Source organism: Trichosurus vulpecula, chromosome 2 (genome assembly GCF_011100635.1).
Source record: "Trichosurus vulpecula isolate mTriVul1 chromosome 2, mTriVul1.pri, whole genome shotgun sequence".
Taxonomy (NCBI): domain Eukaryota; kingdom Metazoa; phylum Chordata; class Mammalia; order Diprotodontia; family Phalangeridae; genus Trichosurus; species Trichosurus vulpecula.
The window spans coordinates 45,510,807-45,582,895 of NC_050574.1; the positions used below are offsets into that span (position 1 = coordinate 45,510,807).

At 40.2% G+C, this 72,089-nt stretch overlaps 2 protein-coding genes across 2 annotated transcripts; both read left to right on the forward strand.

Annotated features, from left to right (window-relative positions):
• The first annotated feature begins 8,532 nt into the window (after window positions 1–8,532).
• On the forward strand, window positions 8,533–39,409 carry LOC118835818 (arylacetamide deacetylase-like 4). Its single transcript, XM_036743096.1, has 4 exons — window positions 8,533–8,697; window positions 20,014–20,230; window positions 28,028–28,091; window positions 38,635–39,409. Exons 1-4 carry the CDS (start codon window positions 8,533–8,535, stop codon window positions 39,407–39,409), a joined length of 1,221 nt encoding a protein of 406 aa, XP_036598991.1.
• An 8,761-nt stretch (window positions 39,410–48,170) lies between these two features.
• Window positions 48,171–62,681, forward strand: LOC118836416 (uncharacterized protein C1orf158 homolog). The gene is made up of 4 exons (XM_036743721.1): window positions 48,171–48,174; window positions 50,456–50,565; window positions 61,327–61,579; window positions 62,512–62,681. Exons 1-4 carry the CDS (start codon window positions 48,171–48,173, stop codon window positions 62,679–62,681), a joined length of 537 nt encoding a protein of 178 aa, XP_036599616.1.
• Window positions 62,682–72,089: the final 9,408 nt, after the last annotated feature.

The window sequence follows — 72,089 nt, forward strand, 5'->3', positions numbered from 1 at the left end:
ATCATTCTGTATTGCCCCATTTGGTACAGAAGACTAGAAAGAACTGGATATGTACAGATTGTTAGACACTGAAAAAAGAGAACTAAAGGGGGTCAGTACATCATGTCATGAGCTTTTTGTTAGGCAGTCAGTGTATTTTAATGTTAATGACCATCATAATATATACTGTATGATCCACATGATAAAAGGGGGCAAGATACAGCCACTACATTCTCCATGGCTCCTACCCCAACATATATTAGGGCTAACCCTAAGGAATTCTAAGGTTTCTGGTACTATTGCTCATGAGCTCCCCTCTTTTTGCTCTCCACTGATTATCAACTAGTCAGCCAGAGTAATACTGGTCCCGACGATCTCTAAGGTCACTTCCAGTTCTAAATCTATGATTCCATGATTTACGATCTCATAATGCCATAAACTTGGAAAAAATGAATGGATTTTCACTGTTGCTTAGCTCTAACAAGGAATATATATGCAATGTAATTAGCCAACCAGCATTTATTATGTACCTGCTATGTTCCAGGCACTATAGTGAACACTGGGGATACAAAGAAAGACAAAAAACAGTCCTCGATCTTGTGGTGTTCACATTCTAATGGGTGATAATCATTTAATATCAAAATGGTGACTTCAATAAAGGTCAGAGCCCGAACTAATTAACCAGAGGAAGAGCCTGAACTGATTAACAGAGGAAGAGAATGAATTGATTAACCAGAAGAAGAGTCTGAACCTGAGCTTCTTTATTCTCTGAGTACACTCAAAGAATGCCTCTTCTTATGTCAACAAGGCCAGATCAGGCTGACTTAAGAGCATTCTTTACTCTGTCTATTAGCCATTAAGGATGAGACCCTTACCCCAACAAACTTTCTTGTCTTAATATTCTACAGGCATATACTATGTTATGGCATGTTAATAGTAAATTAAACACAGAAATGCTGGGTTGTAATTTCAATTGATACTTTGTCAACTCTGTTATCTCATTGTATTTACAACCTATTCAATTAAGAAAAGTCCTTTTCTTGTATCATGGTTAAACATACATGGGGATCATAAAATTGAAGTAGTGCAGGCATGCTGAGTTAGGACTCAAAATGCATTTAAACCTTCTCATTCCTTTGTTCAGGCAGTCAGAACTTAAGCTCTGGCTACTTGTATGTACAAGTAAGCTAGCTCCACTAGCTTTAAGGGAATAAACAATATGAGTTTACATATGACCTAGCTTGTTTGCCTACATTAACCAAACTTTCAGGTCGACATGGGAGAGAAAACTTGGAAACAACTAAGTACAAAAAGTTATACACAAGATAAATTGGGGATAGTCTCAAAGGGAAGGCACTAAAATTAAGGAGAACTAAGCAGCAGGTGAGATTTTAACCGAGACCCGAAGGAAACCGGAGAGGATAGTGAGCAGAGATGAGAAGGGAGAGAGTTCCAGGCATGGGGGACAGTCAGTGAAAATGCCCAGAAACTGAAGACAGAATATCCTGTGTGAGGAACATTAAAGAGACCAGTGTCATTGGGTCACAGAGTACTTGGAGGGCAGTAAGATGTAACAAGACGAGAAAGGTAGGAAAGGACCAGGTTATGAAAGACAAGAAAAAAACAAACAGAATTTTATATTTGAGCCTAGACAGGTAACGAAAAACTTCTGGAATTGATTTAAAAGGAAAGTGAAATGGTCACACTTGTGATTTAGGAAGGTTAATCTGACAGCTGAGGGGAGAATGGAGACTTGAATCAGGGAGACCAATTAGCAAGCTATTTCAATAGTCTAGAAGAGAAGTGATAAGTGTATGTACCAGGGTGGTGGCAGTGTCAGAGGAGAGTAAGGAACATTTATAAAAAATGTTTAAAAGGCAAACAGGACTGTTGACAATTGACTGGATATGGGGGTGGTGGTGAGAAAGCGGGGAGTCAAAGATGACATCTAGGTTGTGAGTCTGGGTGGCTGGGAAGATACTGATGTGACCTCAAAAGTAATAATTATGTAGAGAAAAGGAGGCTTGAGAGGAAAGATGAGTTCAGTTTTGGACATGTTGAGTCTAAGATGCCTATAGAATCCAGTTCTAGAGGCCAGGATGGAGGTTAGGGCTAGATGAATAGATCTGGCAATCATCTGTATTGAAATGAAAATTGAAATCAAAGGAACTTCTGAGACCACCAAGTGAAATAGTATAGAGGGAGAAGAAAAGACTGATGAAGACAGAACCTTGGGGGAACCTCCATGGTTAGCAACCACAACTTAGATGAAAATCCAGCAAAGAAGAGACAGGTAACACATGTAAAACCAGGACAAAGCAGTTTCATAAAGAAGAGAATATTAAGAAGAGTGTGATATATAATATCAGAGTCTGTAGAGCAGTAAAAAATGATAAGGATTTTAAAAAAACATTAGATTTAGTAATTAAGAGATCTTTGTTAATTTTGGAGAGATATTTTAACTGAATGATGAAGTCAGAAGTTAGACTACAGAGAGTTAAAAGAAAGGATAGGAAATGAAGACATTGACTATAATTGACTTTCTTAGAGAGTTTTAACCATGAAAGGGAAGATATATAGGATAATAGCTTGTGCAGATTGATAGAAAAAGTAAACGTTTTTTGAAGATGGAGGATATGTAGGTATGTTTGTAGGCAGTAGGTAAGCATCCAGTTGGTTGTTGTCCTTTGTGCTCTTAGAGGACCAAAAGGACATCACTATGTTGGGGTCAAGTGTCTGACTGTGGCTCAATAGACCAATACAAACTCAGAAGGCTCTAGCACAAATTGGGCACAAATATTCCATACGAGTGTTTGGAGTGGCAATATCTCTAAATTTGTACATCTCATGTTTCTTTTGAGCTACTGCAATTCTGCTTTGCTCATAGAGCACAGCACCTTCTTTGATGTGGGCATGCCATCTGGGTCATCCTGTGCCAGTGTCTCCCAGGTTATGCAGTCAATTCCAAAGTTCTTAAGAGAAACTTGAGAGTGTCCTTGTATCTTCTGACCTCCATATGAGTACTAGCCTTGTGTGAGTTCTCTCTAAAACAGTCTTTTAGGAAAATGTACATTTGGCATTTGAACAACGAGGCTAGTCCATCAGAGTTGTGCTCTCTGCAGTAAAGTCTGAATGCTTGGCAGTTCAGCTAGGGAAAGGACCTCATTCTATGGTACCTTATCTTGCCAAGGGATCTTCAGAATCTTCCTAAGATGATTCAAATGGAAGTGATTCAGTTTCCTGGCATAGCAGTGGTATACTGTCCAGGTTTCACAGGCATACAACAAAGAGGTCGGCACAATGGCTCTGTAGACCTTCAGTTTGGTAGGCAGCCTAATAGCTAAGGTATATAGTTAATGGCTTCAGCACTAGTTGATTATAGTCTCTTGAAAATGTTATTGAAGTATTCAGCCTATCTCTCTGGGATCATGTCCTTATAACTAATCAATGTGGTTCCATCAGTACTGAGTGGTTGAAATGCATCATAGATTTTTGACCCATAAATAGCCTTCAGGACATGATAAAAGTGCTTTGGATTGTTACTATCAGTGTAAAACTGACTTTCATCTGCCTTCCTACTGAGCCAAGAATCCTGAATTTCTCTAAGCTTCATTTTGCACTTTACTTTTGATGGAGTTAAATGCTGCTAAATCTTGTGGAGTCCTGTTTTTTTTTTTAGTGGCTTCTGAATTTCCCCATAATTTTCATCAGACCAATCTTGATGTTTGCAAGTGCTCTAGCCCAGATGAGCAAATGCATTGTGGTACACAAAATCTTCAAAAGCTGCCCACTTCTTTTCTACTCCACTGTTGCCAACAGTGTGTTGGCTTATCTTTCCTTCCAAGTTAGCAACAAACTTTCATGCAGAGAAGTGCTCTAATTTGTTGACATTAAGTCTTTTGGTAATCTTTTGGGGCCACTACTTTTGTTGAATATGAATGTTTAGCTGGAGAGTTATAAGTCTCTGATGGGTCTAGCACTCCATGCAATACATTGCCTTCATCACTCTCACATCTTGTCTGTCTCTTCTCCTTACAATCAGAGTCTATTAAATGCCAATGTTTGCTGCATGGAGTTTTATTGCATTTAAGTAAACAGAAGACAGTGTTGGTAATGAGAAGGTCAAGAGGCATACAAATCTTCAGCATTAAGTAACCATTGATGTTGCTGTTTCCAGTTGTATTCCTCCCAAGGACTCCCTGCCATGTCTGATAGTCTGAGCCTATTCTGGCCTTAAAGTCACCCAGAATTATAAGCTTGGTAAAATAGTATGAGTCTTTTGACTCATGCATAAACTGGATTTAAGCGAGGCAGAATTGCTTGAAGCTGTCAGCTCCACTTTCTCTTCCAGAGTCATAAAGGCCAGTGGCAAGACTATTGGCAACGTCTCAGAATGCAGTAGATGACCTTGGCATCTTCAGTGTCTAACCAAGCTCTAAGCCATTGGAACAAATTGTTCTCATTTGCCCATTGCTCCAGTGAAAGTCTTCACATGCCTGGGGTAGACACCCCCATAACTCACTGACAGGTTTAAGACCCCTAAGTTACTCTCAATCCAGTTTAGCCCATCTGCCAAGGTGGTTTACTTGAATGTGGCCACTGTGTATGCTACAGCTTCTTGGAACCGCAGGTGAGAGTTGGGTGAATCAGGTAGACACCAAAGGTGGAAAGTTCAGCAGCCATCAAACCAGAGGCAATAGTCTTCCCTGCACACCCATATACCCCAAGCATCCAGTAGAAAGGGAATGACTGAAGATTACTGAGAGGGTAGGGATTACAGAGGGAACAATATGCTGGTGAAGATGGGATGGAATGGGATCACTTGTGCATGTAGAAGAGTTTGCCCTGGCAAAGACAAAGGCCACCTCTTCATGTAAAACTGGTGAAGGAGGAGATAGTGGCAGAAGACATTGGAGTTATGTGATATGAGGAACAGAGTAGAAGAGAGTTTTCTGCTAATGGCCTCAATTTTTTCCAATGAAATATGAGACAATGTTTTTAGCTGAGAGCATGGGAGAAGAGCCATGGAAGGTTTGAAGAGGTATGAAAAGGTTTGAAAAAGTAAATGCAGTGAGTGGAATAGTATATCTATTAGGGAGATAGAAAAGGGTTGCCCTGCTCCAGTGAGGACCCAGTTGACATTATCTAACATAAATTTATAGTGGACTCAGCACAGTTTCATGATTTGATTTTTTCTCTAAATTCATTCAGTAGCACATGAGCAAAGTGAAGGCAGAAGATGATAGGAGGCTGGAATTTGGCAGGGCACGATATTTGACAAGATATGGGGGTAAGAGACTCAAGAAAAGAGGACAGTGTAGAGCTTAACTGGTCCACCAAGGGGTCAAGGTGGAGAAGAGAAAATAGGAGCGATGGATTAAGAAAGAACCAAGGCATGGAAGGATTTGAGGTATTGATAAAGATAAAGAACAACCTTTAAAGTTGCAAGGGAGAGGAACATTTTTGTGTTCCATTGTATCAATGTACTACAATTTATCTAACCATCTCAAAACGGATAGAACCATCCTCCAAACTTTCCTGATAGTGTTGAGGACACCACCACCTTTGAAGTCACGCAGGCTTACAACCTTTGGTGTCATCCTAAGCTTCTTACCGTCACTCACTTCATATATCTAAGCTGTTGCCAAATCCTGTTGTTTCTACCTTCATAATATTTGTCATATGTATCCCTTTCTTTCCCTGGGCCACCTCCAGTTGTTCTGATCTATATCTGGTCACTAGACCCAGATGGCTCCGTAGGAGAAAGTGAGGCTGGTGACTTTGCACAGCCCTGCCTCTCTTAAATCCAATTCACTTGCAAGTCATGGCATCATCTTCCTGATGCCATGGTCCTCTTTGAAAACAAAGGACAAACCACAACCTGTCAGTAGTCTGAGCTGCCCCACTGGGGACCCAACTGGCCAGTTCCAATTGGGCAACTCCGGTCCTCCTCCTCTCTCCTCTCCTCTCCCCACATGGGGTATCATGCCCTTACCTGAGGTTGCTCTGCCCAAAGGAAGGTAAATTTTGAAGGCGGAAACCTACCTAGATATCTTGAGGTTTATTGGCTACATTTCTTTTCTAAGGACCATGCCTTAAACCCAATTCACTCTGGCTCTCATTGATTGGCCAAGAGGATATGTTATACAAATTGATACAATAATAACAAAATTCATTTGGAAAAACCAAAGATAAAGAATATCAAGGGAAACAATAAAAAGAAGTAAGGACAAAAGGGAAATAAAACACTCCCAGATCTCCAACTACATCATTAAAGCAGTAGTCCTCAAAATCATCTGATACTGGTTAAAAAATAGAGACAGGTCAATGGAACAGATTAAACAAGGGTGATACTGAAAAAATACAACTCAATAACCAGTGTTTGATAAAGTAGAAAATATAAGTGACCTAGGGAAAAACTTCCTATTTGGTAAAAAAAACTCCTGGGAAAACTGGACAGCAGGCTAGCAGAAATTACGCTAGACTAACACCTTATGCCACATTCCACAATAGGTTCTAAATGGATATACTGCCTTAATATTAAAGATCAAACTATTAAAAAATGTGGAAGACAAACAGATTGTGTACCTCTAACATCTATGGGTAAAATATGTATTCTTAACCAAACAAGACATAGAAGCAATTACAAAACACAAAAATAGACAACTTTGGTCTAAAAAGATTCTACATAGACAACATAAATACATCTAGAATAAGAAGGGGAGTGGTCCAATGGGGGAAAAAATCTTTGTATGAAACTTTTCTGATAAGGGTTTAATATCTAAGATATCAAAATTATATATGTATATATATAACATGTACACACAGATATGTGTCTACATATAAACATATACATATATATGTGTGTGTGTGTGTATATATATATATATATGTATATGTCACTTACACTTACTTCCCAATAGATAAATGGTCAAAGGATATGAACAAACAGTTTTCAAAAGAACTATAAAACTATTCACAAGCACAAGAAAAAATGTTCCAAATCAACAATGGTAGAGAAATGTAAATCAAAACAACTCTGATATCTTACCTCACACCTTTCAAATCACCAAAAATGGTAACAGTCAGAGTTGGAGGGGTTGTGGGAAGACAGGCTTATAGACACATTGTTGGTAGAGTTTGAAATGGTACAACCATCTTGGAAAGAAATTTGGACGTATTACAATAGAGTGACTAAAATGTTCATGCCCTTTGAACCACAGACTCCATTATGGGGCTCACGCCTCAAGGAAGCCATTGATAAGAAGAAAGTCCTCATATATTCCAAAATATTTATAACATTTCTTGTGATACTAAGAGTTAGAAACAAGGCAGATGCTCATCAATTGAGGAATGGCTATATAAACTGTGGTACATGACTATAATGGAATATGATGCTGTAAGAAATGATGCATATGAATATAGAGAAGCATGGAAAGATCTATATAAACTGGTGCAGAGTGAAGCAGAGGCATGCAAACAATATAGAGAGTAACTACAACAATGTTAAAGCAAAGAATAATGACATCAAAAGCTAAAAGTAAATACAACAAAATCCTAGAGATCGAGCAGGACTCAAAGAGATTTGAGAAGACACCCCAACCTACCCCTTCATGGGATACATTGCATATGTTTTCAGACTTTTTCAATATATTGATTAATTGTGCTAACTTTATTTTTCCTCTCCAAAAAGAAAAAAACAAAACTATTTATCACGTGGGATAGCTCTCTGGAGGATGAGAGGGAGGAATACAATCGGATATTGTGGCGATGTAAACAACAGAAAACATCAATGAAAATCATTTTTTAAAAACAGAGACTACATACAGCAAGAGACTGGACTTGATACTTCCTGTGAGTTCCAGTCTGTAATTCTAGATCTCATGACTGGCCCAAGGTCTAGAGAAAGAGTAGACTTTGTAGCCCTCCTTCCAGTGTGTAAAGGGAGACCTGACGGATTCTTCCCTTTGGAGTTAAAGTACCCTGACTAACTCTGATCCAGGAGGGACTGGCCTTCACTTAGGATTCTGGTTTCACTTGGCTTTCCTTCATTTTTGGAATTGCCTCCCTCCTCATCTCTGCCTCCTGGCTTCCTTTAAGTCCCAGATAAAATCTCAATTTAAAGAAGCCTTTCCTAATCTCCCTTAATTCTAGTACTCTCCCACTATAGATTATCTCCAATTTATCCTGTCTCAATCTTGTTTGTACTTAGGTGTATACTTGTTGTCCCCCTCTTTAGACAGGTAGCTTTTGAGGAGGGGGGGTATCTTTTGCCTTTCTTTGTATTTCCAGGGCTTAGCTCAGTGACTAGCACTAAGTAAGTAATTAATATTTAATAAGTGTTTATTGATTGATCCGTTCAATCAGGTTATTCCAGTCTAATTCATTCAAGGGAAACAAATCTTGAGAACTTGGCAAAGCTATTGCCTATGAAGAAACTGGACAAGCGTAGTAGAGAAGGAAGAGGGAGGGAGCTTATAAAGGCACCAGGTCATTTGTCAAAGAATTTCCAAAGAGAAGCTCCCTCTCAGCCTCACTCTCAGGCAAAGCAGCATGATGATTTTGCTCTTCCTCCTCCTGGCAGGGTGCATCTTCAGTCTGGGAACTGGACTATGGGTGATCTATGAACATTTCTTTACTACAGATGTCCCTGCTGCCATTGGCCACACAATGAAGCTCCGCATCCTACACTGTACCTTTCTACTGGCGATAAATTGGGTGAGTGTTACCCAGTTGCTTGAGAAACAGAGCACCCCTGCTAAGGGGTGGGTGAATATGGGTTGAATGGGAGAGGGGTAGAGAAAGCAGGTGCTAAGTCATATAGCAGACCCTAAGTTAGGAAAGGGCCTTCCTGGAGGAGGCTGGGGCCTTGGGTAACACACAGTCTTCAGGCTGCTGTGTTTGGAATGCTTTGCATTTTCTGATGAAGAGAGGTTTCAGGAAGTTAGGTATATTGTTTATTTTTGTGTATAGGGGGACTCTTCTTATCAATGACCTCCTTGGGTTATATACCTAATAGTAGTATTTGGGGGTCCAAGGATTTGGGGGTGAAATCTTTCTGAAAAAAATAAGAGCTCAATCAATGGCTGTGGTATTGCCAAGAATAACCTGCCCACACCCTTCCCTCCTAGAGAAGTAGCATTACACAGTATGTAGAGCACTGGACTTGAAATCAGAGAGACAGGGGGTCAAATCTTGTCTCGGACACTTTCTAGCTCTATGTCTCTGGACAAGTCCCTTAACCTCTCTGAACCTCAGCATCTGTAAAATGGGAATAAGGAAGGTGCCAACCTTAGACAATTGTTATGAGGGTCAAATGAGATAATATTTGCCATTCAAACAGTTCTGTGATCTCACAGTCATGAATTATAGGAGTGACCATGAGGAGGAATAAATTGTGACTCTGGCTCTCCTGTGGACAAGGGTGAGGTTCATATCTAAGCACCTGAACTGTTTATCTCTTAACTCTTGGGTTTTGGGTTTGTCTGCAGACCAAAGGAGGTTTTTTGGTCTGGTTTGGTTTGGTTTTTGGCTGCTCAGTCTTGCAAACATTCACTCTTGATTGAGAATTTAACATATTTGGTGTCATTCTATTTTCTTCTATTGTTATATTGAAGAATGATAAGCAGTTATACCATATTTTTATAAATAAGCTGCTTCAAAATGTGATAGGTATGGAAAGTGAGGTTGTTTTGCAAGTGGGTGAAGGCATCAAGAGCCAAGAAGTTGAAAAGGTAAATCAATATATACTCTGTAACAATAAAAAAAAGGGGCAGAGCTGGGTGAGAGGTCTGGCATTACCTCAGAGTGCCCCCTCAGGTTGGGTAGAATGCATAACCACTGGGGGTTGAAAGGGAGATTAACAGTTGCACTTGATCCTTACTAATAAATAAGGGTAAGTCAGGGTCTAATGGTGAATGAATGATCAAAAACCCATTTATTAAATATTTACTATGTACAAAGGCACAGTGCTAAACACTCAGGGTACAAATAGAAAAGATAGCCTTGATTCTCAAGGGGCTCAGGTTCTAATCAAGAGGACATCACATAAGAAAGGTTTCAGGGGCAGGTCATATAGAAAGGTCCCATGGCCCTTGGAGTAGAATGGCCAAGCATATAGTAACATGTAATTTCCTGTGTAAGTCGTATCAGCTTCTGATGTTGAACCACCTGACAGGACCAAGGGCTTTGGTGGAAGAACTTTCTTTTCTGAGTCTTCAGTAGCATCTGCAGGAGGAATTACCAGGCTGTCTCCCTTGGGTCTTCTTCCCAGGATGAAAGCATTGAGGAATGGGGTGAAAGCAGGACCTGTGGTCTAGGAGGTATTGCCACTCCCAGAGGTCTTAGGTACAGAGCCACTCTCTGGAAGTACTGCCATTCCCAGGGTAACTTGGCAGGTGCTTGGCATCTGGCATTGGTAGTTGAGAAGAAGGGGGGCCCCTTCTTTACAGTGATTTCTCTCCCCAATGGTGGTTGCAAGGGCCCAGGCTAGAAGCAGGACCAGTAGTCTGGAAAGCACTGCTATTCCTAGGACTCCTGGATTCAGGATTCAAGGCTATCTCCTTCAGGGTCTGAGGGAAGGTGATGGTCAAGGTGACTTAGCTGCTGATTGTGCCTGCTGTCACTCTCTTAGGGCACTTTTCTGCCTCCTAGCTGGCAGTTGGTGGGGACAGCTGGCCCCCTCTGCACAGGAGTTGCCTCCCCAGATAATGGCTGTGGGGATGGTCTAGAAGCTGGCCTCATGGTCTGGGGCACTGCTATTCTCAATCCTCTTTGGTTTGGGGCTGTGGGCTATTTTCTGCGGAGATATGAAGGCAGATGTTGGTGGTGGTTTGCCTTGCCCGGCACATGCTGCTTCCTTTCTCTCTCTTGTTATAAGAGCTATAGCTAGTGGTTAAAGGCCTACATCAGGAAGTCCCACTTTAACATTTCTTCCTGTTTCTGCCCCCAGTTTCTTTCCCCAGTTTCTTTCCCCATGCATTTATATACAGTTTGTGGTAGAATAATTTGTATTTTTCATCATGTTGATTCCTAAGCATTAATCTCAGTATCATGGAGGGGATGTCTAAGGTCCATTACGACTCTGGTCAAAGGTCTATGTCATCCTCTAATGTGGGCCAGTTGATCATGATAACATGATAGCATGAATGTTATCCTCACTTTGAACATCAGTTTCTTGGGCTGCCCTCCTCACAGCCAAGGAAAAGCCTCTCTGCAGTTTCAACCAGAGTGAAATCAATATTATTTCCAAATGCCCCTTGCAAGGCCATAGTGAAAATGATCATGAAGTTCAATTTACTCTGGAGACAGTGAAACAGAATGGGTGTGAATAAGAGAAAGGGATAACACTTTGCACTGATTTTCCAGATTAAAGTCATAATTCCAATGTGCCTAGGACAATACTAAACCCCTAACAGGTATTTAAAATGGTTTTAGTCTATAAATATATTAACGTATGTTGAATATCAACATAATGTTTGTTTGTTGTCCTTATTTCTCAAAAAGGACCATGATATCAGGAAGGAGATGTCATGACCTGCAAGTGAGTTGGATTTAAGTGAAGGAGAGGTATGCAAAGGCACCAGCCTTGTGCTCTCCCCTGGAGCCATCTGGGTCCAGTAGCTAGATAAAGATCAGGACTACTGGAAATGGCCCTAGATGCAGTTGGAGACTTTGGCCTTTTTTAAGCTAAGGTCTTTCCCAGGTCTCAGTTTGTCTAAAGTAATGCCCATTCAGTGATTAAGGCTAGGTAAAAATGAGGCAAAGAATGGCACCTTTTACCAAGGCAAAAAATAAAATAAAATCAATCTGGGAGAGGGAGACCCTCAGGGTTTCTGGCCAAAATAGAAACAATTGCTATTTACAGTCACTCTGAGCCATAAGAATCCAAACAATGACCAAGTGAAGGCTGGGACTTATTTTTGGCCAATCAATGAGAACCAGAGTGATTTGGGTTTAAGGCATGGTCCTTAAAAAAGAAATCTAGCCCATAAACCCCAAGATATCTTGCTAGATTTCAGTGATCAAAATGTATATTCCTTTGGGCAGAGCACCCTCAGGTAAGGGTATGCATGGGTGCTTATGTGGAGAGAAGGGAGGGAGGGAAAGAGGGAAGGAAGGAAGGAAGGAAAGAAGGAAGGAGGAAAGATTTGTGTTGGCCAACTGGAACTGGCCAACTGGGTCCCTAGTAGGGCAGCTACTCCTCCTCACAGGTTGCTGTTTGTCCTTCATTCTTGAAGAGGACCATGACATCATGAAGGAGATGTGATGACTTGCAAGTGAAATGGATTTAAGTGAGAGAGGGCTGTGGAGTCACCCGCCTCATTGTCTCCTCCATGGCCAGTTGGATTCACCTCTGCCCAAAGGAATATTCACAGCAGCAGTAGCTGGGGCTATTAGCCCACAGTCTAAAGGTTTGAAACTCACCTTATTGAACTTCCAGGAGCCATGATGATAGGGGAAATTCTAAGAGCTCTCATCCTTCCCTTGCTGACCTTGAATAACCCAGAGAATACTGCCCTAGGAAAAACCCTGGAATAGAGGAGCCAGAAGTACGGGTTCAGTAGTCTTTTAGCTTGGGAAGCTAGGGAGTTGGGCCCCTTTTGCAGTGACAGAAAGAGACCAATGCAGGAAGGGAGGCATCCTAGCAAGCCCCACCTTAGCAGACTAGCAGGAGTTTCTGAGACCCAAGGGGGTGGAGCCAGAAAGTGCCAACACCAGGACCTCAGGCATGGCTTTGCAGAGCCAGGGGAATTGGCAGACACCAGCGCAAACCTATGGCTGAGGCCACTTGTGCTATATAGCACAGCCTAGGGGAAGAGGAGACTTCCAGCAGTCAGACCACCCCTCCCCCACACCTTATGCTGTGAGCTTTAGTATAACCCTGGGGGAACTCAGAAAGACTTCACTGGGTCTCAATCCTTGGCACACACCAGCCAGCTCCAGCTCAGCACCAGGTGAGCTGCAGCAGTATATAGCTTCTAGCTGACAAAACCAGAGGCCACAGCACACAAAGCCAGTAACCAGGCCCCTAGCTCCCAACACAAGAAACTTGGAACAGAGCCCCCTGGGTCCCAGAAGCAGAGATCCACTTTAAAAGCCAGGAAAAAGGCAACCACCATGAGGATGCAAACTAGAAAATTAAAGAAGACCATTGAATCATATTATAGGGACAAAGAAGCTCAAAATCCGAACTCAGGCAAGGACAGCATTGACACTATACCCACATCTGAAACCTTAAATGGGAATATGATCTGGTTTCAAGTGCAAAAAGTATTCTTGGAAGAGCTCAAGGAGGATTTTAAAAGCCAAATTAGAGAGGTAAAAGAAAAATTACAGAACCTAACAGGAGAAAATGAATCCTTGAAAAGTAAAATTGGCCAAATGGAAAGAGAGATGTAGAAACTATCTGAAGAACATAATTTGTAAAAAATTAGAATTGGGCAAGTAGAAGCTGATGACTCTATGAGGCCTCAAGAATCAGTCAAATGAAATCTAAAAATGAAAAAATAGAGCATAATCTTTCAGGCAAGGAGATGGACATTCAATGAAATAAAGGAATTCCAGACCTTCCTGACGAAAAGGCCAGAGCTCAATGGAAAATTTGATCTTCAAATACAAGACTCAAGAGAGGCATACAAAAGTAAACAGGGTGAAAAAAGGGGGAAAAACCTTGTTATTCAACAAGAGCAAATTGTTTATATCCCTATATGGAAGGATTATATTTGTTAATCTTGAGATTGGTATAGTTAGTATGACATCTAAAAGGGATATACATAGACAGAGGGTGTGGGTATAAATTAACTGATGTGATGATAAGAAACTTAATTAAGGAATATAAAGGGATTGTAATAGGAGAAGAGGTAAGGAGGTAGTAGAAAATGGTAAATTACATCACATAAAGAGGCACAATAACTATTATAGTAAAGGGAAAGAAGGAAGGGAGAAGAGAAGTGTTTGAGCTTTCCTCTCATCAGATGTGGTTCAAGGAGGGAATAACATACTCTGTTAAGTGTAGAAATCATACTTGCCCTACAGGCAGTAGGAGGAGAAAGGGGAAAGAAAAGGGGGCACAGTTAGAAGGGAGGGAAGAAATAGTGAGGAAAAAGGGTAAGATGTGGGGAGGCTGACAGAGAGGAAATATTGAGGGAGGGGGTGGTCAAAAGCAAAACTCTTTTGAGGAGTGGAAGGGAGAAGGGAGAAATAAAATCATAAACAGTGGGGGAAATAGGATGGAAAAAAAAGACACAGATAGTAATCATAACTGTGAATGTGAATGGGATGAACTCTCCTATAAAACAGAGAGGCAGAGAGCAGAATGGATTAAAAACCAAAATTATACAATATGTTGTTTACAAGAAACATTTGAAACAGGGGGATACACACAGAGTAAAGGTAAAAGGATGGAGTAGAATATATTATGCTTCAGCTGAAGTAAAAATAGCAGGGGTAGCAATCCTAATCTCAGACAAAGCAAAAGCAAAGATAGATCTAATTAAAAGAGATAAGGAAGGAAACTATGTTCTGCTAAAACGCACCATAGAAAATGAAGTAATATCATTACTTAACATATATGCACCAAGCGATATAGCATCGAAATTCTTAGAGCAAAAGTTAAGGGAGTTACAGGAAGAAACAGACAGCATAACTATACTCAACCTCCCTCTCTCTGAACTTGATAAATCAAACCTCAAAATAAACAAGAAAGAAGTTAAGGAGGTGAATAGAATTTTAGAAAAGGTAGATATGATAGACCTCTGGAGAAAATTGAATGGGGATAGAAAGGAATATACTTTTTTCTCAGTGGTATATGGCACATACACAAAAATTGACCATGTACTAGGGCATGAAAACTTCACAATCCAGTGCAGAAAGGCATAAATAGTCAATGTATCCTTTTCAGATCATGATGAAATAAAATTATTTGTAATAAAAGACCATGGAGAGATAGACTAAAAATTAATTGCAAACTAAATAATCTAATCCTAAAGAATGAGTAGGTCAAACAACAAATCATAGAAACAATCAATAACTTCATTCAAGAGAATGACAACAATGAGACAGCATACTAAAACTTATGTGATGCAGTGAAAGCAATTCTTAGGGCAAGTTTTATATCTCTGAATGCTTACATGAATAAAATAAGATAAAAAAGAGATCAATGAATTGGGCATGCAACTGAAAAAGCTAGAAAAACAACAAATTGAAAATCCCCAATTAAATACCAAATTAGAAATACTGAAAATCAAAGGAGAGATTAATAAAATTGAAAACAAGAAAACTGTTGAACCTAATAAATAAAATTAAGAGCTAGTTTTATGAAAAACAACAAAATTGATATAACTTTGGTCAATTTGATTTAAAAAAAGAAAGAGGAAAACTAAATTATCACTATCTAATATGAAAAGGGTGAATTCACCTCCAATGAAGAAGAAATTAAAACAATAAATAGGAATTATTTTGCCCAATTGTATGCCCATAAATTTGATAGTCTTAGAGAAATGGATGAATATTTACAAAAATATAAATTGCCCAGATTAACAGAAGAGGAAGTAAAATACCTAAATAATCCCATCACAGAAGAAGAAATTGAACAAGCCATCAATGAACTCCTTAGGGAAAAATCTCCAGCACCAGTGAATTCTATCAAACATTTAAAGAACAATTAATTCCCATACTATATAGACTATTTGGGAAAATAGTCAAAGAAGGAGTCCTACCAAATTCTTTTTATGACACAAATATGGTACTAATACCTAAACCAGGAAGAGTCAAAACAAAGAAAGAAAATTATAGACCAATTTCCCTAATGAATATAGATGCAAAAGATTTAACTAAAATATTAGCAAAAAGATTACAGGAACTTATCACAAGAATAATACACTATGACCAGGTAGGATTTATTCCAGGAATGCAAGGCTGATTCAATATTAGGAAAACTGTCAGCATAATTGATCGTATCAACAACAAAACTAGCAGAGACCATATAATTATCTCAACAGATGCAGAAAAAGCTTTTGACACAATATAATACTCATTCCTATTAAAAACCCTAGAAAGCATAGGAATAAATGAAGACTTCCTTAAAATTATAAGTAGCATCTACCTAAAACCATCAGTAAGCATTATTTGTAATGGCAATAAAAGCTAGATGCATTTCCAATAAGACTGGAGGTGAAACAAGGATGTCCATTATCACCCCTATTATTCAATTTGGTACTAAAAATGTTAGCTTTAGCAATAAGAGAAGAAAAAGAAATTGAAGGAATTAGAATAGGTAAAGAAAAAACTAAGTCATCACTCTTTGCAGATGATATAGTTATTTACTTAGAGAATCCTGGAGAATCAAGTAAAAAATTACTTGAAATAATAAATAACTTGAGCAAAGTTGCAGGATATAAAATAAACCCACATAAATCCTCAGCATTCCTATATATTACTAACAAAGCCCAACAGCAAGAGATAGAAAGGAAAATTCCATTTAAAGTTACTGTAGACAGTATAAAATGTCTGGGAGTCTACCAGCGAAGACAAACCCAGGGCCTATATGAACACAATTACAAAACACTTTTCACACAAATAAAATCAGATCTAAATAAATGGAAAAACATCAGTTGCTCATGGTTAGGCCAAGCTAATAAAATAAAAATGACAATTTTATCTAAATTGATTTACTTATTTAGTGCCATACCAAACAAACAACTAAAAAATTATTTTATAGAGTTGGACAAAATAATAACAAAATTCATCTGGAAGAACAAAAGGTCTAGAATATCAAGGGAATCAATGAAAAGAAATGCTAGTTAAGGTGGCCTAGTCATACCAGATATTAAACTGTATTATAAAGCAGGACTCATCGAAACTACTTGGTACTGGCTAAGAAATAGAGTGGTGGATCAGTGAAATAGGATAGGTACACAAGATGCAGTAGTCAATGACTATATAGCAATCTACTCTTTGATAAATCCAGAGTCTAGCTTCTGGGTTAAGAATTTACTATTAAAAAAAACTGTTGGGAAAACTGGAAAATAGTTGGTGGAAACTGGGCATAAACCAATATTTTATACCATATACAAAAATAAAGTCAAAATGGGTTCATGATTTAGATATAAAGGCTGATATTATAAGCAATTTGGGAGAGCAAGGAATAGTTTACCTGTCAGATTTATGGAGAAGGGAAAAATTTATTACCAAACAAGAGACAGATTTTGATTATGTTAAATTGCAAAGTTTTTGTGCAAACAAAAGCCAATGGAACAACGATTAGGAGGGAAGCAGAAAATTGGGAATTTTTACAACCAGTGTCTCTGATAAAGGCCTCATCTCTAAAATATACAGGGACCTGAGTCAAATTTATAGGAATACAAGTCATTCTGTAATTGACAAATGGTCAAAGGATGTGAACAGATAGTTTTCAGAGGAAGAAATTAAAGATATCTATAGTCATATGAAAAATGCTCTAAATCACTATTGATTAGATAAATTCAAATCAAAACAACTCTTAGGTACCACATTTCTTCTGTCAGATTGGCTAACATGACAAAACAGGAAAATGATAAATGCTGGAGAAGATGTGGGAAAATAGGAACACTGTTACACTGCTGGTGGAGTTGTGAACTGATCCAGCCATTCTGGAGAGCAATTTGGAACTATGCCCAAAGGGCTATAAAAATGTACATACCCTTTGACACAGCAATACCACTTCTGGGACTGTATCCCAAAGAGATCATAGAAGTGGGAAATGGACTCGTATGTACAAAAATATTTATAGCAGCTCTTTTTATGGTGGCAAAGACTTAGAAATCAAGGAGGAACCCATCAATTGGTGAATGGCTAAACAAGCTGTGGTATATGAATGTAATGGAACACTATTGTGCTATAAGAAATGAGAAGCAGATGGACTTCATAATAACCTGGAAAGTCTTACATGATCTGATCTTGAGTGAGGGGAGCAGGACCAGGAGAACATTATACACGATTACAGATATAATGGTATCTGTGATGACTAACTTTGATAGACTTGGCTCTTCTCAGCAATACAAGATTCAAAGACAGCTCCAAAAGACTCATAATGGAAAAGCTATCCACATCCAGAGAAAGAATTACAGAGTCTGAATGCAGATTGAGGCAAACTATTTGCTCCCTTTTTTTTTCTTCTTTTTTGGTTTTGTTTCTTCTTTCTCATGGTTCATTCTATTGTTTATAATTCTTCTTTACAACTTAACTATTGTGTAAATAAGTTTAATGTGAAGGTATATGTAGAACCTATATCGGATTACATGCTGTCTTGGGGATGAGGGGGAAGAGAGGGAGAGGGAGAAAATTTGGAATTCAAAAACTTGTAGAACTGAATGTTGTAAACGAAAAATAAAAAATAAATTAAAAAAAAAAGAAAATAAATCCAAGCATTCCATCTCAGAAGGAAAGGTTTTAGTTCCTATAGTAATCCTAGAACAACTCTACTCACCTAGGATTGCCTGGAAGTCACCCCTCACCCTCAGGTGAGAAACTAAACTATCCTAGGTGAAAACTCTTCCATGATTTCATTAATGCATGAGTCATTCTAACTGGAACATGGACAAAATTTCTAGGCGTCCTTTTCTCCACACAGGATACCAAAATGTCCCCAGGGGTTTCTGACATAGATGATCTGAAGTCCCAGAGCAATTTCCTCTAGGTCCCTATACCAAAGGACACCAGAAATTTTCCCCAAGAGATTCCTGACACTCTAAGGGCAAACCTATTAGAATTCCAAACTCAATAATAGCACAAGTTGTCTCAGTACGTAAGGAGAGCAATATAACATAATCCCCCAAAAGAGAGAGGCTGCCAAGAAAAGGAAGGAAATGAGAATTTATGAAGAACCTACCAATGTGGCAGGCAATGTGCTAAGCACTCAGATGAGACCTCAGGACCTCCTGCCTCCAGGCCCAGCACTATCCATAGCCACTTAGCTGTCAACTAGCCCTGTGAAAGGGCTTAAGCATTTAGGTCTGATTATTCAGGATTTATAGGCCAACAGTCCACCTATACCTTGAAGACTGGCAGTCCTTAAGGATCTCACAATACAGCAAACATTCTAGGTCTATTTAAAAGCAGAAGGAATATAGAAACATCTGTCAGCTGGAATTAGCGTTCTAAGGCCATGGAATCCCAGCCTTTCAAAGATTCTGTAATATAGCAGCTATTGATATTTAAACATTCAAAAATGCAAAAATTACCTCAAAAGAAACTGTTCTGGTATGCAAAGGATACACATGAGGGAGAGAAAGAGAGAGAGAGAGAGACAGAGACACACATACACAGATTGTAGGATAAAGATAGGGTGATAAGATAAAGAGTGGGAAAAAGAAAACAATTTGCAAAGTTTTATTTAGTGGATCTCCAAAGCTAAGTTATCTGATAATGAAAGTCTAAGATGAAGAATTTTCCCAGGAAATCCCCACAAATTTGAAGGGAATAATTATATCCTAAATGAGGCCCCACATGTAGCCTGTATTAACCATGGCTATCCTTATCCCAACCCTTGCTCATATGAATGAGTCAGGTCGTCCAGGGCAAGACTACATCTGCCCATCAGGGTTCCAGGGGTACTCCTAAGAGGGCAAGGGTGATTCTAATTCTTTCAGCTAAAGGCTTAATCCAGTGTATTTTCACCAATGACAACTTCAAGTACTTAGCACTGCAGTTTCATTTGAACAATTAAAATAATTAGTTTTTATAATGGGATTTCAATGAAAAGAAATATAGCAAGAGAAATAAAATATTCCCGTTCTCCCAAGTACATCCTGGCTAACCATTTGGCAAATGTGTGATATCTGTTAAGTATGAAATAGAATGAGGGAGTGTGGATGGATCTGTGAAAAGTAGTCACTAATACTAGTCATTAATACTAGAAAAACAGCTTCAAATATGTACAAAGATGACATCACAGGATCAGAACCAGCAAGATCAACTGTGATTACAACTGCCCAGAATGATCCAGCAGTGCCTGAAACCAGACTCTTTTAACCGATTTCCTCTTTCTTCTAACAGGGGAAGATTTGTGAGAAGCTGGGAATCTGCTCAATGCCAAAATTTGTCCGCTTTTTACTGCAAAGAATTCCAATCAAGAAGGACCCAAAGCTCATGGTAAAGAACCTATGCTTTGGGACAGTACCTGTGAGGTTGTATCAGCCAAAGGCAATGTCTGCAAGCCTCCGGAAAGGAATTATCTTCTTCCATGGAGGTGGCATGATAATTGGGAGCCTGGGTAAGATCTAATTTCCTTTGACCTTTTAAGAGATCAGATCCACCTAAGCATTGTTCCTTTATCCTGGTCACACTGGGAGTATCCTGATGCTATGGAAAACGTTAAATTGGAACTTTCTTCAAATGGTCATATCAAGGGTACCTGAAAAAGGCTAATGCTATTTAATACCAAAAAGAACCCCTAAAACACTAGACTTGATAGGCTGATTGATCTCCATGGGTTGGGAACCTGCAGCCTGAAGGCCACAGGTGGTCCTATAGGTCCTTGGGTGCAGCCTTTTGACTGAGTCCAAGTTTTACAGAACAAATCCTTCTATTAAGGGGATTTGTTCTGGGAAGTTTGGATTCAGTCAAAGGGCTACACTTGAGGACCTAGAGGGTCACATGTGGCTATGAGGCCATAGGTGCCTCACCCCTGAACCCAACCTTAGTGCCTGGCTCCTCATATCTGGAATGCTCTCACTTCTAACCTCCACTTAGTTTCCCTGGCTTCCTTCAAGATTCACTTAAAATCCTACCATCTGCAGGATGCTTTTCTTGATTCTCCCTTCTACCCCTACAGCTCCAGTGTGATTTAAGATTTGTTGCTGTTGTTCAGTCATTCAGTTACATCCGACTTTTCATGATCCCATGGACCATAGCACACCAGGCCTTTCTCCTCTACTGTCTTCTGAATTCTGTCCAAGCTCATGTTCATTGCTTCCATGACACTATCTATCCATCTCATACTGTTCCATCGCTTTTCCCTTTTGCCTTCAGTCATCCCCAACAACAGATCGTTTTCCAATGAGTCCCATCTTTTAATTCTGTGGCCAAATTAGTTAAGCTTCAGCTTCAGTATTTGACCTTCCAGTGAATAGTCTGAGTTAATTTCTTTAATTACTGACTGATTTGATCTCCTTGTTATCCAAAGGCTCTCAAAAGTCTTCTCCAGCTCCGCAATTCAAAAGTGTTGATTCTGCAGCACTCAGCTTTCCTTATACTCCAGTTCTCACAGCCATACATTGCTATAGGAAAAACCATAGCTTTCACTATATGAACTTTTGTCAACAAGGTGATGTGTCTGCTTTTTAGTATGCTGTCCAGATTTGCCATAGCTCTCCTTTCAAGGGCTGTCTTTTAACTTCATAGCTGCAGTTGCCATCTGAAGTGAACTTTAAGCTCAAGAATATAGAATCTGACACTGCTTCCATCTCTTCTCCTTTTATTTGCCAAGAAGTGATGGGACCACTTGCCAATAGTTTAGGTTTTTTATGTTAAACTTGAAGCCAGCTTTTACACTCCCCCTTTTCACTCTCATCAATAGGCTTCTTAATTCTTCATTTTTCTCCCATTAGAGTGGTATCCTCTGCATATTTAAGACTGTTGATATTTTTCCTGACAACCTTAATTCCAACTTTTTATTCATCCAACCCAGCATTTCAAATGAATTACCTGTATATAACTTAAATAAATAAGGTAACAATATACATTCTCATCACGCTCCTTTTCAAATCTTAAACCAAGCAGTTGTTCCATGTTCAGTTATTGGCCCACATACAGGTTCCCCAGGAGACAAGTAAAATGATCTGGTACTCCCATCTCTTTGAGAACTTGCCACATTTTGTTGTGATCAACACAAAGGCTTTGATGTAGTCAATGAAGCAAAAGTAGATTTTTTTTTTCTGGAATTCCATTGAATTTTCCATAATCTAGTGAATGTTCACAATTTGGTGTCTAGTTCCTCTGCCTCTTTGAAAACTAGCCTGCTCTTCTGGTAATTCTGGGTTCATATATTGCTGAAGCCTCACTTGGAGAATCTTAAGCATAACCTTGCTGGTATGTGAAATAAGCACAATTGTCTGGTAATTTGAACATTCTTTGGTATCTCCCTTCTTTCAGGATTAAGACATAAACCGATCTTTTCCAATCCAGTGGCCACAGTTGCATTTTCTAAATTTGCAGGCATGTCGAGTGTAACACTTTAACAGCATCATCTTTTAGGATTTTAAATAGCTTAGGTGGAATTACATCACCTCCATTGGCCTTATTTTTAGCATTGCTTCCTAAGGGCTACTTGACTTCATTCTCTAGGATGTCTGGTTCTAGGTCAATAACCACACCTTTGTGGTTATCAATGATGTTAAGATCTTTCTTGTATAATCTTTCTGTATATTTTCCCCACCTCTCCTTATTCTCTTCTGCTTCTGTTAAGTTCCCACCATTTTTTGTCTTTTATCATGCCCATTTCTACACATTGTTGTGTTCATTCTTCATTTTTGAAGAGAACCATGATACCAGGAAAATGATGACATGACGTGCAGTTGACTTTTTTTGAGGCAGGGCTGTGCAAAGTCACCAGCCTCACTTTCTCCTCTAGAGTCATCTGAGTCTAGTGGCCTGAGATTCATCAGGCCAACTGGAGATGGCTCAGGATGCAATGGGAGACCTTGGCCCTTTCGGTCTAGGGCCTTTTCAGGTTCTCACTTTGAATGAAGTAATGCTCATTCAGTGGATAGGCCTCTTTAAGAAGTGAGTCAAGGAGTGGCACCTTTAATTAGAAAAAAGAGAAAAAAAAATCAAACTGGGAGGGGAAGACCCTCAGGGTTGCTAGTCAAAAGAAAAACAGTTACCATTGACATTCACTCTGAGCCAGGAGGGCCCAAAATACAGCCATTAAGTGGAGCTTGGGCAGGGACCTATTTTGGTCCAATCTATGAGCTTCAGAGTGAAATGGGTCAGAAAAAAGAAAGAAAGAATAAGAAGGAAAGAAAGAAGGAAAGGAAGGAAGGAATCCAGCCAGTAAAGCCCAAGTTAACAGGGGATCTTCCAGCCATCAAAATTTTCCTCCCTTTGGAGAGGAGGAGAGGGAGAGGATGAGCTGAGTTACCCAACTGGCTGGGTCCCCATTCATTGAAGAGAACTATGACATCAGGAAAATGATGACATGACTTGCAGCTGACTTTGATTTGGGTGAGGAAGGGCTGTGCAAGGTCACTAGCCTCACTTTCTCTTCTAGAGCCATCTGGGTCCAGTGGCCTGCTATTCATCAGGATGACTGGAGATGGCCCAGGATGCAATGGGAGACCCATTTCTGCATGAAATGTTCTCTTGATATCTCTAACTTTCTTGAAGAGATCTCTTAATTTTTCCATTCAATTGTTTTCTTCTATTTCTTTGCATTGCTCATTTAAGAGAACTTTCTTATCTCTCCCTGCTATTGAATTCTGCATTCAGCTAAGTATATCTTTGCCTTTCTCCCTTATATTTTGCATTCTTTCTTTCCTCAGCTATTTGTAAAGCTTCATCAGATAGCCTTTTTGCTTTCTTGCTCTTCTTTTTTCTTTGGGATTTTCTTTTCTTTTCTTTTCTTTTTTTTTTTTGCTGCTTCCTGCTACACAATATTGTGAACTTCTGTCCATAGTTCTTCAGGCACTCTATCTACCAGATCTAATCCCTTAAATCTATCCCTCAATTCCATTTCATATTCTTAAGGAATGTTATTTAGGTTATACCTGTATGGTCTGATGATTTTCCCCACTTTCTTAAATTTAAGTCTCAATTTTGAAATGAAAAGCTCAAGATCTGAGGGAGCTCCAGGTTTTGTTTTAACTGACTGTATAGTGCTTTTCCACCTTTGACTGTAATATATATAACGAATCTGATTTCAATATTGACCATCCAGTGATGTACATGCACATAGTTGCCTTTTTGGCTGTTGAAAAAGAGTGTTTGCTATGACCAGTGAGTTACTGTGACAGAACTCTATTAGTCTCTGTCCTGCTTCATTTTGTACACCAAGGTCAAATTTGCCTGTTATTTTGATTATCTTTTGATTTCTTACCTTAGCACTCCAATTCCCTCTGATAAATGTGACATCTTTTTTTGCTATTACGTCTAGATGTTGTAGGACTTCCTAGAATTTATTCACTTTGGACTCAGCATCTGTGATTGGATTACAGATTTGTATTACTATGATGTTGAATGGTTTGCCCTGGATAAGAACAGATACCATTCTGTCACTTTTGAGATTATACCCCAATACTGCTTTTCTCACCCTTTTGTTGACTATGGGGCTACTCCATTTCTTCTAAGAGATTCTTGTGCACAGTAGCTAATATATGTAATGATCACCTGAATTAAATTCACCCATTGCCATCCATTGAAGTTCACTGACACCTAGAATATCTATGTTTAATCTTTCGATCTTCTGTTTGACCATATCAAGCTTACCTTGGTCCATAGATCTTACAATCCAGATTCCTACACAATATTGATCTTTACATCATTGCACTTTCCTTTCATCACTAGACACATCTACAGCCAAGCTTCCTTTTGGCTTTGGTCCAGTCACTTCACCAGTACTGGAGACTTGTGGTTGTCCTCCATACTTCTCCAGTAGCTTATTGGACACCTTCCAACCTGAGGGGGCTCACCTTCCATTGTCATATCTTTTATCATTTTAACACTGTTCATTGGGTTTTCTTGGCAAAGATATTGGAGTGGTTTGCCATTTCCTTCTCCAGTGAATCACCTTTTATCAGAACTCTCTACTATGACCTGTCCACCTTGGGTAACCCTGAATGGCATAGCTCATAGTTTCATTGAGCTACGGAAGCCCCTCTGATATGACAAAACAGTGATCCAGGAGGGGCCCTTCATTGCTTAGGGTCATTCATAAAGACACCACTTCTTCCATCCCACTAAAAAAGGACACTTTCTAATAATTAGAGGACATTCTTACTTGGCAGCAGAAGCTGATTTAGTCCCAAGGTCTGAAATGGTCTATACAGCAAGGATTTCCAAAGTTGGAGTCAGGCTCCACTCCCTGTCTCCTAAGGTTTTGTAGCCTGACTCTGAGAAACGTGTGATCCATCAGTCACAGGGTTGGAAGACAAGTGGCATCTCCCCCATCTTCATTAACTTTGTTAGGCAAATATGCCTGGCTCCAATACAAGCAAACCTATCCTTATACCCCAGCACTCTGTCTTCTCCCTTTGGTTTTTTTAAATTGTTTTTTAAAATTAAAACAAAAAGTTTTAAATATTTGTTTTTTTTAAATTTTGAGTTGTAAATTCTTTATATTCCTCCTTACCTGCCCCCCCCCTTTAGAAGGCAAGCAATTTAATATAGATTATACATGTATTGACAACGATCTACATAGGTTGCCAACAAAGGTCCATATAGTCAAAGCCATGGTTTTTCCAGTATGGCTTTGTGAAAACTAGAGTATAACAAAAGCTGAGCACTGCAGAAACAACACTTCTGAATCGTGGTGCTAGAGAAAACTTTTGAGAGTCCCTTGGATAACAAGGAGATCAAATCAACCCATACTTACATAAGTTAATTCACACTATTCACTGGAAGACTGAATACTGAAGCTGAAGCTTAAATACTATGCCACAAAATAAGAAGACAGGATTCACTGGGAAGGAACCTGAGGTTCAAAAAGATTGAAGGCAAAAGGAAAAGGGGGTGGCAAAGGGTAAGATGGATAGATAGTGTCAGGGAAACAATGAACATGAACTTGGATAAACTTTGAGAGGATAGAAATGCCTGGTGTGCTATGGTCCATGGGGTCACAAAGAGTTGGACACAACTGAACAACAAACAAAATACTTGAGTAGTCATGCAAAACATTTCCACATTAGCCATATTGCAAAAGAAAACAGACCCAAAAGAACCCCTATGAATAATAAAGTTGAAAAAAGTATCCTTCAATCTGTATTCAAACTCCAACAGTTCTCTGTCTGGAGGTGGACAGCATTCTTGCTTAGGCTAGCTAAGTTGTTCACAGATGATCATTGTTCAATACTGCTGTATAATGTTCTCCTGGTTCTGCTCATTTCACTTTGTTTCAGTTCACATAAGTCTTTCAGGTTTTTCAGAAATCCATCAGCTCATCATTTCTTATAGCACAATAGAATTCTATCACAACCATATACCACAACTTGTTCAGCCATTCTGCAACTGATAGGCCTCCCTTCAATTACCAATTCTTTGCCACCACAAAAAGAGCGGTTATAAATATTTTTGTACATGTAAGTCCTTTTCCTTTTTCTTTGATCTCTTTGGAATACAGAACTAGTAGTAGTATTACTTCTCCCATTGCTTCTAAAGCTCCCAAACTAATCTTCTCAGACTGTTATTGATCTTTTAGGGCAGTAAAAATCTAAACTAACCACTACCCACAGAATTTGAGCACGTGTCATAGGGAAACATTCTGCCTTCTCCTTCTTATCCCAAGATCATTTCAAGGCTTCTGTAGGCCCCTTCAGAAGGCAGGTTCTGCATTTGGGGGCAGTGACTAGTGAGTAAGAGGTCTTCCTCCTTTCTGGTCTCCCCCCTCCCCCACACACTGGATGAGCAGGTATGAATGGTCTGTGATCTTGTTCATAGATGTTACATTGTTCCCCTGACAAACACACCTCTCTTCCAAACTTCTCCTTTTACTGTGGAAGGCACCACCATCTTTCCAGGCACTCAGGTTTTCACAACTTTATCTTTGGCTTCTCATTTTTCCTCACCTTACCCCTTCCCCATATCTAATCCAATCAGTTGCAAAATCTTGGGTTCTATCTTCACATCTCTTAGACCTTCTCTCTACTCACACAGACACTATTCTACTTTAGGCTCTCAACATGTCTCGCCTAGACTACTAGATCCTAGTTGGTTTTCCTGCCTTAAACTTCTCCCCTCTCCATATAGCTCCATCCTCCACATAGCTGTCAAAGTGATCTGAATAAAATAAAAAGTCTGACCATGTCACTCTCCTACTCAGTATCATCCCTCCCTCCCTCCCTCCCTCTCTCTCTCTCTCTCTCTCTCTCTCTCTTTTTCTCTCTTTCTCTCCATCTTTCTTTCTTTCTTTCCCCTGCCTGAGACTCATGGGGTCAGAAAAGATTTTAAGAATCATCTGCACTAATCTTTTCATTTTAAAAATGACAGCATTCTAATAAGATTTAGAGCTAGAAGGGTCCTTGGAGATAATCTAATTTATTCCCATAGTTTATAGAAGGGGGCCTCTGTAAGTCCCTTCATATAAATTTATAACAATGAATTTCTCCCATTTATGCCCTCTACATTTCCCTAAGCCCAACTTCCTCCATGGAAGCCATAGGGAGAGTAACTAGACAGCATTAGCAGTCTGAAATTATTACATGCCTTGGGTAAGTGGCTGAGAGGCTAGCATTTCCAAAATGGCAAAAATATCCTAGCTTTGAGATCTGAGAGCAAAAGACTAATAGTGACAAGTAAGTTCTTTCATGTTCCTCTTCTCCTCACCTTATTGTTATGTAGAGTCAATTAGGCTGCCACTTTAGTCATATGTTGGGGTGGGCAATCTTTTGAGTACGATGAAGAAACCAGAATCTTCCCTTTGAGGCCTTGTAACCAAGAGTTCCCATAACAACCGGTCAAAAAAAAAAACTTAGTTAAATCAATGAATGGATTTTCTTTTTTCCACAAAGGACACACTACTGGTTAAACTTAAAAACAATTAGTTGCCTCAAATTGATTGTTTTATCTGGTTATTCTGCAATCATGTAGGTATTGCCAGCCAGGAACTATAGCTTTAAAGAAACATGAAAGATGAAGTGAGTTGTACAAAGGGATAGAACAGAGAGATTACACAACAAGTTGTTGTGTAACACAGGAGGTTGAGTTAAATTTGTATAATACAAATGTGTTATACATCGCTTAGCGTAATCACTTATAGGTTGCAACTCAGGGTTGCAGGATGAGAAGTGTGGGAGAAGTGGCAGTGGGTAGGAGAGATAAGCTTGCTCCAGGCTATTAATGAAAACTCTTTATCTTTCAGATGACTACAATAGCTTTTGCTGCTACTTGTCCAGGGACACTGACTCAGTGGTTCTGTCAGTTAGGTGAGTAAGGGAAAAAAATGAATAAGAAGGGAAGAAGTGGTCAAGTAGGTATGTTGTTTGGGAAATGGAGGGAGAAGAGAGGAGGGCCTGAGACTAATCAAAGAGGAAGAATCCCTTTTTCTACATTAAGGATTCTTGATCTAGGATCTATGAGGTTTTTTTTATAACTATATTTCAAAATAATTACTTTCCTTTTTAATTCAATGTATTTTACCTTATGAATTTAAAAATATTCTAAGAAAGTGCCTTAGCATAGCCAGGGAACTGGCAGACTCTAGCCCTAAGAACCACCACCTGTTTCACTATATTAGCCACACAAAAAGGCATCCTCCAGTGGTCAGATCTCCATGTGCTTCAGCACAGCCCAGGGCAAATAGGTATCTTCGAGTGGCCAGACCTCCACATGCTTCAAGGTAGCCCCAGAGAAATACAAAAACACCTCAACAGGCTTCAGATCATGCCAGACACCACCACTAGGACCCTAGATCAGCACCAGGTAAGCTGCCTCCAGCAAGGCCAGCCATCCCCAACCCCACCCCCTCAGCAGAGAACCAGACATGAGGGTCCCCTGGGAGCTTCAGGACAACATCAGCACAGCACCAGGTAAACAGAAAGGGTTGCAGCCACTGGCACAAAAAGCAATACCAGGTACAGAGCTCAAATTTAAAAGAAAGGAAAAAGACGCCCCAGAATGAGAAAAAAACCAACAAAAAAAAAGAATATGACCATAGAAAGTTATTATGGTAACAGGGAAGACCAAGATACAAACTCAGAAAAGGACAACAATATCAAAACACCTATGGGCAAAACCCTAAAGAAAAATGGGAAATGGTCTCAAGCACAGAAGAACTCATGGAAGAGCTCAAAAAGGAGCTTAAAAATCATATGAGATGAGTGGAAGAAAAAATGGGAAAAGAAATGAGAGTCATGCAAGAGAATTATGAAAAAAGACTCAACAGCTTGGAAAACTGCTTGAAAAGTAGAACTGGCCAAAGGGAAAAGGAGATACAAAAATTCACTGAAGAAAACACCTCCTTAAAGAATAAAATTGGCCAAATGGACAAGAAAGTACAAAAGTTAGTTAAAAGTTAAAATTGGGCAAGTGGAAGCTAATTACTCTATGAGACATCAAGAATTAGACAAATTCAAAAGAATGAAAAAATGGAAGAAAATGCAAAATACCTCATGGGAAAAACAACTGACCTGGAAAATAGATCCAGGAGAGAAAATACCAAAATCATTGGACTACCTGAAAATCATAATTATAAAAAAGACCTAGATAGCATCTTTCAAGAAATTATCAAGGAAAATTGCCCTGATGTCCTGAAACCAGAAGGCAAAATAAGCATCAAAAGAATCCACAGGTCACCTCAGGAAGGAAAGCCCCAAATAAAAACTCCAAGGAACATTACAGCCAAATTTCAGAACTATCAGGGCAAGGGAAAAATATTACAAGCGGCCAGAAAGAAACAATTCAAATATCAGGGAGTCACAATCAGGATCACCCAGGACCTGGCAGCTGCAACATTAAAGGATCTGAGGTCATGGAACAGAATATTCTGGAAGGCAAAGGAGCTAGGACTACAACCACGAATCACTTACCCAGCAAAATTAAGCGTAATACCTCAAGGGAAAAAATGGTCATTCAATGAAATAGAAGGACTTCAAGCGTTCATAAGGAGAACATCAGAACTAAACCAAAAAATTTGACCTCTGTTATCAAGGCCCAAGAGAAGCATAAACAGGTAAAAAGGGAAAAGAAAACATGAGGGAAGGTGATACTTGTAACTATTAAAAATTGTATAACTAACAGTACAGTTATGATGAATATATATAGACAGATGATACAGGTATAAGGTGAATTTGAGAGAATGAGCAAAAAAAAAATTAAGAGATGAAAAAGAGAAGTACAAAGGGTCCAGAAGGAGGGGAGAGGTAGAAAGGGGCAAATTATCTCACATGAAGAGGTAAGAAAGACCTTTTACAGTGGAGGGGAAGATTGGAGGGTGGACGATGGGTATTGCTTGAACCTTACTCTCATCAGTATGGCTCAACGAGGGAATCATATACACAATCAGTTGAATACAGAAATCTATCTTACCCCACAGCAAAGTAGGAGGGGAGGAAATTAAGTAAAGAGGCAGCGGGGAGTACGACTGACATAAGGGAGGGCAGATCAAGGGAGGTGGTAGACAAAAGCAAAACACTGGTGAGAAGGAGAAGGGTGAAAGGAGAGAAAGGACAAACAGGAGTAAGAATAGGATGGAGGGAAATACACAGGTAGTAATCAAAATTGTGAATGTATATGGAATGAACTGTCCCATAAAATGGAAGCAGATAGCACAATGCATCAAAAATCAGAATCCTACAATATGTTCTTTACAAGAAACACACTTGAAGTAAAGAGAGATACACTGAGTAAAGTAAGGGGCTAGAGCAGAATCTATTATGCTTCAGCAGAAGAAAAAAAAAGCAGGGGTAGCAATCCTGATCTCAGACAAAGCAAAAGCAAAAATATACCTAATTAAAAGAGATAAGGAAGGAAACTACATCTTGCTAAAAGGCACCATAGACAATGAAGCAATATCAATACGAAATATATATGCACCAAGTAGTATAGCATCCAAATAAATTTTTAAAGGATAAATTAATTGAAGTACAGGAAGACATAGACAGCAACACTATACTGGTGGGGGACCACTAGTCCCCTCTCAGAAGTTGAAAAGTCCAACCAAAAAATAAACAATAAACTAAGGAGGTAAATAGAATATTAGAAAAGTTGGTGGAGTTGTGAACAGATCCAGCCATTCCGGAGAGCAATTTGGAACTATGCCCATAGGGCTATAAAAATGTGCATACCCTTCGATCCAGCAATACCACTCCTAGGGCTATATCCCAAAGAGATCACACAAGTGGAAAAGGGACCTGTATGTACAAAAATATTTATAGCAGCTCTTTTTGTGGTGGCAAAGAACTGGAAATCAAGGGCATGCCCATCAATTGGCGAATGGCTGAACAAGTTGTGGTATATGAATATAATGGAATACTATTATGCTATAAGAAATGGGGAAGATACAGACTTCATAATAACCTGGAAAGACCTACATGATATGGTGCTGAGTGAGAGAAGCAGAACCAGGAGAACATTGTATACAACCACAGACATATTGATTCTGTGATGACTAACTTTGATAGACTTGGCTTTCCTTAGCAATACAAGGCTCAAAGACAGCTCCAAAGGACTCATGATGGAGACAGCTAGCTATACCCAGAGAAAGAACTGTGGAGTCTAAATGCAGACTGAGACAAACTATTTGCTCTCTTTTTTTCCACTTCTTTTTTGGTTTTGTTTCTTATCTCTCATGATTCATTCCATTGGTCATAATTCTTCTTTGCAACCTGACTATTGTGTAAATAAGTTTAATGCAAAGTTTTATATAGAATCTATATTGGACTGCATGCTGTTTTTTGGGGGGGAGCGAGGAAGGGAGGGAAGGGAAGAAAATTTGAAACTCAAGAACATGTAAAACTAAGTGTTGTAAACTAAAAATAAAAATCTAATTAAAAAAATAAAAAAATTTTAAAAAAGAAGGAAAGCAGAAAGCTGGGAAAAAAATATTTATAGCAAGTGTCTCTGAGAAATGCCTCCTTTCTCAAATATAGAGCGAACTGAATCAAATTTATAAGAAGACAAGTCATTCCCCAATTGCTAAATGGTCAAACAATATGAACAGGCAGTTTTCAGAAGAAGATATCAAAGTTCTCTATAGTTATACAAAGAACTCCTCTAAGTCACTTTTGATAAGAGAAATGCAAATTAAAATTCTGAGATACCACCTTACACCTACCAGACTGGCTAATATGACAAAAATGGAAAATGATAAATGTTTGAGAAGATGTGGGAAAACTGAACACTAATGAGCTGTTGGTGGAGTTGGATAGCCATTCTGGAGAGCAATTTGGAACTGTGCCCAAAGAACAACTGAACTGTGGGTACCCTTTGATCCAACAATACTTCTACTAGGTCTGTATTGCAAAGAGATCATAAAAAAGGGAAAAGGACCTACCTGGGCAAAAATATTTATAGCAGCCCTTTTGGTGGAGGCAAAATAGTCGAAATTGGAGGGATGCTCATCAATTTGGGGAATGGCTCAACAAGCTGTGGTATATGAATACAATGGAATACTTGATTGCGCAGTAAGAAGTGATGAACAGGAAAATTTCAGAAAATCCTGTAAAGGGTTGTATGAATTTATGCAAAGTGAAATGAGCAGAACCAGGAAAACCATATACAGTATCAGCAAAATTGTGTGATGATTGACTATGAATGGCTCAGCTCTTCTCAGCAACAAAATGATCCAAGCAAGGTAAGTACAAAGGACTCACAAAGGAAAATGCTGTCCACATCCAGATAAAGAACTGGTGGACTCTGAATGCAGATTGAAGAAATTTTTTTCACTTATTTTATTCTTTCTTGTTGTTGTTTTTTCCTTTAAATCTGTTTTTTTCTTTCACAGCGGTGACTAATATGGAAATGTTTCACAGGATAGTATATGTATAAACTATATCAAACTGCCTACCATTTTCATAAGGGAGAAGGGAAGGGAGGCAGGGAGAAAAATTCAGACCTCAAAATAATGTAAAAATGAATGCTAAAAATTTTCTTGACGTGTAACTGGAGGAAAAACAAAATACTATTAAAAATATTCTAAAATGAACATCATAGGTTCATCAGACTGTTAAAGGTATCTGTGACACAAAAATGGTTAAGAGCCCCTCATGATGAGTAAATAAACTTAATAATGGGAGATGTAAGAAAATGCAGAGATACTTTATAACTGCCAAATATGATACATAAAGGGCAACCCTCTCTAGAATGGGAGAACTGGGAATATTTTTAGCTCCTATAAATTATTATATTTTTGAGGCTTTGTACTTTATTTATTTGATGCATTTCATTTTGACATATCAGTCACTTCCTAATAAACACTCCCCCTCATATTGCCTTCATATTTAAAAAAATTAAGCAAAATGATCTAATACAGCAGTTGCAATTAGGTATACATGTAACTTTTCACTCAGTGTCCTTTTTGTCCTGCTTTCTTTGCTCTACATCAGTTCACAGAAATCTTCACACATTTCTTTAACTTCATAGTCACCATTCTGATAATACTGCATTACATCCCTAGACCACATTTTGTTCTCTGCAGTCCTATTCATATTGATAGCAATGGACTACATCAAGAACATATTTGCTTCACACTTTCTTGTGCAATTCTTGTGCAATCTGTGTGTGACCTCTGGAGCACAAGTCACAGCCATGGTCTGTGATGTCTGTGAACATTCTCATACACCAAAACGACAACACAGTGGGAAGAAATGGTCTCTCTTATGAACTCATTCCACTCTCCCAGATTTCCAGCCTTAGTTTCCTCAAATATAAAATGGGGGGGGGGGGCCAGAGCCAAGATGGCGGCTGGAAAGCAGGGACTAGCATGAGCTCCCCGCCGAGTCCCTCCAAAAACCTATAAAAAATGGCTCTGAACCAATTCTAGAACTGCAGAACCCACAAAACAGCAGAGGGAAGCAGGGCTCCAGCCCAGGACAGCCTGGATGGTCTCTGGGTGAGGTCTATCCTGCACGGGGCTGGGAGCTGGGAGCTCGGAACAGAGTGGAGCAGAGCCCAGCGTGAGCGGCACGGACCAACCAGACCAGGAGCCAGGCGGAGTGTACCCTAGCGCCCTGAATCAGTGAGCTGCAGCAGTTACCAGACTTCGCAACCCACAAACAACAAAGACAGCGGAGAAGGTTAGTGGGAAAAGCTGTGGGAGTGGAAGGAGTTTGAGGTTTGGCCACCGCCCCCAGGGCAGCGGAGGTGAAGCACCTAGAGAAGTTCAGCTGCAGTTGCTTCAGGCCTCAGGCCCACCTGGTGGGAGGCATTAAGTGGTGGATCAGAGCAGGAGTGCAGAGCCTGCTGAAGATCTAAGTCCAGTCAGGGTTGGGGGTTCTTGGAGAAGGAGGAGTGCTGGTGTGGCAGAGCTGGCACATCTCCCCAGGCGAGGAACATAGTTCTCTAAACTCTACAAGCAGTCATACCCCACTGAAAAACTCAAGGGTCAAGTTGGTTGTCTGGGAATATGGCCAGGCAGCAAAAACACACCCAGATTCAGTCTCAGACTTTGGATTCTTTCTTTGGTGACAAAGAAGACCAAAACATACAGCCAGAAGAAGTTAACAAAGTCAAAGAGCCTACAACAAAAGCCTCCAAGAAAAACATGAACTGGTCCCAGGCTACGGAAGAGCTCAAAAAGGACTTGGAAAAGCAAGTTAGAGAAGTAGAGGAAAAATTGGGAAGAGAAATGAGAAGGATATGAGAAAACCAAGAAAAACAAGTCAATGACTTGCTAAAGGAGACCCAAAAAAATACTGAAAAATATACTGAAGAAAACAACACCTTAAAAAATAGACTAACTCAAATGGCAAAGGGCTTCAAAAAGCCAAAGAGGAGAAGAATGCCTTGAAAGGCAGAATTAGCCAAATGGAAAAGGAGGTCCAAAAGACCACTGAAGAAAATACTACCTTAAAAATTAGATTGGAGCAAGTGGAAGCTAGTGACTTTATGAGAAATCAAGATATTATAAAACAGAACCAAAGGAATGAAAAAATGGAAGACAATGTAAAATATCTCATTGGAAAAACCACTGACCTGGAAAATAGATCCAGGAGAGACAATTTAAAAATTACTGGACTACCTGAAAGCCACGATCAAAAAAAGAGCCTAGATATCATCTTTCAAGAAATTATCAAGGAGAACTGCCCTGATATTCTAGAGCCACAGGGCAAAATAGAAATTGAAAGAATCCATTGATCGCCTCCTCAAATAGATCCCAAAAAGAAATCTCCTAGGAATATTGTCGCCAAATTCCAGAGCTCCCAGATCAAGGAGAAAATATTGCAAGCAGCCAGAAAGAAACAATTTGAGTATTGTGGAAACATAATCAGAATAATCCAAGATCTGGCAACTTCTACATTAAGAGATCGAAGGGTTTGGAATACGATATTCCAGAGGTCAATGGAGCTAGGATTAAAACCAAGAATCACCTACCCAGCAAAACTGAGTATCATGCTCCAAGGCAAAATATGGATTTTCAATGAAATAGAGGACTTCCAAGCTTTCTCAGTGAAAAGACCAGAGCTGAATAGAAAATTTGACTTTCAAACACAAGAATCAAGAGAAGCATGAAAAGGTAATCAAGAAAAAGAATAAGAAAAAGAAACTGCAAGGGACTAAAGTTGAACAGTTTACATTCCTACATGGAAAGATGATGTGTATGATTCGTGAGACCTCAGTATTAGGGTAGCTGAAGGGAATATGCATATATATATGTGTATATATATGTTTATGTATATATATGTATATGTGAGGGTGTATGTGTGTATATATGTATGAGTATACTATATATATAGAGAGAGAGTGGACACAGGGTGAGTTGAAGATGAAGGGAAGATATCTAAAAGAAATAAAATCAAATTAAGGGATGAGAGAGGAATATATTGAGAGAGGGAGATAGGGAGAGATAGAATGGGGTGGATTATCTCGCATAAAGGTGGCAAGAGAAAGCAGTTCTGTGGGAGGAGGGAAGAGGGCAGGTGATGGGGGAATGAGTGAATCTTGCTCTCATCAGATTTGGCCTGAGGAGGGAATACCATACATACTCAATTGGGTATCTTACCCCACAGGAAAGAAGAGGGAAGAGGTTAAAAAAAAAGGGGGGGATGATGGAGGGGAGGGTAGATGGGGGTGGAGGTAATCAAAAACAAACACTTTCGAAAGGGGACAGGGTCAAGGGAGAAAATTCAATAAAGGGGGATGGGTTGGGAAGGAGCAAAATATAGTAAGTCTTTCACAACATGGGTATTGTGGAAGTGTTATACATAATGATACACATGTGGCCTATGTTGAATTGCTTGCCTTCTTAGGGAGGGTGGGTGGGAAGGGAGGAGGGGGGAGAATTTGGAACTCAAAGTTTTAAAAACAGATGTTCAAAAACAACAAAAAAGAAGTTTTTGCATGCAACTAGGAAATAAGATACACAGGCAATGGGGCGTAGAAATTTATCTTGCCCTACAAGAAAGGAAGGGAAAAGGGGATTGGAGGAGAGTAGGGTGACAGAAGGAAGGGCTGACTGGGGAACAGGGCAACCAGAATATATGCCATCTTGGAGTGGGGGGTGGGGGAGAAATGGGGAGAAAATTTATAATTCAAACTCTTGTGAAAATCAATGCTGAAAACTAAATATGTTAAATAAATTTAAAAAAAATAAAAAAACAAAAAAAATATAAAATGGGGTTATAGTAGCACCTTTCTCACAAAGTTGTAGTAAGAATCAAAGGAGACAGTATATGTAAAGCACTTTGTGAACCTTAAAGTGGTATATAAATGATAGTTATTATTATTATGAGCAAACACTTCTTGGCAGAGGGAAGACTAAAATTTAGCTATCCTATTTAACTTACACTCTCATTAATTGCTTTCAATTTATTTATTGTTTAATTTGGTGCTAGAGGGAGGAGAGAACTGAGGAAGATCCTATAAAAGGAATCATAATTGACATGGATTTAGCACAAAGTAACCTAAGCTCTTTATCTCACCTGATGCTCACAAACAATGTTGCTAAGTAGGTGCTCAAAGAGAAGTTCAGCTTAGTTACCTAACAATTTTGTCTAAGGCTATACCTGTTCCTACTGGGTTGCTATTGCTGCTCAATCTTCCTCAAAGAACTGGTGTGTGGTGAGGACTGTCACTAACAGGTGGTATGGGGGCGCTGTTGTATGGCTGAAAGGGAGGCAGACTAGATGTTTCTAGCACTTTCTTCCCCCACCCTTTTCCAAGAGAGACTTCATTTCCTGCCAGGAGAAGAAGCAGGAGGTTGGGGCTACAAACTTGTTCACTCTGCTCTTGGTTTAATGACAAATGAGATCATACAGAGGAATAAGCTTTGAGTTCTCTACATTAATTGAGCTCCACTTTTTTGAGTGGAGAAGGTGGAGTTGTAGTAATTAGCTTCCTTTCTCCAGGGTCAAAATAGTTGTCGGTAGTCTGGGGTGAACAGGAGACTGTCACTGAAAGGAGAGACATGATATTTATCAAACATCCTTAACTTTATGTTGTTACCAGGCACAGTGACAACATATCTGAATGTGCTGTTGGTCAAAACGGCTGAATCCAATCAATCAATAAGCCTTACATGCCTACTATGTGCCCCATAAAGTATGACATTATTCCATCATTCTTGCCCTCATAACTTCTCTTCCTTTCTCAGAAGAAGAAAACAAAAGAAAACAGATGCATGGTGACTCTTATGATCATAAAATCCTCCCAGTCTTGAGATAGATACTTTCTAGGCAGAAGGAAGTTATTTTTCATTTTGTTCTTTTTCATATCAGCTACTGAATTTTTTACCAAGGGCCAGGGAGTTCCTTTGTATACCTTATTTCTTAATCAGCTGTTGTCTTACTTTGAGGTTCTAGTTAAAGAGATTGGGCAGTGTGGTGGGGTGGAAAGAGCACTAGACTTCAAAGATGAACTGGCTCAATCCAAGCTCTCTTATCTCTTGGTTCCTGGTCTTCAGACAAGTCACTTCCCTTTCTGGGTCCTCTGCCTACTCTTCCACATATAAACGCCTCTCACTTCACTGCCTACACTTTGAGGTTCTCAAGGTCAAGAACTGTTTGATTTTATCTTTGTATCACTAATGATGAGCACAGTGCCTAGAATATAACAGACATTCAATAAATATATCATAGATTTTCAAACTGGGAGGGACCTTAGAGTCATCAAATCCAATCCCCTGCATTTTACAGATACAGAAATTAAGTGATTTGCCCAAGGCCCCATAAGGAAGCCAGTAGCAAAGACAAGATTCAAACAGGAACTCTAATACCAACTCTACTGAGTTCAGCGAAATGAGGTAGTTGGACTAGATCATGGATTCTTAACCTTTTTTTGCATCATGAACCCCTTTGGCAGTCTGTTGAAGCCTATAATTCCTTTCTCTAAATAATATGTTTAAAATAATTCAAGGAAATTCCAAATTTCTGTTCGAGTTTAGTAAAAATAAAGATATAATTTTCCCCATTCAAGTTCAGAGACCCCTTGAAATTTATCCATGTTGCTCTGTGCAACCAAAGTTAAGAGCCCCTGGATTAGATGGTCTCTGAGGTCTCTCACATCCTATAATTCTAATGCAGGCAAGAACATTTAAAAGGGGCATCAGAACATCAATTAAACTGATTTCTTGACCCCTTAATTCAGGGGTGGGGAACCTGCAGCCTCGAGGCCATATGTGGCCCTCTAGATCCTCAAGTGTGGCCCTTTGACTCAATCTAAACTTCAGGGGATTTGTTCTGTGAAGTTTGGATTCAGTCAAAGGGCCACACTTGAGGACCTAGAGGGCCACATGTGGCTTCAAGGCTGAAGGTTCCTCATTCCTGCAATCCTTTGTCCTAGTCATAAGGTATGTTCTCTCACTCTTCTTTTTAGTTACCGTTTGGCTCCTGAGCACAAGACCCTTTCTGCATTGAATGACTGCATGGCTGCTTCCATTCACTTTCTGAGAACCCTGGAAACCTATGGTGTAGATCCTTTTCATGTCATCCTCTGTGGAGACAGTTGTGGAGGGGCACTTGTGGCTTCTGTTTGCCAAAGCCTCATGACTCAACCAGATCTCCCCAAAATAAGAGCTCAGATTCTGATCTATCCCTTTCTCCAGGGATTTAATTTCCAGCTGCCTTCCTACCAACAGAACAAAAACGTCCTATTCCTCACTCGGAACTTCGTCTTTTCCTGTATGTTTCAATGTTTTGATATCAACCCCTCTTGGAAAACTGCTATCCTCAATGGCGCCCATCTGCCCCCTGAGATGCGAGAGAAGTCTGAGGAAAGGCTGAATGTCCACAACATACCTAAGAAGTTCAAAGAGAAAGGCTACCAACACATGTCACCTGGCCCGTTTAATGAGGATGCCTACCAGGAAAACAAACACATCTTATGGACAATGAATTCACCCTTAATGGCTGAAAATGACATCATTGCCCAACTCCCAGAGACCTTGCTTGTGAGCTGTGAGTTTGATGTCCTACGGGATGATGCACTGTTGTACAAGAAGAGGTTGGAGGACCAAGGGGTACCAGTGAGCTGGCACCATATTGAAGATGGTTTTCATGGAGTGCTCCTTACCTTTGACAAAAAGTACTTTTGTTTCCCCTGCTCCTTAAAAATTCTGGATAGTATTGTCCATTTTATAAAGAACCTATAAACCTTATTCCCAGCACTTCGAGGAAAGAATGGCAAGTATGGGCTCTATCCAACATTAGGTTCCCTGTTGAGGACTGAGGTGAAGAGATTGGGAGTACAGTCCTGCCTTAGATTCAAGAGTACCAAAGTAGTTTCTGACAGATGAATAATGAAGAAAGATATTTTGAAGTACTGCTTGTTCACAGACATGGTGATAGGAAGGTTAGCCTGGTAATCCTTGTTTCATCTTTTCTAAATCTGTATTAGCATGAGTCCTAAGATAAAATATAAGTGCTCAGATAAATTCATGGATGGTCCCAGGGTGATAAAGCCCCAGGCTTAAGAATGTCCTACAGGATATCTGGTGTGACCTTTAATGGCTTCTTTGTGCCCAAATTGGGAGCTGGAAAGATGAAGCTCCTTGTCAGTGTGTCAGTTCTTGTTTTATTCTTTGTATTTAAATCCCCAGGACCTAGAGAAGTTGTATGGTGCAGTGGATAGAGAACTGGCCCATGTGCTTGAAAGACCCAGGTTCAAGTCCTACCTCTGACATATATTCCCTATATGACCCTGATGGGGCATGGGACCTGGACTCCAAAAACACAACACAGCTCCTGAACTTTTCTACACATCTCCACCTAGATACTCAATAATCTTTTCAACTGTCCTATCAGTGTGGCCAGCCCAGCCCTCCATTCTCTGTCACTTCTGACCCAGTCCAGCCCTTCATTATGTGTTACCTCTGTACCACCCCAGGCTACTTCCCACCCCTTAATACCACCTAGACCCCTTTTCTGTTACCTCTGGATCACCCCTCCAGGCTGTTTGCCCCTCCTTGATCTGATCCAAATCTTCCCACAATCTTTTTCCTTATAAAAAGACTCAGTCTTTTTTACATTACTTTACATTACATTTACATTTTTTACATTACTAAATATACAGACTCACTAGGAATCTCACATACCCCAATTGATGTTTTAATAAACTACTTGGACTGAAAGATGGCTTGAGTGGACAAATTCTTTTGAAGCAGTTCTGCACCCTTTGCCCTTGAGTTTTGGGGTTCCAAAGACCCCTAGACTGCAACAACCTCAAGCAAATCATTGAACTCCCCAGTGCTCTGGGAAACTTTTTCTTTTCTTTTCTTTGGAGGCAGTTATGGTTAAGTGACTTGCCCAGGGTCACACAACTAGTAAGTGTCTGAGGCCAGATTTGAACTCTGGTCCTCCTGACTCCAGGGCCAGCTCTAACCACTGTGCCACCTAGCTGCCCCCCTCTAGGCAACTTTCTAAGTCTATAAGTTGTAGAGAAGGTTAGGACTTAGATTGGTAGAGGAAATTCTCACAGGGAACTCTTGACACTAGTAAAAATTCTCAGTCCAATCCTTATCCCTATACATAAACATATATGTATACATGTATACAAATGTACAGATAGGTAAACAGATATACACAAGTGCATGGTTTTAGGGTAGGTTTATTTAGATATTTTAATGGCTATCACAGCCAGAAAAGGTATAACACTAAGATATGTAGCTTCAAATAAAAGAAGTGCTTCATTGGCTGCCCTAAATCACAGTATTCATGTTTCAATCCTATATACAATTATGCAAAAGTTTTTGTTGAACTTCAGTTAGTAAATTTTCATCTTCCCTGATGTTGATTGTTTATACTTGCAAACTAACCAGAAGATTATATTTTCAACAATTGGGTTCAAAACTCACTAAAAATCTTTATTTGGAATATTTTTTAAATGGGTAGGAAGAAAATTTTTTCCCCAATTTTTAAAAGTGTGCACATATTTAATAGGTGACATATAATTTTTAGAAAATAAATCACACAATGATAAAAACATTTCCAAATAACCATGTTCTTACTAATATGGAAATATGTTTTGCATGATTGCTCATAAATTGCATACGGTCTTAGGGATGGGGAATGGGAGAGTGATAAGAAGAAAATTTGGAACTCAAAATTATTTTAAAAATAAATGTTAAAAATTGTTTTTACAAGCAATTGGGAAAAAATAAAATATTATCCAGAAAAATAAAAAAGCATTAAAAAAATTCATGTATCTACTCAAAAATCAATTACTTTCTCATTCATTGTTAAAATGTTACTTTTGTCAGATATCCAAGAAACACAGGAAGCTAAAAGAAATATATAAAACCAAAAGCCATTTCCCAATGGGTTAAGTAGTCAAAGGAAGAATTGTAAACTATTGATCACCATATGAAGGACTGCCCCAAATCATTAATAATAAGGGAAACTCAAATCAAAACAACTTTGATGCATTATGTCACAACCAGCAAATAGGAAGGAATAACAGAAGATGGTAATAGTTCGTATTGGAGGGTTGTAGAAAGGCAGGCACATAAATACACTATTGGTAGAGCTGTGGATTGACCTAATTATGCTAAAACAATCAGGAATTGTTTGGAAAGCATATCCCAGGTACTGTGATGATTAAAAAGGTTCGAGATACATAATTTCTGGGTAATTGTGTGGTTTTGTGGTTGTGTGTGTGCTTTGTCCTTTGTTTCTGAAGACGACCAAGATATCGGGAAGATGATGCCATGACTTGCAAATGAATTGGATTACAGTGAGGGAAGACTGTGCAAAGAAACCAGCCTCACTTTCTCCTCCAGAGCCATTTGGGTCCAGTGGCCAGATGCAGATCAGGATGACTAGAGATGGCCCAGGATGCAGCGGGAGACCTTGGCCTTTTTAAGCTGAGGTCTTTCTGAGGTCTGACTTTGAGTGAGGCAATACTCATTCAGTGAATAGACCTGTTTCAGAAGTGAGCCAAGGGATGGCCCCTTCAATCAAAAAAAAAAAAAAATCAAACTGTGAGGGGCAAACCCTCAGGGTTCCTGGCTAGAAGAGGAACAATTATTATTTACATTCACTCTAAGCCAGAAGGCCCAAAAACTATTAAGTGGTGCTTGGGCAAGGAAATAATTTAGTGTTTGATAAACCCAAAGATTCAAGCTTTTGGGATAAAAACTCATTATCTGACAAAAGCTGCTGAGAAAACTGGAAAACAGCATAGCAGAAACTAGGTATAGACCAACATGTCTATCTATCTATCTATCTATCTATCTATCCATCTATCCACACACACACAGACATATACATATATACGCACATATACATACATACATATACACATATACATACACACACATATATACCACAAACACACACACCAAGATAAAGGTCAAGATGGGTATGTGATTTAGCCATAAACGGTGATACCATAAGTAAATTAAGAGAGCATGGACTAGTTTACCTGTCAGATCTACGGATAAGGGAAGAATTTATGACCAAGCAATGCAACCAAAACTATAAGGAAAGCAGAAAATGGTGGGGGGGGATTTACAGTAAGTATCCCTGATAAAAACCTTGTTTCTCAAATATATAAAAAACTGAGTCAAATTTGTATGAATAAAGCCATTCCCCAGGTGATAAATGGTCAAAGGATACGAACAGGCAGTTTTTAGACAAAGAAATCAAAGCTATCTGTTGTCATATTAAAAAAAAATTCTCTAAATCACTGTTGATTAGAGAAATGCAAATTAAATGCAACTCTAAGGTATCACTGGCTAACATGACGGAAAAGGAAATTGCTAAATATTGGTGGTGATAACAGAAAACTGGGATTCTAATGCACTGTTAGAGGAGTTGTGAACTGATCCAACCACTCTGTAGCACAATGTGTAACTATGGCCAAAGGGCTATAAAACTGTGCATACCCATCAATACCACAACTAGGTCTATATCCCAAAGAGATTAAAAAAAAGGGGGGGGGAGCAGAAACTGTTTGTACACAAAAATATTTATAGCAGCTCTTTTTGTGGTGGCTAAGAAATTGAAGGGAAGCTCATTAATTGGGGAATGGATGAACAAGTTGTGGTATATGATTATAATGGAATATTACCGTGCTATAAAAATGATGAGCAGAATTATTTCAGAAAAATCATGAACTGATGCAAAGTAAAGTGAGTAAAACCAGGAGAACATTGCACATAGTAATAGCAATGTTGTACAGTGAACAACTGTGAATGACTTGTCTATTCTCAGCAATACAATGATCCAAGACAGTCCCAAAGCACACATGATGAAAAATGCTATTGTCCTCTAGAGAAAGAAATGATGGAGTCTGAGTACAGACCAAAGCATACTGTTTTCTCCCTCCCCCTCTCCCTCCCTCCCTCCCTCCCTTCCTTCCTTCCTTTCAATTTTCTTCCACAAAATGACTAACATGGAAGTGTTTTATATGGTTACTAATGTATAACCTGTATCAGATTGCTTATCATCTCAGGGAGGGGTGTGGGGAGTGAGGGATAGAATTTGTAACTCAAAACAAGAAAAAACAATGCATATTAAAAATTGTTGTACATGTAATTGGGGGAAAATATTATTTTAAATAATTATTCCTCCCTCCCACTGACTCACCTTCAATAGAACAATAAAAACAAAATCTTCACAATAAGCTTTAATAAAAATGTTCGACAGCACAAGGCCTAACACAGACCCCTAGTGTACTCCACTAGAGACCTGCCACAGAGATAACTACTACTCTTTGCTGAATTTTTTTGTTGTTTTTTGGAGGGGAGAAGGGAAGGCAATTGGGGTTAAGTGACTTGCCCAAGGTCACACAGCTAGTGTGTCAAGTGTCTGAGGCTGGATTTTGACTCAGGTCCTCCTGACTCCAGGGCCAGTGCTCTACTCACTATACTACGTAGCTGCCCCCTATAACTACGACTCTTTGAGTTCGGCTATCCAACCAGTTTTTAATCCATCAAACTGTATTGTCTTTCACTCCACATCTCTCTATCTTTTCAACAAGAGTCGTATGTGATACTTTATCAAAAGCTTTGCTAAAATCTAGGAAAATTAGATTCGCTGCATTCCTCTTTGCTTAATCAATTCTGCCAAAAAAGGAAATGAGGCTAGTTTAGTATGATGAAGCCAACTCTCTATAATCACCATTTCTCTTTCTGTATGTTTGCCAGTCATCTCTTTAATGAGTTACTCTAGAATTCTGCCAGGAATTGAAGTCAAGTTCACTAGCCTACAATTTACAGACTCTCTTCTCCTCTATGTTGCTCTTCTCCAGTCTTATAGTATCTATCTCATTTTCCATGATAGTTCAAATAAAACTCATAGTGGCTCAACAATCATAGCTGTCAATACTTTCAGGACTTTCAAAACTATTGTAGTTTATCTCAATCAGGTGACCCAAGTTCAAGAACAATTAGGTGCTTTCTTACTATCTCCTTAATAATCTTTGGTAGCTGTTGTTTCCAGGTCAAAAGTTTATTCTCCTTGGTAGAGAAGACAGAAGCAAAGAAAGAATTGATTAGCTCTGGCTTTTTTTTTGCTGTCAGGTGATACCATTTCATCCACACCAAGTGATGCCTTCTGAGAGCTCCTGTGATCATCAAGTGAAAAAAGATAAATGGAAATGAGAAGAGGGCTCAGGACAGAGGCCTGGGGGATACCCACTGTATGTAGGTATGACTTGGAGGAGACTGAGAAAGAGCTGCAAGACAGTTGGGGGGGGGGGGGGAACCAGGAGAAAGGAGTGTTTTGAAAACCTACTGAGAAGACAGTATCAAGGAGAAGTCAACCATGTCAAATGTGACACAGAAGACAAGAAGGATGAGAACTGAGAAAAGACCATCAGATTCATCAATTAAATCATTGGTAATTTGGGGGAGAGCAGTTTCAGTTAAATGATGACAGGAAGGGGGAAGGGAATGAGCATTTATTAAATGCCTACTCTCCTAAATGCTTTATCATTATTTTTTCATTTCATCCTCATAGTAACCCTGAAAGATAGGTGATTATACCTCCACTTCATAGCTGAGGAAACTGAGGCTGAGAGACTCCGTTTCTAAGTGTTCTAAACTAAGTGATTTACCCAAGGTCACAAAACTAATAGGTGTCTGAAGCCAAATTTGGACTCGGGTCTTCTTGACTACATACCCAGACTTCTATCCACTGCATCATCTACCTCCAGTGAGGTCAGAAGCCAGCCTGCAAAGAGTTAAAAAGAAAATGAGAGGAAAGGAAAAGAAGTCATTGATTGTAGATACTCTGTCAAGGAGTTTAGCCATGAAAGGGAGTAGAGATATAGGACAATAGCTAGGGGGGATGAACAACAGATCATATGACATTTTTTGAGGATGGAGAAGACAAGGGAGTATTTGTAGGCAGCAGGGAAGTAGCCAGCACGCAGAGAGAGAGTACAGATGATACAGAGGGCAATCTGCCAGAGAAGATGGCATGAAATGGGAGCACTTGTGCATGTAGAGCAGTTTGCCTAGGCAAGGAGAAGGAACACTTCTTCCTCTGAAACAGGGGTGAAGGAAGAGAGATATGTCTTGCCAATCTTTCAGTTTTACCTGAATTTGCTTTTATCTTTTGATTATTTATTTTTAAAGCCTAAGTTCTGGGTAGTTCCCTAGACATCCATATCAGTTTCTTCCAATAAATCCTAATGTTCCTCTGTTGAAATTGTTTCACAACAACTGTCCTTTGCACCTTCAGAATTTCACTCTTGACCATTTCCCATTCCTCCATAATTCAGAACTCAGAAATTCCTTTATGTAGACATAATCTCCCATTCTTCAACTTTTTTCTGTGCTTCACTCCTCCTAAACCTATTTATTATCTGTCCTCACAACTCTTCAAGCATATCTCCCCTATTTCTACTTGGCATATATAATAACTACATTAGGGGAGAAGGTTAGAAAGACTGTTTCAGTTGAATAAGTGCCCGGGGTATTCATGCAATGATAAGTACAAAGGAATAATCATAAGTTAAGGTGAGAGCCAAAGGTCCAACAGTGAACTGAGCCAAAGGGTTCTCCTCAAGGTGGTCTGATCTCCATTATCCCTCCAAAGCAACTTTCTCCTCCTTAAACTTAGAAGGATTACCAGGGATAAGGATGACCTTAGAACCACCACCTAGAAAGTCACAGAACTTATGAATATTGCTGCCCACTAGTGGACTATGAAAGGCTATGGGTTATAATGGAAGGGAGGACAGCAAAAAAGACTTCACTGTATAGAACCTGCTCTCTTCTGGGGTCCTGAATGGGGAGTCATTAAGTTGATCAATAAACATTCATTAAGAATTTACTATAGGCCAAGCACTGCACTAAAGTACTGGGGATACAATTAAAGGCACAAACACGGTCCCTGTCCTAAAGATGTTTATTTTAACTAAGTATCCTTGTTAACTACTTACAGTTAACTCGTAATTTAGGTATTTCTATTGTGGGAAAAAATTATGGCATTGTTAAGAGTCCTTGATGCTTATCTAATTTGATCCCTCTGACTAATGAGTTGCTACCCATCTGGTCTCTATCACTCCTTAAAGGAATTCCATCAAATTCGTGATAAGGTGAGTAGTAAAGGAGATACTTCCACTGGCTTATGATTATTTTAAACCTTAACTTAACTATTCCTTCCGTAATTGTGCTTCTGCTGGTATAGAAACATTGGACTTAAAGCCTAAAAAGGGGTAAATTATGGGAAAAATTTATGGCATTGTTCTAGCCTTGCATGGCTGAGAAACTGGAGAAACTAGACATGTTGCTTAGAGACCACCTTCGTTTAATGCTTAAAAGATTATGGACTTGTCCTATGGCCAGGTTATGCTGAACAGAAACCCAATCAGATCCAAAGATTGATGCAAGGAATGTAAGGAATTTTCTCCCATTACATATCTCAAGTAACCCATGTCTCATCTGGAAACTGCCTCCATGTTAGCCAGTCAGCTGTTGTTTCCTTGTTCCTTTGTTTAAATCCTATATAATGTGTCATTGACAGACACCTGGAAGTAGGCCTCCACTTTTTGAGCCGTCCCCCTCTGCTGGAGGACTTAATAAACTTATTTCTAAAGTATTCTAGTTATGATTTTGTTTTCAGATCACACTATCTACTGAATACAAATGCTGTCAATGTCCCCTAAATTTTATCCTCCTGGGGCAAAGTCCCACTAGCATCCCCTTCATTAGGGTTTTACTCTAAAGTCTCTTCTAACTTTAAATCCTATGGCACACAGCTATTGTCCAAAGAGAATTAATTAGTGCTTCTTTCAGCTGGGTAATTAAAAGAGAGAATGTGGGTGATTGCTGGGAAAACAAATAGAAAAAGAAGACAGCCCCTGAAGGATACAATACATATAGGAAGGTTTAGCTGTAGGGTGGATGAAAAGGCCCAGGAGTTCTTAGAGTACATGGTGATACCTGCCTTGAAGGGTAGGGGGCCTGGAGGGGACTGATCCACCACCACTAAGGGAGGAATGGACCTAATGGTTGGATAGAGCCAGGATTCTGGGTTCTCTCTGGGAAGGGTGAGGATGAAGGGTTAGCTTCTAGTAGGAAGGGAGAAGGAAAGAAGGAAGATTGGCAGAAAGGATGGGGGTGGGGTTTCGGTGGTCTTGGCACTAACTTTGGCAGAGGCCCTTCAAGCATTAGTGACAATGAACAGTCCAGAAGACTAGGGATTAATATATAAAGTGTTTGAAGGATGGACACATGTAGGAGGAGTTAGACCTACTCTGTCTAAGCTCCAGAGGGCAGAAAGAGTAACTAGTTAGTGCTCTAAGTTGCAAAGAGGTAAATTTAGATTTGATATCAGGAGAAATCTTACTAGGGTTTTTCAAAAGTGAAGAGATAGGCTCAGGTTAGAACCTAGGAGGTAAACCCACATTTAGGGGTATGATAGAGATGCCGAGTCATCAAAGGAGACAGATGGAGTGGTCAGATGGGTAAGAATCCCAGAAAAGAAGAGTGTCACAAAAATCCAGAATGTAGAGAATATTCAGGAAGAACAGGTGGTCAATAGTGTTAAACAGAGCAGAGGTCAAGAAGAATGAGGACCGAGAAAAGACCATCAGATCAGGCAGCTAAGAGATCACTGGTAACATTGATTGGTGAGGTAAGAAACGACTACAAAGGGTTGAGGAGAAAGAGAAAGTGGAGGCAACAAGTATAGACAGCTTTGTCAAGTTTATACACATAGGCAAGGAGAAAATTGAGGACGGTAACTAGAAAGGATGATAAGAACTAGTAAATTTTTTTTAAAGGATGGGGGAGGGGAGACTAGCACGTTTGAAAGCAGTAGTGAAAGAACCCATGAACAGAAAGAAATTGAAGATTAGAGAGACAAGTGATGCCTGAGGGGGCAATCTGCTGAGAAGATAGGACTGGATGTCATCACTTTTCTTTACTCTCTCCTTGTCTGCTGGCTACTTCCAGACTGCCTGCAAATACTCTCATGTCTCCTCATCCTCAAACAACAACAACAACCCCTCACTTCATCCATCCATCCCTTCTTTCTGCAATTGGTGTCTCCACTTCTTCTCCACTCATTTCTTGACTCTACATTTTGGCTTCCAACCTCATCATTCAAATGAAATTGCTTTCTCCAGTTAATAATGATCTTTTGATGGTCTTTGCTCAATCTTTCTTGACCTCCATGCAGCATTTGACATTGTCGATCACCCTCTCCTCAATATTCTCTTCTCTCCAGTCTATTGTAACTGTCAAATTGATCTTCCTACAAGGAAAGTCTGACGATGATCCCCTCCCCCTCCTATCCCCCCCCATTCAAAAACTCCAGTGGCTCCTTATCACCTCCAGGATCAAATATAAAATCCTCAAAACCCAGTCCCTTCCTACCTTTCCAGTCTTCTTATACCTTATACTTTCCTCACTTCCTGCCCTCCCTGCCCCACATACAACACAATACATTGACACTTGTTTCCTTGCTATTTCTTGCACAAGATACTCCATCTCCCAATTCTGGGCATTTTCATTGACTGTCCCTCATGCTTTTCCTCTTCATCACTTCCTGGCTTCCTTGTCTTTCTTTAAGTCCCAGCTAAAATTGCACCTTCCAGAGGAAGTTTTTTTCAATAATTATGTTGGAGAGGATGTGGGTGAATTAAAACACTAATGCACTGTTGTCAAAGTTGTATACTGATTCAATCTGAAGATCAATTTAGAACTATTCCCAAAGGGCTATAAAACCATACATACACTTTGACTAAGCAATACCACTACTAGGTCTGTATTCCAAAGAGATAAAAAACAAAAAGGAAAATGACCTATATGTACAAAAATATTTATAGCAGCTCTTTTTGTGGTGTCAAAATAGCAAAAATTGAGGGGATGCCCATCAATTGGAGAATGCCTGAACAAACTGTGATATATGAATGTAATGGAATACAACTGTGCAATAATAAATGATGAACAGGCAGATTTCAGAAAAACCTGAAAAGACTTGTATAAAGTGATGCAAAGTGAAATGAGCAGAATTAGAAAAACACTGCACACAGTATCAGCAACATTGTATGAGGATCAACTATGAATGACTCAGCTCTTCCCATAAACACAGCAAACCAAGACAAGTACAAAGGACTCAGGAAGGAAAATGCTATCTATATCCAGATAAAGAACTGAGGGACTCAGAATGCAGATCAAAGCAGATTTTTTTTTCACTTACTTTATTCTTTCTCATGGTTTTATTTCCTTTTGATCTTTTTCTTCTTCCACAACTGTAACAAATATGGAAATATACTTTATATGATAGCACATGTATAAACTACATTAAACTTCCTACTGCTTTTAGAAGAGCAGAGGGGAGGGAGAAAAATTTCGAACTCAAAATCTTGTAAAAATGAATGCTAAAAATTTTATTGATATGTAACTGGGGGAAAAGTAAAATGCTATTTAATTAAAAAAAAAAGTAAGGGTTTTTGTTGTTTTCATTTTCTTGATTTTTAAATAAGAGGCAAGAGGAGAAGAAAGGAAAAAAAGACCAGATGATGAACCCTGGTCAAATGTTATCAACTTCTGCTTTGCGTGTTATATGTCTTTGGACCTCCCAATTTACTCCAATTTATAATGATTAAGGAACAGGATGAAACCTGGATTTTGGGCATCCTACGGAACACCTCTTATTATGGCAACTTTTGGTGTTTCTTAGAAGGAAGTGTCAGAAAGAGGAAATCACAGATTCTGAACAAATGTTCTGGTCTCTTTCAGTTCATCAAAACTTCAAACCAAGTTTCCAGAGCACCTTCCAAAAGGATGTTGTCTGGTTCCCAGATCATAAAGCAGACCATATAACAAAATGGTACATGAGAAGAATTGAGGTAATAAGAATAGCAATTTAACCATTTCCCAGGGTTCTGGGCAGTCAAGGAACATAAGACACAGGCCTAGACCCCTAATATAGACCACCAAAACATGTCTATTCCTTCTTCCACAGTATAACTCTTTAAATATCTGAAGACAAGTTATCCTGATCCCCTAAGTCTAGTCTTCTCTACTCTAAATATTATCCGTTTCCCTCAAGCAAAGTTCATTCAGCATGAGCTCAAGGCCATCTTGGCTGCCCTCCTCTGGATGCTCTCCAGCTTATTCAGGTCCCTCCTTTTGGTATACTTCATATATAGGAATAAAATATAAATTATTTCTATAATATGATACATGAAAACCTCTTTATGAGGCTTCAAGAGCTATATAAGTTTATTTTTGTTGTTGTTCAGTCATATCTGACTCTTTGTGACCCCATTTGGAATTTTCTTGGCAGAGATATTAAAGTGGTTTGCCATTTCCTTCTCCAGCTCATTTTACAGATGAGGAAAATAAGGCAAACAGGGTTAAGTGACTTGCCCATGGTAACATAACTAGTAAGTGGCTGAGGCTGAATTTGAACTCAGGGAGGTGAGTCCTCCTGACTCCAGGCCCAGTGCATTATCTACTGCGCCACTTTGCTGCTCCAGTATCATTTCAAAAAGGACATTGATAAGCTAATAGCCTACAAAATTTCATATTTGACATATCGCTAGAAAAAGACTAAAATGATAACTCTATAGTTAGACAGGTAATAGGAGCTATTTATTAGAATCAAAGAATTTCAGATTGATAAGGGATCTGAAAATATATAATTAGTCATAAAATAATACAACAACATAATTTAGAGTTGGATAGAATTCAAATATTCATCTGGTCTAACTCCCTACTCCATGGAATGCCCTTTCTACTTTTACATGACAGGTATTATCATGAAAAGCGCACTGCATTTTAAGTCAGAAAACTTGATTTTGAATCCTGGCTCTCATACTAACTTATGAGTCACCTTGGTCAAGGCACCTAAGAGTCTGTTTCTTAGAGTGTAAAATGGAGAATGCATGGTTCCAATTCAACATTTGTTGGGCACCAAGGATCTTCAAGGCTCTCTCCAAGAAGCAGGACATACAAAGACAAAATGCTGAACTCTAGGTATTTATAGTCAATAAGAGGAAATATGACATACATACAGATAACTATAATGCAAAAAAGAATGAGTGGAAAGAAGATGCATATATGAAGTACTATGAAAAATTCAGGAAAGGGAGATTGTTAGAATTTGGGACCTAGTTGGTTCTTAAAGAAAAGGATGTATTCAAATGTTGTAAGGGCTCTTATGGAGAAGAGGGATTAGATTATTCCATGTAGCTCCAGCAATAAATGGGTAAAATCCCAAGAAACAGATTTTGACTTAACATAAGAAAGAACTTTCACACAACTAAAGCTTTTCAAGAACAGAATGGGCTCTTTGGGGAGATAATGAGTCCCTAATGTTTAAGGATTTAAGTAGAGACTAGATTTTTTTCACAGGGAGATCATCAGCAGGATTTCTGTATTGAGCAAGAAGAATGCTGAACATTGCCTTCCATCTTAAACTTCTATGGTATTATGACTTGCTCATTGTCAAACAGGTACTGGTAGCAATGCCAGGAAATGATTTCTCAATAATGTAGACAAGGATATTGAGACAGTGTGATATAGTGGAATTGAAAAAGACCTGCATTCAAATATTGCTTTGGTCGCTTATTAGCTTTGAGCTGTGTGACCATAGGCAAGTCATTTAACTACTCTGAGCTTCAGTTTGCCTATTTGTAAAATGGAGATAATATCTCTTATATCTACCCCTCAGGATTTTATCAAATGAGATAATGTACATAAAGTGCTTTGTAACCCTGGACAAGAGTATATGAGTGTCAGTGATTAATATTAATACCATCATGTGACTCCTTTTACAGCCTATCAAAATCAACTCTCTATACATGGATTATACATCTGGTGAGTTACCTGCACCATGTTTACCACCCCAGGACAGTTTACTCCTGCCGTCCTTCTGGATGGCCTAACCTGTCTTAGAGTGTAGGGCTACTCTACAAGATGCTTCCTTGACAAATGTTGTTTTGCAATAATATTACTAATATATTGTAGTAATTCACAATTTTACAGTGCTTTAAGGATTATAAAACAGTGGCCACCACCCCACCTCCCTAAACCCTAGGGAATATGAGGTGATAATTCACCATTTTATAAATGAAGAAGCTGAAACACAGGAAGTGAAGAGACTGGCTCACAGTCACACTGCTCTTAAGTAGTGGACTCGGGGCTGAAACACACACCTGCTCAGTCCAAGTACTTCCCCTTTCAATAAAGTGCACATTAACAGGAGGAAACTGCTCTGACGTCACTCAGCCTGACAAAGGATTCAGATGGTTGGTCAATGATTATAGAAACTCATGGTTGTAAACAAGTGGCAATAATAACTCCTCAGGGGTTATTACTAAGACTTCAAAGTTTGCCTACTATCAAAACACCATTTACTGCAGACATAAACATCATTACTAGCTTAGGTAAGATATTTGATCTCTCAATCTCAATTTCTTCTTCTGGGAAATGGGTTTAATAGTGTTATGTACTTCACAGGGTTTTGAGAAAGTGCTCTGTAAGATTTAAAGTGGATAAACCCAAGTTCTTCAACGTGGTGTAGTGAAAAGGGCATTGGATTTGGAATCTCAGGACCTAGGATTGCCCAGCTCTGCTGCTCCAATCACAGGATCACAGCTGGAAGGCACTTCAGGAGGCATTTAGTCCAACACCCTCACTGAGGCCCAGGGAGGTTGTGTTTTAGCCCAGTGTCACACAGACAGTAAACACTATAAGCAGGCTTTGAACCTGGGGCCTCTGACTTCAGAGCCGGTGCTCTTTCTTCTCTATCGCATGTCTAGGACCTTGGTAAAAGAGGGTTCCTTGAAGCCTTGAGGCCACATGTGGCCCTCTAGGTCCTCAAGTGGGCCCTCTGATTGACTCCAAACCTCACAGAACAAATCCCCTTAATAAAAGGATTGGTTCTGTGAAATTTGGATTCAGTCAAAGGGCTGCACTTGAGGACCTAGAGGGCCACATGTGGCCTGAGTCTGCAGGTTCTCCACCCCAGCTTATACCTGCACAGAGTCCTCACCAGAAAAAAATTTCAGAAAACTAAAAATTATCATTTAAGCATACAATGAGAATGTATGTGAAAGCAACTTATCAATTATGTCAAGTGCTATAAAAATACAATTCATTATTGTAAAAGTAGAAGTTAGCATTTAAGTTCATGAGATTGTGTGCTCCCTGAAAGCACAGCCTGGCTGTGTCCTATTGTAGCCAGAATGGACTTTGTTTTCTTTGAATGACTCAGCTCGCCTCGTTGAGCTTCCCTGGACGCTGGGGCTTGCTCTTCCGGGCAGGACCAAGAGCTTCCTGTGTGATGAGTCGTGGCGCTGGCTGAGGGGAGGTGTGTTAACGTGGCCTACGCTGGGGGAGGGGCCAAGTCAAGAACCAATCGGCCCTGGTCGTTCAGGCGGCGCTTGATGATGTCAAAAACTCTATAAGAGGGGAGAGGACAGCTTGAAGATCCTCCTTTCCTTTTCCGGTTGGAGCCAGAGACGCCTACAGCCGAAGCTGAGCTGCCGGTAGCAGAGCTGACTAGAGGCTAGTGGGTAATCTTCTTACCATAGAGGGGAAGCATGTATACGATTTTGCCTTATACCATCTCGCTTCTCTGTGGCCTCCTAGTTACTCTTGTGAGGCGGACTTATTGGGCCTGGAAGCTTTTGATGAAAATATCAAAATGGGGACGCTGGTTTGTGGGATTGTTACTGTGGAGTGTAAATACATGCTTTAGTTCTCCTGCCTTCTGCCTAGAGAATTCCTTATATCCTGCGGTTCCGGACCTTTTAGGCACATATGAGATTCTCTTTGAAATCATAAATTCTGCCTTCCTAATATACCTATCTAACTGTATTTCATCCAGGGTCCAGTTCACTGTTCAGCATCCAGTAAGTATTTGTTCTTAAAGGAGCCGTTTTCTATGAGTCACTAACTAGCAATAAGCATCTATTAAGCACCACTCTGGGTAGGTCCTCTGCTAGGTATTGAGGATACAAATAGAAAAATGAAACCATCTCTGCCCTATTCTACAGCTGTAAGAAGCTCACACTCTAGAGGGAAAACATGTGCATGTATGAATAAGCAGAAAACAGATCAAAGTAATGGACAAGAGAGAGACTAGCATCTGGGGGCAAATGAGAGGCATCATGTAAAAGATGTTGCTGGAGCTGAGCTCTGCAGGAGATGAAGAATTCCCAAGACACAGGGGTAAGGAGGGAGGGAGTGCCTTTCATGCATGGGGTAAATTCCATGCCTGTGCAAAAGCAAAGTTCAGAGATGAGGTGATATATATAAGGAGCACTGTCCAGCAAAGAAAAGGGAGATTGAGAAGGCTGGTGGGTCAGACCAACAACACTTTATGACCATAAGTCACAATGGTACTGGTAGCAATACCAATTGCTATTACCAGCAATTTATAGTCAATCAGAGGAGATATGGCATGCTGGGTTAATTCTCTCATTTTCCCCCAAGGTCACATCGAGGTTCAGTGGCAGCACAGGGCTCACATCTGTTGACTCTTCCTTCAGTACTCCAATACATTTCTCCTCTTTTCTAAAAACCCAATTGGGTTAGGACGAAGGGATGTCTGCCTCAGTGCCTCTTACCAAAACTAAATTCTCACCCATGTGCTGGGTGACTTCAAAATTAATTTGCCTAAAAATACAGAGACAGATGAGGTAAGCTCTCCAGAATTTTCCTTGCCCTAGAATCTTACAAAGACATAATCTCACAGTTTTGGTGGGTAGGTCAAAGAAGAGGAAGTAACTGTCAAAGAAAAACAAACTTCAAGAAGATGACAGAGAAATAGGGATAGGAAGAAGAAATAGATGATGCCTTTGATATTATAAAAGTAGTCCCAAATCATATTATTTAGAGCCAACAGGGCCCACAGAGGGGATTGTGTCCAACTCCCTCAGTTTAGAGATGAGAGTAAGACAAGTGAAGTGACTTACTCATGGTCATACCAGTGGTAAAAGGCAGCACAGGATTTAAAGGTGGGTTCCGACTCCCAAACCAGAATTTCACTCCACATCAGCTGAATTCTCATCAGAAATAGCACCTCCTATCTGACCATGGGACCACAGGCATTCCATCCCCTCCACCACTTGTCTCCAACCCAATATCCAGGGTCCTCTGACAAAAGCAGTGGCACCTTCTACTCTGTGATGAGCATTCTCATACCTGCTCATCTGCTGGGCAGGTTCAAGTTCCATCTCCTGCCTAATGTTCAAGCTCTAAAAGGAAGACAAGTGAAATAGGGCTTCCCACCTGGCCATATGCCTTCCATCTCTTCCATGCTATGCTTGTCTCCTGATCTCCTAACACCTCTGGGAAGGGGAGGGGTGCCTTCTACTCAGTGATGAGCATACTCACACCTGATTATACCTTTTCTTCTTTTAGCAATTGCTGAAACTTGCCCCCACCCCTGATGACACACTCTCTGGCTACTCTTTCCACTGAACAATGGCAGAAGGGGGTCATCTGGCATCATCATCATCATCTATAGCTAGCATTTATATGGTACCTACTATGTGTCAGGCACTGGGCTAAGGGCTTTTTGATAAATATCTCATTTGATCCTTACAACAACCCTGGGAGGTAGATGCTGTTATCCTCATTTTATAGTTGAGGAAACTGAGGCAGACTGAAGTGAAGTGACTTGCTTATATCAGAGGCTGGATTTGAACTCAGGTCTTCCTGACTCCTAGCTCATCAGCAGAATGGTGTACAGGAAGTATTAGGCACTTCCCTCACATCTCATGCTTTTCACATTTCACTCCTTGCATCCTCCCCCAACTTGACTCTACCTTAAAGAGCCTACACACGCCTTCTATGTCTGGATCACCCATGTCCAAACAACACCGCAAAGGGCACACTTGCCTATTCCTTCTCAAGTGTGTCTTCTTTCCTCCTTTTAATCTGTCAAAACAACCCACAGGGTCCCTCATATGAATGGCTCAAAAAGCACAAACCCAAGTTGCCATTTTTTTTATCTCCTTTACTCCTTTGGAAATATACATCATTTTATACCTAATATTTTAGAGGGAAAATATTTCTAAAATTGAAGAGCTCTCAAAGACAGAGCTATCAACACAACACAGACCATCAGAGCTCAATGAACCACAGTTTGAGAAACACTGCAACACACAATTACATATTTACAGTGATTACATATTTAAAATATGTGGAAGGAAAGAAAATTTTATCAATTAAAAACAGCAAAGCACCTATTCTCTTGAAATCCACTTGAATGCAATTAAAATATATTTAAAATATTCTCTTGTAATTAATTCCTTGTTAAGAGTCTCCTGCATGCAAACACACTGTGCTAAGTGAGATCTAAAACTTGAGATAAGCCATTGTCCTTGGTATCATGGAGTTACTTTGGAATTTTTTTTGTATACACCTGTTTGTTTTCTTCCAGCCTCTCCCACCCCAACTTAATCCTGGTGCCTTCTCTTTGTTAATCATTCTCTACTCATCCCATATATAGCTTGTTTGTACCTATTTGTTTGCCTGTTGTCTCTCTCATTAGATTGTGGGCTCCTTGAGGGCAGGAGATGTCTTTTGCCTCTTTTTTTTGCCCAGTTCTTAGCACAGTGCCTGGCTTGTAATAATCATTTAATAAACACATATTGATTGACTCACTCTGTGCTGGGCACTGGCTTAAAATAAGAGAGAGGACTGTTATAAGAAATGAATGAGACAAAGATAATCAACATCTTAAAGAAACCCAATATTCACTTTGCTTCTATTTTCATCCAAAAGGATGACTTTTGAATCAGAAAGATCTCGACAAGGTACTAGCAGAGAACATTGAATGATGGATGAATTCAAGTCATCTGGCCCAGATAATTCCTGCTCAGGTACTGAACACAGTATTGTATGTGCGTGCTGTGGGTCCCTAACAGTCATGGAGGAAAGAAAGATTGTGGAGACCAAATGAAAGAGGTAAGATTAGAGAAAGGCAAATGTTCGGATCTTCAAAAAAAGGAGAAGAGGAGGTCTCAGGCTTGGAGACCAGGGAGCATGAACGTGATTCCTGAAAAATTCCAGAATGTATTATTAAAGAGATGCTTAGTGGACGTTTAGGAAAAGAAGCAGTGATGACAAAGAGTCAACCTGGATCCAGCGAGAACAAGTCATGCTAGTCTAACAGAAAGAGCAAAGGGCCTCACTTTCCTCCCGCATAAAGCTCAGTCCCAGGAAATGTTGGAGAAGAAAAAACTCAGGGAAGACTTTCAAGTTGTCTTCAATTGCCCAATGGGTTTTCCATACAGAAAAGATATTAAGCTTGTTCTGTTTGGCCCCAGAGGGCACAAGCAAGAGGAAAGACAGGAAGTTGCAATTAGGTGAATCTAGGCTAGACTTCAAAAGAATGTATAATTATAGCCATCCAAAAGTGGAAGGGGCTACCTTAGGAGGTGATAGGCTGCCCCTTGCTGCAGGCCTTCAGGAGGCTGGATGAGCATTTGCCATGAATGTTGTAGTCAGGATACTTTGCCATATTCATATCTGTTAAGGTCTGAATTAACATGATTCTGTGATTCTGTCTGAACTACTGCAGCAGCCCCCTAATCAGCTCTTCCTGCTTCTGTCTTTCCTCTCTCCCCAATCCTTTCTCCATAAGACTGCCAAACACATATGCTTAATGCACACTTTTCCCAGTATTATTTTACATTGCTATCCCTCATGGAAAGCCCTGTAAGCTTTCATGTACATAACATTCCAGTCTCCAGCTTCCATGTCTTTGTTCCAGTGGTCACTCCTTTCTACAATATACTCCCTCTTTGCCTCTATCTCATAAAATCTTTAGTTTCCTTCCAAGCAGAGCTCAAGTGCAACCTCATATATGAGACATTTCCTGATCTCTCTAATTATTAGTGATGAGGTCACAGTCTCTGGAAACCCCCTTGAATCTGGAATACAGTCTCTGGGAGCTTCCTTGAATTCTCCTTGAATCTTTCAACTAGATCTGGCCTTCCCCTGAGACTATAGCCTTACATTATCATTAGGCCCAAATCTCTACCTAAGCCTTGCCCTCTTGTTACTATCCCTATGCATGCCTTCAGTTACTTCCCAACCCTGATATTATCAATATTCATGCCTTCAGCTACTTCCCACCCTTAATCCCATTCTCTTGGTTCCTGGACTCTGACCTCATCTTATCCTCCTTAGACTCCTCCTCAAGACCCTCCCTAAAGCCCTCCTCTAGTCATCCCAGACCACCCCTCAGTCCCTCCTACAATCTTTGGGTATATAATCTCCATCTTGCCTCCATGAAGGTGCTCAGATTCCATCTAGCTCAGCTCAGATGGTATCTGGCCTGCTTGTGAAAACAGGGGTCACAAAAGGTGGGATTTCTTAAGACAACCCATTATGGTGAATCCCTAATAAACTTTGTCTTTTCCCTTGGCTGAGAAGGCTTGAGTCGAATTCTTTCAGCAGGATCCTGCGTGTCGGTATTTTGGGGTCACGAGCACCCCTGGAAACCTATGGCTCCCTACCATCATCATTTTGCTTTTACCTCTTCATTTTGACTTTCTCCCTCCTGAAATGTTTTTGTATATAATCTGTACATTTGCTATTTTTCCTCTTCCTCCCACTCCTCCTAGTAGGTCAGCTTCTGGAAGGCAGGGATTATTTTGTTTTTATCTTTGTATCTCAAGGGCCCAATTGATATTCTAACGAATAGTAGGAACTTAATAAATGTTTGCTGAATCGAGGTGAACCAGGCTGAATCTGTGGGTCTGTCTGAACTCAAGCAGGACCTAAAGCTACCTAAACCTACACCTTTTGTTCCCATGAATCTCTCTTCTTTTCCTCAGAGAGCCTCCAAGGTCTCTTGCTTATTTATCCCAAATATTGCCCTGAGCACTACCTTAAACACTACTGATGGAAAAAAACACAAAATCATTAGACAGGAATGATTCCTCCCTTTTTCTTGGCAAAATACTAGCAGCACCAGCAGCACCACCCTACCCTACCCCAGACCAAGAGGATGGTGAGAATCTTTTTTGGCCTTACCATTGAGGAAACCTTTTGTTGTCCATATTTCCTTCCCTTCCCATGGGCCTTCTCAGCCTGCTCCTATAAGGTACCATTGTGCCTAATCAGCATTTGTCCTCTAATCAATGGGAAACCCAAGAACTCATTTCCCTGGCTTTAAAAATGAAGTTAGGTGGCACCCAGGGATGTAGACCTTGGAAATCCCTGGCTAACTGTTCATCCCCATCACCATCCTCTCTCTTTAGCACTGTAGTGTGACTTATTTATGGAATCACTGTTTGAAATATTGGGCTTAGCTGGCATGTCCAGACCATAGCAAACACAAACCTTACTGTCTTCTCCAGACATCAGGGTGGGCATGAAAATCAAGATTATCCTCCTGATAAATCAGTCCATTTTCTGGACAAGAAGGATTTCTTAGGAAACTCACTCATTTAAGAAAATCTTCCTCTCCAGGGAAGGAGGAAAATATGGCTTTATTTTCCCAGTAAATAATTGCTACTAAAGAAAACATTCTCCCAGGTTCCAGCTGGGAAAGCCTGTAAAACCTTTGTGGCAGAAGACAATTTATGGAAATTTCTCTACCTCCTCCCATAGTAACAAGTTGAAAAACACGGTATAAACGTCAGGCTTGGTATTCACTTTTTCACTCTTTTGAAGGAAGTATGAGTTTGTGATGGATTTGCATAAATCAGAATATGGCAAAAGGGATGCAATTTCAGCTTACAAAGACATGAATTAAGTTAACCCTCTGTCTACTTAACCTGGCAGTCCTGATTGTTATTTTAATCATGCATAAATTACATCCAAACTGAGAATTAACTTGGCATTCATTAGATGGGAGTCCACATGAAAAGCAAATTCAGGAGAGTCATTTGAGGCTACGTATTTGAAGGTGAGTCCAGAGAAGAGACATATCTTTTTAACAGACTCTCAGACTCTTGGAGTTTAAAGGGACATAAGACATCATTGAGCACAGTCCATAAGGTTAGTTAAGCGTCATCTGTTCTTGGCTTCACCCTTCCCATTCACCTCCTCCTTGTTGTAACTATTTTTAAATTATGCATAATTGTACATATACGTACGACACATGTACATATATACACACATGTACCTATATGCACACATACATACAGACGTGTGTAAATGTAGATATGTACACATATATACTTTTTTTTTTTACTGTGACTCAGCTTTCAAAAACGCTTCTAATTCTTGGATTTTAAAAATTGGCAAACATTTGTAACACTAGTTACTTCATAACCATTTCTAGGATAAGATTTAATTTTTAAGAAAGAGTAACTATAAAAGCATATGTATCAAGAGAAAGTATAATTATGCTACTAAGTAAACAAATGATGAAATGTAATCCTCTAAAATGACAGTGATGTGATAAGAAGAAAATCAAAATTTCCCCCAAAGAATAAAATGCTAATTTGATGGTACTAGCAAGTGACTAGGCTAAATTTTAGATAATGAAACCAATTAACCAAATAGATTAATGAATAGTTTTCCTTGCTTTGGGGTCTAATTAGTTGGAGAAGCTGCATCAATTGGTTGTTCCTTGAAGGCAACACCCCTATATTGTACTGCTATCTCCACACCCTCTCCCCTTTCCCTTCCAGAATCACTTGTCTGTAATTCCCCCAGGTGGCCTCCCCAAAATGCCTGGATATGTCTGTCCCTCCAAGGTCCAAGGTCCAAGGTCATATAAGAACCTGATGACCCACCATGAGGAACCGAAACATCGGAATTTGATCAGCACATATGATGACCATTTCAACTGGCATGGCTACAACCTTGCCTTGCCACCAATCCGTACTTGGAACGGGCAGAAACTGGTGTGGCTGCCAGAGAAGTCGGACTTTCCCCTTCTTGGTATTTCTCAATCCATTCCACCCCCCACCCCCCATACAGATCACCACAGGTTCCAAAATACCCTAAAACCTTGCCATAATGCTCCCTACCATGTTACAAGGTCAGCCTCAGACTCCAGGGGAGTTACTGAAATTGACACTTAAAATAAGATTCAAGGACTCTGGGACAGTATTATGAGGCACTGGGACATAGTGTTTCTCTCAGGGATGCCTTTGCCTCTTTGCCCCATATCACAAGCATTGTGCTGGCTACACTGAGCAGTGCTGAGTGGCTGTCTCTAGAAGCACAGTATTTGTGACATAGCTGGCAACCCTAGGCTCTATTTGCCACACTCCACCCACCTCCACCCCATCAATTCATCACACAATGTCTTCTTCTAGAAGTGTACCTGGTCCCAGGGAAGTGACTTGACCCCTACAGGAAGCTAGAGACCAAGGGCAGCTTTCTCCAGCTTCACCACAGTGAGAATCAGTTCAGTGAACAATTTGAACATCACTTCTCATTCAGTTAATGTGTATCAGGTCTCGCAACAGTTTACACAGAAATGCCAGGACCTTCTCTTATAACACTAGCTCCTCCTCCCTAATAGGATAGTAACAACTTAGCCAAGAACAGAATGGATACAGCTCTGGCAAGTGTCCAGGAGTGCACCATGCCTTGCACACAGTAGGCCCTAGGTCCTTGGGCTCATGTGTCTGAAGTCTTCTATGGGAGTCCAGCCTGGCCCTATCTTCCCCTCCTTTCCTTCCAGTACCTCCCAGAGCTAATTCCTTCCTTTTAAATAGTCTCAACCCCCTTGTCACAAGTTTGTCTCAGTTCAACCTGAGAAAACTACAAGGAAGAATCCACCTCCCTATCCCTTTGCTCCCTCCTGGGGTTGGGCCCAATTCTCCATTCATGATTTCACATCCTGACTCTGATTTCTGTTGCAGCTCCCCCCACCAACTATGGCCTCTTTGAGAATCTCAGAAAGAAATGGCAAGAGCCTACTAAAACTCACCCTATGAACAGTGTTTACACCTTGTCTTATGTGAGACACCCAGTGTCTGCTCTGTCCCGGCACGAACGTGCAATCCCAGTCCCTCTTCCCACCCTCCAGTGAGCCATCTCGCCCATCCTTTGACAGCTGCTAACTTCCCTAACAACATGAAACTAGACCAAGGCATCATAACATCTTTGAGTCCCAAGGACAACAAACGAGGGAAGCACAACAACAGCGGCCTCCTTCCCCCACTGGCCTGCTTGAGCAGCTATGACATATCAGGGGGATGTGCTGCAGAAAGATCAATGGGACACCCACGACATTTGGCCTGTTTCTTCAGAAGACTGAGGCACCTTCTTCAAATTGCAGGCTGTTCATCCCTTATTTTCCACAATTAAATGTGTATGGAGCTATTAGAGTTGATGGTGTTAACAAAAGATACAGAGCTTGCTCTTGTTGGGCTTCTAGCATGATGGGAACAATTGGTCAAGCACATTCTACAGAAAAATACAGCTCCAATCCTCTTTTGTTAAACTCCCCAAATGGTCAAATATCACATCCCTGAAACAGAAAGAGCACAAGCTCTGCAGCTCTGCAGCTGGAGGACTGGGTTCAAATCTCATGTCCCGACTTTCTGCCTGTATGACCTTGGACAAGTTCCTTCACCTCCCTGGGTCTGTTTCCTCATCTGAAACAATGAGGGGGTTGGACTAGATAGCCTCTGAGGTCCTCTGCTGACCTAAATCTATGATGCTAAGTCCTCTAAACCCTACAGGGGTAAACGGGAAGACACACACACACACACAAACACACCCCACGCATTTTTCATCCTCCAAGCTCTACGTGGCTTTGTGGTAGGGCTCTGTTTAGGAAGGTGATGGTCTGGAAATTTAGGAGTTTTTTTCCCCTAGAAGAATGGCCTGTTCAAAAAAGCCAGCCAATGCACACAACCAGCAAGGACTGAGGTTTGCTGAGTGACAGATTCTCAGGTGGGACACCTGACTCAGGCCCAGATGTTCTGTATGCATGTATGTCCTGATGTGTTGGCACATAGGTGTTTGCTTGTGTGTGAAAGCTTATCTGCTCCTTCCTCAATTAGATAATAAGATCCCAGCATCTGGGTTCCCTAGCACTCTGTCCTATGTGTAACCTATACCTCCATTCAGCCTCACCCATGCCCCAATGTCTACTATTCTCCTTATTCACACCCTACTACCCAGGGACAATCTCATTCTTACCTATACTCTCATCTTCATCCCACTCTATATTCCCTCTTTACCCAACCCCCTACGGAGCCCTTTCTGTAATGCTTTGAAAACTTCTTTATCCTAAACTTACTTCTGTCTTCTTCTTTTCACCATCACCAAAATGAAACTTAATTCTCTCCTTAATGATAACAGAATCAAATGCCCTGTTCACTAGAGACCTCAATTTCTCCCACTCCTGATCTGATGGCTGAAAGGGAAAAGGAGGACTGGTCTTTTTTTAAAGTTCAGTTCAGCTTTCCTCTTCCTGTCACCGAAAACACGTATAATCATATACTCAAGTTATAAAGACACGAAAGTTGCATTAAAGGTCATGTTGTACTGAATTATTAGCTGACAAGAAATCACCATGACTAGATTAGATTGAAAAATGACATGTGGCTATGATCTAAATTGTGAGCAGGGAAATAATTGTGTTATAGAGAATAATATTTTTGTAACAAGATTTCCCATGTCTGGGTATACATAGCCAACTCTTATTCATCTCTGGGTGGATTATCCATTTTGTTAATCCTCAATAGCAATACCGTAATCCCTGTGGGCATCCAGATTGCAAACAAATCAATAATAACCTAAAGCCTAATTATGAAGGTGAATCTGCTGCTGCAACAGATGAATAATAAATAAAAGGATCTGTGATCTCACTGATTCAGAAATAATGTAGGTCATAACACTGCCCATCCTGGGCAGCTTTTTCTATGACCTCACATAAATTCACCCCAGTGGTCCACCCAAGTGTGCTGAGGCCACCCTCAGCACAACAACCTGAGACAAAAATGAATAGATACAAATATAACTCTGCAATCCAAATATATTAAATCTATATGGATTATCTCATGTTTTGAACTTTCCATAAATATGAATAATCAAAACTTGATTGTATAAGTGTGACATTCAAATAAGTATCCGCAGGTAACTAGAAAAAGAAGATATGTTGGGTCTCATTTCCTCCATGTATAGGAACATCCATGACACCACACTGACAATTCTGAAAACTTACCTTTCTTCCCCTCCTTTTCTTTTTGTCTGAGTTGCCACATCACACGTTGACAGTGAATGCCACTGTCCTCCAGATTAAAGCTTCTTTACTTCTGGGGCTTTGGGGATGTATAGTAAAGCAACCTAGTGTTACATTTGCTCAATCCTGTAGGTGTGGAAGCTTTTTTTTTTTCAAATGCAATTGGCTTAAAAAGATATCCTCCTATGGTGCAAACCAGGTACAAAGGTCTTTATTCTATATTCTAAGGAAATGTCCAATCTCATAGAATCATAACAATAAAACAAGTTTTCCCTTTTCATAGAAAAGGGAGAACAATTGAAAGAGGTGGATCAGTACTTATGATTCATGGCAGAGGGGAAGGTTTATTGAGAGAATAACTGTACATCTTGTCCCAGTCCTAGGGAAATGCATGGAATTACTGATGTTCTTCCCCAATGACATCCAGCTTATTGAAACAACCTAGTCCCTAACGTGTAGCGTGGGCTGGCTGCTGATTCCATAACCTTGTCCCTAGGCCCCAGTTACAATAAGATATCCAGATATCAGTCTCATAGTTGAACTAACCTGGTTAAGGTTTCATTTTGTCATTCCAGAAGATAAAGACTGAGGTCACCCTAAGCCACAGAGGCTTGTTATTCTGGGAGGAAGCATAAAGGAGGGTATAGAGCATGGTGGCTCTGGGTTCAAAATGTGCCTCCAACTCTTATTTGCTGAGCGACCCTGAGAAAGTCAGCGAAGTTCATAGGTTACTTCACTTCATCTATAAAGCAGGAATGAGTATGCACCTGAATTGTGAGAATCAAATGAAATAATGTCAGCTATTCTCTTGACCGAGCTGAGGGCCTGATGTTTTCCTCAAGCACTCCAGTGGAAACCTAGCTACTGACTCTTTCCCCCTCTGCTTTCCAGACCTATAGAGCAAAGCAGGACTTCGATCTAACGAGACTGTTTTTTCAGATATTCTGCTCTTCTTCACAATACTGATTGTGTGACCTTAGACAAATCACTTAACCTCTCAGTGCTCTGAGCAACTCTAAGACCATAAAAATGCAGAGAAGGTGCCAACCTGCACTTAGAGGAAGTTTCTTTATAAATTATACCAATGAAATTAGTCCAGTCAGTATTCCTTCTTCCAAATTTTTCAGTGTTAAGAGTTGTGCTAAACAACGTGACACGGGTCATAAAAGCTGTTTTTAAGTACTTTCCAGGCTCTCCTACGAAACAGAGTTCAGCCCCATCCTGCAAGGGTTAGAATCAGAAGCAATGGGCAGAAGTTGAAAAGAGGCAACTTACAGGCTTAAAAATCTGGAGAAAAAAGTAGCATTGTACGATGTAGTGGAAAGTATACCTAACTTGGATTTGGGAAGCCCTGGGTTCAAATCCCACCTCTGACATTTACTAGCCCTGAGATGCCGGGAAAGTTCCCTTAACATTTCTGTGCCTCGCTTTTCTCATTTTTAAAATGAGGTGGAAGGCTCAAAGTTTCTCAGACCCCATCCAGCTTAGTCTACTGATCCTGTAATGTGGAATGGGTCACCATAAAAAATAGCTCTTCATCCCTAGAGGTCTTGGAGGCAAGGCTGGAAGGATGAGCCTGGGCTCTTCATCCCTAGAGGTCTTGGAGGCAAGGCTGGAAGGATGAGCCTGGGCTCTTCATCCCTAGAGGTCTTCGAGGGAAGGCTGGAAGGATGAGCCTGGGCTCTTCATCCCTAGAGGTCTTCGAGGGAAGGCTTGGAAGCCTGACTTCGGGGCACGGTAGAAGGCAGAATCCTCTTCGGGGACCCTCCAGCGCTGAGGGGCGGGGCTCCCGGGAGCCTCTTGGCTGCTCCCCCTGCCCCCACACCTCACTGAGGGCCACGGGTCTGAGGCCCTCACTGATCCCTCAGCTGGCAGCTGCCTCTTCGGGCCTCAGCCCTTTAGCATCGACCCCTTATCCCAGGGCCCGGGCGGCAGACCTCCCGAGTATCATCTCTGACAGCCGCCGCCCTTGCCCCAAACCCGCCGTGGTGAGGTGAAGTGAAGCACGCCACGCCACGTTGCCCTCTTCTCCTCAGGGAACTCCGCTCGGATTGCGCCTGCGCACTCGCGGCCCAGCAGCCTTACTCTCCCATCTTCCCCTGGGGGCTGCTCGCCCCTGGGTTTCCCTAGTCCGAGTCTCTGAAACCCATCACTTAGAGGAGGAAGGGCATTTTAGGAGATTATTCTGACTCCACACTATATCCAATCGTCCATCCTCTGACACTTGGGTGACTTATTGGTGAGGATGCTGGGTCTGAAGTCAGAAAGAGAATTCACATCTAGCCTTAGATGCTTAAAAGCTGTGTGACCCAGCCAGGTCCCTTAACTTCTGTCTGCCTCAGTTTCCTGCTCTGTGAAATGGGGATAATAGCAGCACTTATCTCCCAGGGTCCTTGTGAGGATCAAATGAGATAATATTTTGTAAAGCACTTAGACTAGGGCCTGGCACATAATAGGGGCTTGAAAATTTTTGTTCCCTTTTTGCTTCATATACTGAAAAATATATAATATAAAATAAATAAATATAAAAATACAGCTGGAAGAGATCTGTATTCTGACCTTTCTCACCTAACAGAAGAGGCAAGTGAAGCAGAGTGATTTGTCCACTCACACCAATAGTGAGAGACAACTTATAGGACCCTGGCTATGGCCCTGGCCTCCTGACTGGTGAGAGTTCTCCATATCTACCCTGACCTAGGCCCTTCCCCTACTTCCACCCTTTCTTTTCACCTCTGGCTCTGGATACATTACCTAAATGAACACTACCATTACTGGAAAGAATGTGTCAATTAATTGTCTTATGGCTCTGCTCACTGTCTCTATGTGTTTCTAGACTAGACTAAGTCACCACTTCCTCCCCTATAGGTTTTGTCTTCTCCGTTAGAATAATAACTAGCTTTATAGCCAGCAAAGTGCTGGCTAAACTCTAGGGTTTGTCTTGCTTTTTGTGTTTGTATTTGTATTTGTAACCCTGGCACTTAGCACAGTTTCTGGTATATGTGTTTTTTCATTCATTCATCATAGGTTTAGAGCTGGTATCAATTAGTCAATAAACAAATATTAAGTGCCTACTATGTACCAAGGACTGTTGGGCTTTGGGGATACAAAGAATCAAACAATCCCTATTCATAATGAGCTAACATTCTATTGGGAAAAGGGAGGTCAGAGGGAATAAAGTCCAGCCCACTCATTTAACTTGTGAGGACATGTAGGTCTAGAGAATGAAGTGACTTGCCCAAAGCCAGGATGTGAATTCTCTGACTACAGATTGAACACTCATTCCACTGTGCCTCATACTGAGGTTGGCTTCATTACCTAAGTGACTAGCCTACAACCTTCTTAAGGAGCCTACCCCATTGTCCACCCCTACTTCTCTGGGATCCACTGTTACAAATTTCAATGGACTTTGCTACCCACTCTGATCACAAATAGAACTTCTTAGAGGACCTCTAATTTCCCCAACTCAGCATATTGCCTAGGTACTCCCATCCAGGAATACTATTCACCTAAGCCCAGAAAAGAATAAACATAAAAGAAATTGACATGTATTGGCCAGCTGCCTTTTCTGCATCCAGCAGCTTAATCCGGTCCTTCTCAATAGAAGCCTCCAAGTAAAGAGACAGTGAGTGTGTTGTATCTTCTGTAGGTACACTCACTTCTAGATCAACAACTCTTTATCAGTTTTTCTTCCCCTAAAAGCAATTAAAGGGCCTTGGTCATCAATACAGTACCAGCCTTTTGGTGACAACAAATTGCTTCCAATGTTCCACAATTTGGATTGGAACTGTCAGGGAATATCTGGGCATACTGTATATAATCTATTTTTGTTGTTCAGTCATTTTAGTCATATCCAACTCTTCATGTCCCCATTTGGGGTTTTCTTGACAAAGATACCGGAGTGTTTATTTCCTTCTCTGGCTCATTTTACAGATGGGGAAACTGAGGCAAACACAGGTAAGTGACTTGCTCAAAGTCACGCAGTTAGTAAGTGTATGAGACCTGATTTGAATTTATGAAGTTGAGTCTTCCTGATTCCAACTGGTGCTCCATCCATTGTACCACCTAGTTGTCCATGTAACCCATCAGGAAGAGCAAATCTGAACATGCTCCCTCTTTTGCAGACAGATGAGAAACACTAAGGCCCAGAGACTACCAGGGAATTTTCAAAGGTCACTAACAAGGAATAGAGGGAAAGGAACAAGCATTTACTAAGTGCCCACTATGTGCCAGACACTGTGCTAAATACTTCACAAATATGATCTCATTTGATCACTAATACACGCTAGAACCCAGCTAGTCCACGGCTGAGCCAAGACTGTTCTATCCCTTTTCATTAAATGCAATCATTTTTTTTGCTTAACAAAAGGACTCATCACTCGGGTACTTTCATTATATAATAAGCTTCTCTGGTGTCCTTCATATGAGGTTTGATTCACTAAAATGTAATTTTAGGAATGCACCTATTGCTTATAGTAAAATAGGTCTTGTTCCACTGAGGGCAATTTGGGTTGACTTTGGAGCAATCTACCCTTGTAGCCAAGGCTGACAGGCTAGATCCAAAAGATTGTTTTGGCTTCTTCTTTCACTAACACCTTACTCCTCAATCAATTTATCTTCCTTAAGGAATGCAGGTCAGGAGACTGTTTATTGACTATATCTCAATTAGAGCTTGGAGACATCATAGATTTAGACATAGAAGGGCCCATGATACAGATTTGGAGATTAAGGCCCAGTTGTTGTTCAAACTCTAGTCCTCTTTTTAAAAAATAATTTTTATTGATATCCTTTGTTTTTATATTACTTAAATTTCCTCCTTTGCCCCTCCCTTTTCCCCTTCCAGGACGCCACCCCTATAACAAAGAATATTTTTAAAATAAATTTTGTGGACGTCTTTGGTTTTGATATCACTCAGATTTTGCCCTGTTTTTCTCCCCTTCTCCCTCCCAAAGAGTCCCATATAACATTTTTGAAGAAAAGCAAAAGAAGAGGAAAAAAATAAGCATAGCTGATCAATACAGCAAATCGGTCTGAAAGTAATGAACTTGTGGAGTTGGAACTTTAGCAAAGGACCAGGCTTTCGGAGAGGGTGGTATTGTGATACTTGGAATTAAGATTGCAGTTTAGATCTATAATAAAGAACCCTGTTTTAGGACAGTTGTTGACCTCTCCCTGCATTACAGCACACATCCGTGTACCAAGAAGAAAAGGCCTTGCCACACATTCCTGTAATCCCCAAGGGACCCCCACCCTTTTGCTTCAACCTGAACTAGCACAAGACCCTGTCTCAAGACTCAGGCTTTAGGAACAAGGAACTGACCTACACCCAAAGTGAACAAACAAGTCCTGTTATGGGTATGTCCCTCAATGCCCCTGCCCCTAAACAGTAAAATAGTAAGGCAACATGAATGCAGTTAGGCCTCGAGGCCTGTTCCTGTCAGCTAAAAGGATAAGGTTATGCAAAGACAGACATTTGCTAACATCCCTGTTCTTAACTCTTGTGCCCAAAAATACAGTTAAGAAAATATCTAACCGCTGAACCTCTGCTTCTGTATAAAAGCTTCCCCTTCAGCTCTGTTCAGCGCCGCTCTGATTTGGGTTGCTTGTGCTCCAGACAGCCACCAGCTAATAAATTCTCCAATTAAAACTTATACTCTGTGATGTATCTTGCTCACTGCCGGTATAACGGTATTTCCTCATCTCTTCTCTTTGGGGCTGGTCTTGTTCTCTGTAATTTTGGAACATTGACTTTTGATAGTTTTGTGAGGCTGTTTCCATCTACATTGTAGTCGTTTTTGTATGTATTGCTTTCTTGGCTCTGCTGACTTCATTCTGCAACAAAGAGTTTTTTTAAGAAAACAAGAAAAAGAGGAAAAAGTAATCACAAAACCAATCCAACCACAGACGGGGAAATCTGAAAATAGCCAAACTGTTCCACACACACTGACCCCCCTACCTCTGCCCTTTGTTATTTGTAATTTTCCAATGTTGCCTTTTGATTGTTGTGCGGTTGTAGTTGTCTCCACTGATAATGTTCTAGGCACACCAGTTCAAGTTGCTTTCCATTGCACTAGGTGTATCACACCCTGGGTTTCATTGAAAGAGTGGAGCACCAGGTAACTGGGTCAGAGTTCAATCCCATTTGACAAATGTTTACTAAGCACCTGCTGCATTCTAGGGCCTTGGTTGGCCACTAGGGATATAAAGCTTGGTTTTTCAATCAAATTAAAATTTTTTTTGTTACATTTTAAGTTCTAAACTGTCTCTCCCATTTCTTCTCCACCTTGTACTACAGAAGGGTACCATTTGACCCAGATTCATGAATATATATAAAACCATTCTATGGATGCTTCTCCATATCAGTTCTTTTTCTGGAGGTGGATAGCATCTTCCTTCCTAAGTCCTTTACAGGTGATTTGAGTATTTATATAGAATAACTTACTTATTCACAATTACTCTTTGAGCAATACTGCTGTTGCTGCATACAATGTTCTCTTGGTGAAGATGTTTAAGGAATATGATGATAGGTAAAGGAACCATAGGTTTCTAGGGGTGCTCGAGACCCCAAAATACCAACACACCACGTCCTGCCGAAAGAATTCGACTCAAGCCTTCTCAGCCAAGGGAAAAGACAAAGTTTATTAAGGGTTTGCCATAATGGGTTGTCTTAAGAAATCCCACCCTTTGTGATGCCTGTTTTCACAAGCGGGCCAGATTCAATCAACTGAGCTAGATTGAATCTGAGCACCTTCATGGAGGCAAGATGGAGATTATATACAGAAAGATAGTGGGAGGGATTGAGGGGTGGTCTGGGGTGACTAGAGGAGGGGTTCAGGGAGGGTCTTGAGGAGGAGTCCAAAGATAAGATCAGACTCCAGGAACCAAGAGAATGGGCTTAAGGGCAGGAAGGAAGGAATATCAGGGTTGGGAAGTAACTGAAGGCATGCATATAACAATAGAGGGCAAGGCTCAGGTAGAGATTTTGGCCTAATGATAATGTAAGGCTTATGGCCTTAGGGGAAGGCCAGATCTAGTTGGAAGATTCAAGGAGAATTCAAGGAGGCTCCCAAAGACTTCCAGATTCAAGGGGTTTCCCAGAGACTGTGCCCTCATAATTCCCCCCTCAAACAAATAGGACCCAAATTCTTTTGGGGTCAGGGATGAAGGTCTCAGCTTCTGAAACTGCTTCCTGCTGGCAAGGGGCGTGGAGCTGTCCCTGCCTTGATGGGTCCAGTTCAGGGGGTACAT

Coding starts and splice junctions, on each gene's coding strand:
- LOC118835818 (XM_036743096.1), top strand. CDS start 8,533: ATGATGATTTTGCTCTTCCTCCTCCTGGCAGGGTGCATCTTCAGTCTG. Junction 8,698..20,013: donor TTCTACTGGCGATAAATTGG/GTGAGTGTTACC, acceptor TTCTTCTAACAG/GGGAAGATTTGTGAGAAGCT. Junction 28,092..38,634: donor TCAGTGGTTCTGTCAGTTAG/GTGAGTAAGGGA, acceptor TCTTCTTTTTAG/TTACCGTTTGGCTCCTGAGC.
- LOC118836416 (XM_036743721.1), top strand. Junction 50,566..61,326: donor GGTACATGAGAAGAATTGAG/GTAATAAGAATA, acceptor TTTCCCTTCCAG/AATCACTTGTCTGTAATTCC. Junction 61,580..62,511: donor GTCGGACTTTCCCCTTCTTG/GTATTTCTCAAT, acceptor TTTCTGTTGCAG/CTCCCCCCACCAACTATGGC.